This window comes from Dipodomys spectabilis, unplaced genomic scaffold (assembly GCF_019054845.1).
Source record: "Dipodomys spectabilis isolate Male_0828 unplaced genomic scaffold, ASM1905484v1 ptg000002l, whole genome shotgun sequence".
Classification (NCBI taxonomy): Eukaryota; Metazoa; Chordata; class Mammalia; order Rodentia; family Heteromyidae; genus Dipodomys; species Dipodomys spectabilis.
Window position 1 is genome coordinate 3,792,293 of NW_024870679.1, and position 72,089 is coordinate 3,864,381.

Consider the following 72,089-nt stretch of genomic DNA (forward strand, 5'->3'; position numbering starts at 1 on the left):
CAACTCTTAATTACATTGTGGGCATTAAGTCAAACACTGATCAAAGCTGTAATTTTCATTCTTTCAAATCCAGTTTTCCTACCCCTAAAGAAAATTTTGACTGATACATGGCTCAATGATAAGTGTGGCCTAGCAAGCATGAGACCCTAAGTTTAAACCCTAGTAATGGAAAAAAAAAAAAAAAGTTAGATATAATACAGTTACACCATCTACACAGTAATGATTTTCCAAAAAGAATAAGAACTTTAAAAAGTATCAACAAAGGCATTGGATTGCTGTGGCTTACTTTGATGACCATTTATCTTTTTTCTTAACAAGTAGAGGATCATACATATAAAAAAATCCCAATCCAAAAAGATTGGACCCTAAAGGCACTGCTCAAGCTACTGATACAACATGCTCAAAGTGTACTCTCTGCATTTACTTTCTCCCAATGGTTCACTCAATATTTAATGACGTTTGTTTCATACTGCACAAAAGACCTACCGGCTAAGGTGAATATAGATCTTCACATAGGCAAAATGTAAATCTGGAAGATGGATTTTGACTGAATGTCACTTGGACACAGAGAAAAAAATAAAACCATCAGCCCCAGGTCTAGCTTCAATCCTATTACACCAAGGCTTCCCTAGACTTTCAGAACACCTTTCTACTTGAACCCATTCTTAAGCACTCTGAGTGGGGGCAATAAGAAACAGAAGACGGTATTTCCAGAAAGGACTGGTTACAAACAGGAACAATCCTGGACTCTTTACTCACCACTTTAATACTGCTGCCAAGTATAACAGATTAAAATCTGTACATGCCAAAGTGGAAAAAAGTCCCCAAATGCAAGTTTTGGTAAAAGAATGTACTGACTACAGATTACTACTACAGTTAACATCACTACATTAAAAACAATGGCAAACAGGGATTTGGCACCACATTTACAAAGTAAAAGCATGCACTGTTAATATATTTTAGATGTCTCCCCACGAAAAAGGTCTTGAAGATGGAAAATAAGTTGCAGGCACCCTGTACAAAACTCCCTATGATTGAGACAAACAAGCAAGAGTCAATGTGGTCTATTTAAAAGATAAGTAGCAGCAAAGTCACTGGTTCTGTTTGGAATTTAGCAAATTGCATTTCTAATCAACAGCTGCCCTGGATGTGTCTGTAACCAAGAAGCTGACTTTATCATACATTAGCATTCACCTAATAATTTGGTAAATAGCATAAACAAAGTTAATCTTCCACTGGAAGCTTAGAGAGCTAGAATCTTATTGCAGAACTTTCCAGTGTCAATACTGTTTAGAAACCATCATGGTACTCTGAATAGGATAGTAACAAATTTAATCCAAAAAAGCTGTATTTATAGCCCTAATAACTGGGAATTTTAAGAATTGTGGAAATATTCTATCTTGACTATACCAAGAGTTAAAAACAAAGAGTTCCTACTAAGAGGAGTATTTTCAAGATGATCTGGTCACATAATGTGCATAGTTAAGATTCTTTGTATTTTAATAAAGATTCTTTTGCAAACAAAGAAGTAAGGTTTAGTAGAGTTATTCTTCTCTGGATGAGAAAAAAAACTTTAGAAATGAAATACCAGTGATTTGTTAAAGAAAATAAAGTAAGCTACATATTTAAGTTCTGGAATGCAGCACCTCAACTTCATATATGCCCTAAACATTTGTGATTACAAAATCCAAGTGATGTCTTGATGATCCAATCATACTTTAAAGTTGTTCCAATTCCAATGTCTGACTTGAGCATCTCATGTGATTTTAAAAGTTCCCTAATACAGAAGATTGTGCTAAAGAGTGCTAAGATTCTGCATGCTGCTGCCATTCCCTGGTCCCGTCATGCTTTCAGCTGCCCCAAGAGACAGCAAAAGATGTCTGGTCTCAACACTCCACACTGTAGTAACTAAAAAAGAACAACATTTTTAATTAGAAAAAATTACAAAGCTAGGAGACAATATTATAGCACTGTAACTAAGTTATCTGAAGTTTTACCTTTTACTAGCATCCACCCTTTTTAATAAAGTCCACATTCCTTTAGGTTGTTTTTAATGATGACATCTGTAACAGCATCAAAAACAAACTGCACATTTTTGGTGTCTGTGGCACAGGTAAAGTGAGTGTAGATCTCCTTGGTGTCTTTTCTTCTATTCAGATCTTCAAACTGGCACTGTATGTAAGCAGCTGCCTCTTCATATGTATTGGAACCTAAAAGACACAGAATATTATCACTTCAGCTGCCTGAACTCAACTAAGTCAAGCTACTACTATTTGTTTACGAAGAGAGGTAATGTGATGCAACAGAAGATAGGCAGAATTGTTTTCTATAATCACAGATTCTTCATGAGAGCAGACTTCTACTGTTACTAAAATAAAATCATCACACACAAAGACCAAGGAAAATAAGTTTCAGCTGAAAAAGTCGAGAAAGTATAAAAAGAAGACTAGGAAAGTAGGAAGGTACATTTCTAGAGTAAACAATTGTTTAGAGGTCAAAGAGAGCCTGTACTCCTTGGTGTGATCTTGAAATAAGAAATTCGTAAGGATACCATTGTTCTTTTCAAAAATCATTCCACAGTTTTTATCTTAAGAGTCTTAGACAATAACTGAAATATCCAAAGGCAAATAATATATGTAAAAGGAGAAGGACTCGCCAGGTGCAGGTGGCTCACACCTGTAATCCTCGCTACTCAGGAGGCTGAGATCTGAGGATCAAGCTTCAAAAGCCATGAAATTCCTATCACCAATTAACCATCAGAAAACCGCAAGAGGTGCTGTAGCTCAAGTGGTAGAGTGCTAGCCTTGAACTGAAGAGCTCAGGAACAAAGCCCAGACCCAGAGTTCAAGCCCCATGACTGACTCCAAAAAAGGAGGACTTAATTATATACTTTGAAGGGGTGAATTGTTTGGTTTGTTAATTATATCTCAATAGAGCTGCCCCTTACCCCCACCCCATCCTGGGGCTTGAACTTAGGGCTTAGGTATTGTCCCTGAGCTTTGTTCAACGTTAGAGCTCTATCACTTAGATCCACAGTTCTACTTCCAGCTTCTCTGGGTAGTGTATAAGAGTCTCAAGGACTTCCTGTCCAGGCTAGTTTCAAACCTTGATCCTCAGATCTCAGCCTCCTGAGTAGCTAGGATTATAGGCGTGAGCTATTAGTACTGGTCGCAGAGCTTGGATTCCTGGTCTGGGTGCTATCCCAATCACTCATCAACTTGTGGAACTAGGGAATCTTTAGAATAACATTGGAAGCTGGCTGCAAAGCCAGGGAAACTCAACAAAGACAATGAAAAACCAAAAACTATTTTCAGTGATAAGCATAAAAATACCAACTAAGTATATAAAGAAGACTAAATAACAACAATTTAAGAAAGGAAATATTAACAAAGTATTCAGAAAACAAAGGACAGCTTTGTTGTTGCCTAAAATAGGTTTAGAAGTTGGTTAAAGAGGGCAGGTGAGCAAAAATTGAATTTTATCTGGTATGAACAGATAGTGATATCTGCTAAATCAGGATTGTGAGAATACTTAAGCCTAAGAATGAAGACAATGGAGAACAGATGTGGAAATTCACAACAAAATGAATATGATATCAAAAAGTCTTGGCTTCATGTGAAGACTCAAAACTGGTCTTTCAACATTAATGTCACCCTTTTACTTGTCTTACTAATCTTTCTCCTTTTATACAAAAACTTGGTTACTTTCTATAAAACTCATTCAGTTATTACCTCTTCTGAACGGATTATTTTCAACTTTCCTGAGAAAAAACAGAGGCTACCGGGGGCTTAGAATATATCTCTTAGAATATATTCTATATATATTTATATATAATATATATAGTCTACCTGTACCATCTGTACTTTGTTCTTAAAGATATTTTCATTACTATTTAAGTAACAATGGCTCTATGAAGACTTTTTATTTAAATCATCAAAGATAATTCACTTCATATACATTTAAAGTGTACAACTTCACAGCATGATGTCATACAACCATCAATCTATAGTTTCAAAACTTTTCCACATTCCACAAAAACATCCTGTGTTTCTATTAACTAATCATTCTTCATTTTCTCATGCCCCCTCCTCTGGTAATGATCAATGCCTTTTCTCTGATCTAAAATGCTTTCGGGGCTGGGAAGGTGGCTCAGTGGTAGAGCACTTGCCTTGCATGCCTGAGGCCCTGGGTTTGATTCCTCAGCACCACATAAGCAAAAACAAAAAAAGCCAGAAGTGGCGCTATGGCTCAAGTGGTAGAGTGCCAGCCTTAAGCTGAAGAGCTGAGGGACAGCGCCCAGGCCCAAAGTTCGGGCCCCACGACCGGACCCCCCACCCCCAAAAAAAATGCTTTCATTTTGCCCAATGCTTTTATCCATCTTTTAATAGCTCTCTCAATTGCTATTTCCTCTGGAAAAAGACTACACTGACTCCATCAGCATTAACTATTTCTTTAGCTCTACTGTTAACGAATGGTACTGTGGCTCATGCCTATTATCCTAGCTATTTATGAGGCTGAGATCTAAGAATCCTGTTGAAAGCCATTCCAGATAGGAAAGCCCCATAAGACTCTTATCTCCAATTAATTACCAAAAAAGCCAGAACTGGAGCTGTGGCTTACGTTGTAGAGTGCTAGCCTTGAGCAAAAAAGCTCAGGGCAGCATCCATGCCCTGAGTTCAAGCCCTAGGACTGGCACACACACAAATTATCTGAGTGTGCTTCTCTCTGTAATTAGATGTCAATTTGTTGAACACAGTAATTGCATTTATCTTTGTGTTTTCTTGAACATACGTCAAATTTTTAATTTTTAGCCTTATCCTCAAAAATGATAGGAATTTAAAATAAACACGTAAAAATGCCTGAAATAGCACTATAACCTTAATGGATCTTAATTATAGGCTTAACATGGAACTACTTTCATCGAACACTCTACATAAAGATATATATGAATCATCAAAACAAAAAGCACTTGTGGATGAACATCTCCGAAGGGTTAGCTTAATATATGTACCAATAAAATCTTCCATGACCCCTTACCTGTATATTCTGGATAACAGATTGTTAACGGACTCCTTTTAATTTTTTCCTCAAAGAGGTCTTTCTTGTTTAGGAAGAGAATGATTGAAGTATCTGTAAACCATTTGTTGTTACAAATGCTGTCAAACAGTTTCATGCTTTCATGCATTCGGTTCTGAAAAAGAAACAAAGGATGATGACGAGTCACTAGAAAAAATAAAAACAGATTAAAGTAGAAACATAACAGATTTTAAAACAGTGAAGACATTCACAGCAATCAATTAGGCACTAACAGGGCAACTTTTTTAATTCTGGTGGTGTTGAGAGGTAGGAGAAAGGGTTAACTGACAAAAGGACTTAATCCTGATGCAGTATGGCTGCCACAAGTCTTCAAGAATAAGGCAGGGACAATCAATTCTGGAGATCTAATCCCACAGACAGGGAGAAACACTAAGATTACTAAGTTTTGGCTCAACGAGAAAATGCTTGTACCCCATCTTCCTAGGAGTTATTTGCCATTTTCTGGTTGTAACAGGCAACATACCATTTCTTCATCCTCAGCCAGAACAAGGTCATAGTCACTGAGAGCTACACAGAAGATAATAGCTGTTACTCCTTCAAAACAGTGAATCCATTTTTTTCGTTCTGATCTTTGGCCACCTACATCAAACATCCTGTGTAAAGAAATCAAGCACAAATTCAGGGAAGTTACATTTATACCTTTCCCTAACGACTAAGAAACTTCCCATTTCTACATATTCAAAAGCTCATTTAGAAAAGATAAAAAAGGTGCACATCAAATATAGTCACATAACTATCTGATAAAATTATAATGATCTAAATTCTCATTTTAGATAGGTCTCCTCCCTATCAAAACTTTTAATCAATTGTGTCAAATGTCAACAGAATAAGCACTGAAGTAGATTAAAGAAAGGGGGGGAAAAAAGGGAGAAATGAAGAGCTGAGTAAGTACAAGTATACAATCATTACAACAACCAATATTTATTGAGTGTTTACCATGGTGCCAGACACTTCCTTAGACATAATTAACTCATTTTATCTTCACAACCCTTCTATACGTAGTACTATGATTAGTCCCATTACATAAATGAAGATACTAAAGTGCAGGTAAGTTGCCCAGAGGCATACTACTATGAAATGGGGTCAAGGGACCTGGGCCTATGCACTCTTAACTCCAATGCGCACATTCTTAGCCACAGCCCCACTATGCCTCTCAATTCACAACTTCTAAATTAAAAAAAAAAACAACCAGATTATTTTATAGTAGGACTCTTAAGAACTCAGTATCTTAAAAACAAAATTCTTGATGGATGTTGGTGGCTCATGCCTGTAACCCTACTCAGGAGGCTGAAATCTGAGGATCATGGTTTGAAGCTAGCTTGGGTAGGAAGTTTGTGAGACTTATTTCCAATAAACTCCTCAGAAAAAGCTGAAAGCAGCAATGTGGCTCAAGTGGTAAAGTGCTAGCCTTGAGCAGAAGAAGCTCAAGAACTGCGCCCAGGCCCTGAGTTCAAGCTCCAGGACTGGCAAAAAAACAAAAACCAAACAAACAAAAAACTGAAATTCCTTACCCAGTATTTCCCAACTTCATGTTTTACTTGAACTTAATAATAAGAAAGCTTCAGTTGCTCATCTACTTTATACTGCACTCTAGATGAGTTTTCATAAAGGCAAAGGATCAACTGTGTCAACAGTGTCCTCAGCTACCTCCTGACACGATGGAACACCTGAACTGCTGTCTCATAAAACTGGGTCTGATGAGGATGCAGTCAAATGGCTACTCTTAAGATCTCTATTTGATAATAAGGTGGTTATAAAGGTTAAAGTCCACTATTCTGGATTTCAGTTTATAAGATAGTAACCAAGGCACTAAATTCCAGGAACTTTTTCTCCCAAAGATTGAGAGAAGTAAGATATCATAGGTAATTTCTTAATGTATCTTTGAAATGGACACTCATCTCTTTATAACCCAAATCTTTCTTCTGGGTTGATTTTGTACAGTTCAGTAATATATAGCCTGAACAACAATCACAGAGTGGTCCTAATTCAGGGTCATATTTATAAGTTACTGGAAGCTAACCACATTTGTTTTACCAGTTTAGTCTTTCAAGGTACACAATAGTACACCAACAATTCTAGTTCATACTCCCATTTCCTTCTAAAAGCATAAAACTGGTAGAATACTGCAAAGTTCCAAGGCCAATTTTTAGTACATATTAACATTTACAGTATCATATACTATCAGATCAACATTTTATAAACATTACCTCATAACTGAGAGGCAAGTAAGCAATTACACAATGCCTTGCATATGGTAGATGCTCAATAAATGTTTGAATAAATGGATAGTGGTTTTGCCTAGAGAGAAGAGGAAAAGGAAGAAGTGATAGTACTTCATACAAGATATCTCCATGCTGATAATAAAGTGGGTTGGCATTTAAATATTTTGATCTGACCATTGGTTCTGGCATAAAAGATTAGGATTTACCTAACTAATGTTTTGCCTTGATAATATCAACAACAAAAAAACTTCTCACACTAAACAATGTTAATAATATTTTATTATAAATAAGTTACTCATTTTATAAAAAGCTCAAGTCTAAAGAATGAACTATCTCAATTCCACAGGATAATCCATGAAGCTTTTCTAGTCTTACTAAATATAAAGAGGCCAATTTATTATAAAAGTATTCAACTGAGCTGGGCACCTGCAATCCTAGCTTATTCAGGAGGCTAAGATCTGGGATTACAGTTCAAAGCCAGACCATGCAGGAAATTCCATGTGATTTTTTTTTTTTGGGTCCGGTCGTGGGGCCTGAACTCTGGGCTTGGGCCGCTGTCCCTCAGCTCTTCAGCTCAAGGCTAGCATTCTACCACTTGAGCCACAGTGCCAGTTCCGGCTTTTTTCTTTTTGCTTATGTGGTGCTGAGGAATCGAACTCAGGGCCTCAGGCATACAAGGCAAGCGCTCTACCACTGAGCCACCTTCCCAGCCCTCCATGTGATTCTTATCTCAGATTAACCTGCAAAAAGCCAGAACAGAAGTAGAACTATGGCTCTAGTAGAGCTATGGCTCTGGTCTTGAGCTCAGGGTTAGCTTCCAGGCCCTGAGATCAAGCCCTAGGACTGGCACAAAAATAAATAAATAAATAATTAATTAAAAAATGTATGTTCAACTGATCTGCTCTTATTCTGTACCATGTTTCAAAACTGGCTGGGTATATTAAGATTTTAATACTTATACAGGCACTTAGTAATAATATATAAACCCCATGTAGATTTCACAAATACTGGGGTAGGTCAGGTGCTTTTAGTAAAGAAAGAAATTGGGAGGATCTGAGATGTCCTAGCTGCTTTTGGTGGCAATAATGCTCAGTTTCACATTCTGCACATAAACATAATGAAGTAACTAAAAAGTAATCATATCAAAGCAGGAATTTTACTCAAAGGTCATAAAAGCAGAAGATCAGAACCAAAGAGACAGTTTTAGTATTTACAAAAGACTAGTAACACAGAAAAGCAAGAACTTGATTTAGAATTACTGGAGGTATAAGAAAATTCTTTTAGAGTGCTAGATTTTTTTTTTTGTCTAAAACAATCACTGTTGACATGTTACTTGACCACTCTAAAATATCTCTATTCCTGAAGTTCATTTTCCATTTCTGAACTATACTAAGTACTTAGCAGGGCAAATATTTGCACTAGTTAATCCAAAACCCATGCCAATACTAGCTGTGTCCCATTAAACTTAAAGGGAAATGAAAACAAAAATGAAAAGAGTTATTACTGGGGCTAGGAATGTTGTTCAGTGGTAGAGTGCTTATGAGCATGCACAAAGCCCCGGGTTCAATTCCTCAGTACCACATACACAGAAAAAGCCAGAAGTGGCACTGTGGCTCAAGTGGTATTTAAGCAAAAGGGCCCAGGGACAGTGCCCAGGCCCAGAGTTCAAGCCCCACAACTGACGGGTGGGAAGGGAAGAGTATTACCAGTATGAAAAATCTAATTTAATATCAAAATGGTAGAGCAGGCTGGACATGGTAGCTCATACTTGTAATCCCAGGAATTTAGGAGGCAGAGATTGACGTGAGGGCCTGAAGCTAGGCAGGGAAAACAGATTATTGAGACTCCCATCTCAAAAAGTAAGCTGATTGTGGTGGCACACACCTGTATCTCAGCTATGCATGAGACATTGGTAAGAGCATCACTGGCCCTAGGCAAAAATGTGAGACTCTATCAGAAAAATAAGTAAAGCAATAATGAGCTTTGGAGGTAGCTCAAGGTACAGACTGTTCCTAATAAGCTTGAGGTCCTGAGTTCAAACCCTTATTAATAAAAAAAAAAAAAAGGCAGAACAAATTTTGTTCTGTTGCTATCCTTCTAAACATTTAATACCTTTTTTGGCATCTAACAAAAAGCAGGTGAAAAGAACAAAATTAAAATAGTACGAATTGATAATCATATTGTTAATTCTAACGATAAGTAAGCTATCACTTCATTTTGAATTTAATTCCCTCCAAATGAACAAAAATATTCAATGCTATTAAAAGAATAAAAAGCCTGGGCTCTAAGTTAAGATATTCAGATAATTGCTCATGAATATGATAACAAGTTTCTAAACCAAAGAATACTGCCTAGAGAATTTTCACTTTAAGAGATGCTAACTAAAGGAAAAGATACTTGTGTTAGGTACATCCAGCAAAAAGGCTAGTAACTTACTTGAAATACAGTTCTTTGAAGGTGAAATGGGTTTCCACAATACCTGTGGTCTTCACTCTTGTCCGAAGCACATCTTGCTGAGTTGGAATGTAGTTGGTTTGGGATATTCTATCCAAATCATTTAGGTAACTAAATAAAATATACATTTGTTTTTACCTGATGAAGCCAATCACGTGCACAGCAAGTCAAGAGATTAAACTAGTTCCCTGCCAAAAGTAGACTGTGAACCTGTCACTAAAGTGGCAAAACAAAACCAGTATCTTCAGTATCATGGAATATCATGAGAAAAAAAGTGAATCTACTACAGCAATTAAAGTAGGCTTTATATATACTAACAAAAGTGGTTTAATTCTACAGAATTACTCCTTAAAGACAAATCTAAAACTAAAAAACAAAACAAAACATGGTAGAGCCAGATGCTGATGGCTCATACCTGCAATGGCCAGCTCCTCGAAAGGCTGAAATCTAAAGCAGCTCTATACTAGATGGGCCAGCTCAAGCTAAGCTTGGGACCTACTAAGAGAACCAGCAGAGAGAGAGACAGAGAGAGACAGACAGACAGACAGAAAGAGACAGAGAAAGAGGGCTGGAGGACTGGTTCAAGTGGTAAGGAGTCAGCCTAGCAGGAATGCGACCCAGTACTGCCCCCAAACCTATAATCTCACAAACAGCATGACAACATAAAAAAAGAAAAAAACAGGTACCAGTATAATCCTAGTTACTCAGGAAGTTGAGATCTGAGGATTGCAATTAGAAGCCAGCCTGAGCAGGTAAGCTCCTAAGACTCTTATCTCCAATTAACTACCAAAAGCCAGAAGTGCAGCTGTAGCTCAAGTGTAGAGTGCTATAGCCTTGAGTACAAAAGCTCAGGGACAACACTCAGACTCTGAGTTCAAACCCCAGGACAAGGACCAGCACACACACCAAAGAAAAATTCCTATAATTTAATATGAAATCAACTGTATTCTATATAGGAGAAAAAACAAGCCAAATATTCAGGCATTTAAGCTCACTCAACATGTGACTGGCGTATTTAATCCTTTGATAAAGCATTAGAATATGGCGTCTGAATTATTAAAATGGAGAAAAGAACCGTATTCACTATTTCTTAAAAGGACATTGTGGAACATGCCTATCCTGACACTGGGGGGGGGGGAGGAGGGGGAGAGGGAACGGGAGGGGGGGAGGAGGAGGAGGAGGAGGAGGGAGGGAGGGGGAGGAGGGGGAGGGGGAGGAGGAGGAGGGGGAGGAGGAGGGGGGGGAGGGGGAGGGGGAGGGGGAGGGGGAGGGGGAAGCAGCAGTAGGGTGCCGGTGGCTCACACCTGTAATTCTAGCTACTAAGACTGAAGTTCGAAGTCAGCCTGGGCAGGAAAGTCCCTAAGACTCTTGTCTCCAATTAACCAGCAAAAAAGCTGGAAATGGGTCTATGGCTCAAGCGGCAGAGCACAAAAGCTCAGGGATGGCAATAAGCCCTAAATTCAAGCCCCAGGACCAATACAAAGAAAAAAAATGAAAAGAGAAGAAAAGAAAGGGAGGAAGGAAAGGAGGAAAGGAAGGGAAGAAAGAAAAGAAGGAAGGATACTTCTTATCTTCATTCAAGGAAGATTGGAGGGTTGGGAAGGTGGCTCAGTAGTAGAGTCCTTGCCTTGCATGCATAAGGACCTGGGGTTGATTCCTCAGCACCACATAAGCAGAAAAAGCAGGAAGTGGCACTGTGGTTAAGTGGTAGGGTGCTAGCCTTGAGCTGAAGAACTGAGGGACAGTGCCTAAGCCCGGATTGGAAGTTTTTAAAGTTTTCTTCCTTTAGCAGTGCCAGAGTTCAAAGCCAGGGCATTCAGCAAGCTAAGCAAGTGCTCTATCATTGAACTATATCCCCAGTCCTATTTTTTTTTTTTGTCTTTTTACCTAAACCAAAAAATTTATTCAGCAGAGTAATTAAAAGATTGCTTTAGAATTGGGGATTTAGATCAGTGGAAGAGCACTTAACCTGGCAAATACAAGGCCCTGAGTTCAGTCCTCAGTTTGGGGGGCAGGGGGGAGGAGGGGAGGACGGAGAGGAGAACACTATAAAAGATGATTGCTTTAGGGGCTGGGAAGGTGGCTCAGTGGTAGAGCGCTTGCCTTGCATGCATGAGGCCCTGGGTTCGATTCCTCAGCACGACATAAGCAGAAAAAGCTGGAAGTGGCGCTGTAGTTCAAGTGTTAGGGTGCTAGCCTTGAGCTGAAGAGCTGAGGGACAGTGCCCAGGCCCAGAGTTCAGGCCCCACGATGGACAAAAAAAAAAAAAAAAAGATGATTGCTTTAGAGCTACATTCTTAATCCCAGCAGTTAGGAGACAAAGAACAGGGTGCTGAGATCAAGGCCAGTCTAGGTTAAATACAGTTGGACCCGGGCTTAAAAAAAAAATTAACAATATACAAACACAAACAAAAAACCCTAAGTTCTTCACTATTTTTAGGCTGCAGAAAATCCTGAAGTGCAAGTGGCATTCATTTAAGTGAATCAAACCAAATACCATCATTAATGTTAAGAAGTCAAGCTAAGGCTGAGAATGTGGCTTAGTAGTAGTGTTTGCCTAGTATGCATGAAGCCCTAGGTTCAATTCCTCAGTACCACAGAAACAGAAAAGGTTACAGTGGTGCTGTGGCTCAAGTGGCAGAGCGCTAGCCTTGAGCAAAAGAGTTCAAGGACAGTGCCGAGGCCCAGAGTTCAAGCCCCATGACTGGCAAACAAACAAACAAAAAAGAAAGAAAGAAAGAAAAGAAAGAAAAAAACAAAAGAAGTCAAGCTGAGATGAACAATTATGGGGAAGGAGTCAGAAACAACACTATAAGTCACATGGACTTCAGGATTCAGAGCTTACTCAATGTATAAAGAAATAATAGTAATTAAGATGTACCTTTGATGACCACTGGAAGAATTATATAAACTATCAATATATAACAACTAAGGTGAGCAAGAATCATGAAATGTTTGGAAAATACTTGTTTTAAAACATTTTGTAGGCTTGGTGCTGGTGGCTCATGCCTATAAACCCTAGCTGGTTGGAAGCCATCCTGGGCAGGAGAGTCTCAGACTTCTATCTCCCATTAGCCACCAGAAAACCAGATGTGGTAGCGTGCTAGCCTTGAGCAAAAAAGATTAGGGACAGTGCCCATGCCCTGAGTTCAAGCCCACAACTGACAAAAAACATTCTGAAAAATATTCTGAAAAACGTTGTTTTAAAACATTTGCTCATAAAGTTATTTCCATGGAAAGATCAGTAAGCTCTCCAAATTTTTAATTCTTTCTTTTATCAATTTCAGACAGAATGAAGATGGGGAGAGTAGGATAGTGTAACATTATCAGAAGACTGAGCTCTAAGGATGGTAGTTCAAAGCCAACCTGGGCAGAAAAGTCCATGAAACTCTAATTAATCATATACATAAATAATAAAAAGCCAGAAGTGGAGCTATGGTTCAAGTGATAGGAGTGCCAATCTTGAGCAAAAAGTTAAGGGGACCTGTTCTGGCCCTGAGTTCAAGCCCCAGTACCAACATAAAAAGAAAAAAAAATAAACAAAATACTTTCATGATTAAAAGTGCTTTTATCTAGAACAGAGAGAGACACAAATAACAAGTGATTACCTAGTTCTGAAAAACACTTATGAAAAGCTGGGTACCTGTGGCTCATGGCTGTAACCCTAGCTACTCAGGAGGCTGAGATCTGAGGATCACGGTTCAAAGCCAACCCTGGCAGGAAAGTCCATGAGACTCTTACCTCCAATAAACCACTAGAAAACCGGAAGTGGTGCTGTGGCTCAAGTGCTAGAGTGCTCACCTTGAGCTGAAGAGCTGAGGGATAGCGCCCAAGCCCAGAGTTCAAGCCCCACGACTGATCAAAAAATTAAAAAAAATATATATATATGGGTAAAAATGGGATCGCAGGTAACTGCTTAACAGACTTATGAATTACCAATTCTCTACTAACATTCAAGAGAATTTCCTTGACAAAAAGATGCATCATTGTTTTGTGACTTAGTATTCACTTTCTACGCAAATTGGTAATCTATGCAAAAGTTTAAGTGAGAAATCCACAGAGTAGCTCATGCACAGATAGTTGGCTACATAAAAGGGATGTCACAATTCTAATTTTCCCTTTAGCTGGTTTTCAGTGCTCAACCTTTTGCAGAGGAAACTTAGTTAAAAGACATCTAGGAAAACTAGATATCTTTCCTTGCCTATTATATACATATTATCCACCTAATTTTGTGGTGTAAAATCTACATTTACATTCCAAGAGCCAACTTTTTTCCCTCCAAATTATATAAAGTGACCAGATTCTATAATCCTAAATGGAGACAATATAGGATTTCTACAGATGTCTCAGAGTTTCTAATATTTAAACATTTCCTTAAGAATGACCACTGAAAGCCAGGTATGGTGGCACAAAATTCAAACTACTCAGGTGGCAGGTATAGGAAGACTCATTGGAGAACAGTTGAGCAGTAAGTTAGCAAGAACTGCATCTCAACAAACAGGCTGCATTAATCCAATCTACAATGAAGACTAGGGTAAGTGGGAAGAACATGGTTCACGGCTAGCTTGGGGCAGAAAGCATGAGACCTTATCCAAAAAATAACTAAAGCATAAGAACTGGCTATCATAGTTTAAATGGAAAGGCACAGGCCTAATGAACATGAACCTTGAGTTCAAACAGCACTCCTACCCCCTTACACATAAAAGGAGCAAGCTCTGAACTTTCTCTAGCGCTACCAAGTTATTTTCCATCATAGTTTCAGAGAGAAAAATGACTTACTATGAAGCAGAATCATTGAGTTGATATTCCCTGGATCTACTGAAGCATGCTTGCACCCCACCATCTCTCCATAATCGTTTAATCACTCCTGCTAGTTCTGCAGTCATGACTCCTTCTTCAGCACTGCCAGCTAAAACAAATAACTGCCGTGCATCATCCTGAAGAAAGCGGTTGAGAAAGACAGACAGACAGGTGAGTCTCTATTTCTTTAACCACCTGCTAGTCTTGTTATTCATATCCATGGTCCTATTTAGTGCTGATAATAGGGCTTGAATTCAGGGTCCTGCACTCTCACTTGGCTTTTTTCACTCAAGACTGATGCTATATCACTTTTATAGCATCACTTGGTTACAAACTGGAGGTAAGAGTCTCTCAAGACTTTTCTGCGTGGGCTGGCTTCAAACTACCTTCTTCAGATATCAGCCTCCTGAGTTGCTAAGATTACAAGTGTAAACCATTGGCACTGGCTTGTGGCATGTCCAGAGGCCTCTGGTAAGGAGGTCTTTCCCCCTTGTCACTCCACTGAAGTTCTAAATCCAGAACTGAGCTGAGAAATGATTTTACTCCATTTCTCAAAGTCACACCATCCTCAGGAAGATCTCTGGCAAATCTCCATCTAAATTACTTAAGATTATTGACCAAAATTTTTTAATAAATAACAGACTGGGATTACAGAAGACAAATGGACAAAGACTTAGATATCCTTCCAAATATTTATCTTTATCTGTATCTCCCCATCCCCCTTTTTAGTGTTAGAAATTAAATTTAGGGTTTTACACACTCTAGGCCAAGCCTCTATGACTGACCTACATCCCTAGGCCTCAAAGATTAAAATTTTAAACAAAACACATTGGCAGTGTAACTCAGAGTAATTGCCTAACTTATACAACAAGGCTTTAAGTTCAATTTCTAGAATTACAAACTAAAAAGATAAAAAAACCTTACCCCCAAAAAAAAAAACAAAAAAAAAAACAACCCACAGTGGTTCACACCTCTAATCTAGCTATTCTGAAGACTCAGGTTCAAAGCCAGCCTGGGCAGAAAAATCTATGATACTCTTATTTCCAATTAACCAGCAAAAAGTCAGAACTGGACGTGTGGCTTATTAGGTATTAAGTGCCAGCTGTTAACTCAGTGACCGCTAATGGCCTAGAATTCAAGTCCAGCACATGCAGGTATTCAAATAACCTCAGTATCACTTTCCTAAAATATATTTAAATTTTAGAAACCTCAAAATAGAGGGAGCCATTACCACCTATTTTATGCTGTCTTGACACTGTAAATATTCCCTTACCACTTAATACTTACGCTAGGTGGATTCTGGAAAACTAAGTGACTTTAACAAGGATCACAATGCAAAGATGATCCAAGGCAAAGTGTGAAACTCTTTTTTTTTTTTTTTTTTTTGTCGGTCGTGGGGCTTGAACTCTGGGCCTGGGCGCTTTCCCTCAGCTCTTTAGCTCAAGGCGAGTGCTCTACCACTTGAGCTACAGCGCCACTTCAGGTTTTCTGGTGGTTTATTGGAGATAGGAGTCTCACGGTCTTTCCTGCCCGGGTTGGCTTTGAACCGCGATCCTCAGATCTCAGCCTCCTGAGTAGCTAGGATTACAGGCGTGAGCCACCAGCGCCCGGCTAAGTGTGAAACTCTTAACTAAAAAAGCTAAAACCTAAAAGCAAAAAGGACTAGAAATATGACTTAAGTGGTAGAGCACTTATCTAGCAAGCTCAAGGCCCTACCCCAAATTCAAGCCCCAATTAAAAAAAATTTTAAATTGAATAGAGCTATTATCACAGAAACCTAATGTATATCCATCACCACAATCCAATTTCTGTTAGGTCTGCTCTGGAGAATAGTCTCTTTCCCAGGTGGTCTCCCATCTAAGTACTAACCAAACCTGACCCTACTTAGCTTCTCAGATCAGGTGAGATTGGGCGCATTCATGGTGGTATGGCTATATGGGCTTTTCTCCTGGGCAGACCTAACATTTTCCTTGACTCATTTTGTGGTAATCCAGTATCTTCTAAAGCAAACTGTTAATACGTCTCAAAAGAGCATGCAGTACTCTCTTTGCAACATCTTATTTTGTTGTTAAAATTTGTTTCCCTAAAACATGACAAATTTGGCTTAACTGCATCTATTGAATAAAAGCAAGTGAAGCGGAAATAAGAAATACTTACTGCTCTGGCAGCTTCCCCGAAATCAATCTTTAACCGTCCCATGGCTCTTATAATTGCAATGATGGACTGAATCGTATTGCTGTAGACAACTACTTTATATTGTTTACATTCTTCCTCTGAATAGCCATCCTCATGAATGATTCTTTAAAGACAAGAAAACCACAAGTCAATACTGAAGACCTAACATGAAAACAAATGATGGACTCTTTAAACATTTGGAGGAAATCTAGTCTTATAAAAGGCCATGTTTGAACTTACTTCATTTGTTTCACAATGGTACTTTTACCAGACTCTCCAGCACCTGAAAGAACACAAAAGCAAATTTTGAATTTCTCTGTAATCAAATAAAAAGGTAAAAAAACAAGAGTGACAAAAGTATATTAACAGGAACCATAGGTCATAAGGAAATTTTTGGTAAAGATTTTGTGTCTCTGTTTCTATCTGGGAGATGATAAGCTTCTCTATTAGAGCATGTTGCTTCCCTTGCTTAAACTCAATAATGAAGTATAGTCTGCTTGATATCATTTGTGTAAAATAGGTACATTTAAAGAGATAGTAACATAAATACTTTGAACAACTCATCCTAAAACATGATATACATATTGTATATGACAAAAATGCAATAATTATTTTTTGGCTTATTGCCTATTCATTTTTAGTAATTCTACTGTGGCTGCCTGGCATGTCTCAAAAGCAATATTCTCAATGATGAGACTACAGAGGTTCAAAACCAAAGCAGAAGAAGCACTGTCTCTGCCATTTTATATCCTATAAAAACTATGCTTCCCTTTTTAGTCAACTGGAATCTCTTTAATGGTCACAAATGTCATATAGGCCTTCAGGACTCCTTGACAATTTGCCTGCTAGATCTTCCTTAGTCAATTCATTCTTCCACCTTCAAAAATACTTCTAAACACTACCTTCTGTCTCTCCAACATTACAACCTGCCCTCTATATCTCATAGATGATCCCATCAAACTTCCTTTTAAAAAGTATTTAGAGAAAAAGATCTCATTTTCCCACTACCAAATCTCCCCATCTAGCTGAATCGCCAATAATATTCTGTAACTTCATTAACAGATGAATTGTTCCTTCTAGATTCTTTTCTTTCTTTCCATTTTTTTTTAATTTTTGTGCCAGTCCTGAGACCTGAACTCTAGACCTGGACGCTGTCCTTGAGATTTTTTGCTCAAGGCTAGCACTCTACTACTTCATTCATGAACTGGTAATAAGTTAACATCCAGGCTATTCTAAGCACTTTGCTTGTAGTAACTCATTTAATCCTTTCAGCAGCCTTGTGAGGTAGACATTATTTCCCTTCAACAGATGAGGTAAATGAAGAAAGTAATTTGCCCTCAGAAGTGAAATTTGCATTTGCGCAGTTTTAATTTTAGATCTGCTATACTGCCCCTATGCTAGATCCCTATATTTAGATCTTTGAAATCTGTTTCTTACCTTGGGGCTCTAGAGGCATATGTAAACCATTCATTCAACGAATCATGTTAAATATCCAGGAGGCATCGCAAATAAACTGCCCCAAATTGAGCTCCTCATTCTTCATCCTCATCTCAAAACAAACCTTACTCTTCCCTTAGTTTTCTCATCCCAGCCCAGGGAACCAGCATTCTTCCAGTTGCTCAGGTCAAACTGTCAAATGTTATACGACCAATTGCAAGTACAATGGAGGCTACAGTGCCAATCTATATATTAGGTATTAGTAAAGTTTTTTTTTAAGGAAATACATGCCAAGCACTGGTGGTTCACACCTATAATCCTAGCTACTCAGGAGGCTGAGACCTGCAGATCAAAGTTTGAAGCCAGCCCATGCAGAAAAGTCCATGAGATTCTTATCCCAGAAGTGGAGCTGTGGCTCAAATAGTAGAGCTCCAACTTGGAGGGGATAAAGTCAAGTGAGAGAATGATGCTTTGAGTTCAAGCTCTAATACTGGCACACATACAGAAAAAGAGAAAATACAAATAAATATAATTTGAACAGTTTTGTTACTTGAACACTGGAAACCATAGGCCTAAGTCATTGAAAAGCTGCCCAAAATAAGCCTTTTCCAATGGCCAGTCTTCTACTTAATGGCTGGAATAAACTTGTAAAAAGTACATCAGGTCAGGTCACAATTGTGACCAAAGTTGGTCCATAGCCTCCCTTCACAATTCAACATAAAATGCATGGGCATTTCATTTTGGTGCAACATACTCTGGCCCTACCTCCTCTGCATCATCTCCTATTAGTCTCTACTTATTTTCACTGCTCGTCAAACCAGCTTTTTGCTTTCCCTCCAGCATGTCAAACTGGTTCTTACTTAGCTAGATTCTGACGCACAGCCTTCCATTTACTGCTCCTTTGCCTGAAATAATGTTAGCAAGATTTCCTTCTGCACTCACATTTCTACTTCCCTCAGAACAGCATTCCCTGACAATTTACACACAGAACTTTCACCCATCACACAGTTTCCCCTTACCTTGTTACAGTTTTTCATAACATGTATCATCCCTTTATGTGATAGGTTTGCTTATTTCTCATCCTCTTCACCCAAACTGAGTTTGGGTCTGGAACTAGGATTGATATAAATTACTCAAATATTATCAACAGGCCAATGGCTCACACCTGTAATCCTACTCTGGAGGATGAGATCTGAGAATTGCAGTTCAAAGCCAGCCCAGGCAATAAAGTCCATGGGATTCTTACCTCCAATTAACCACTCAGAAAACTGGAAATGGCACTGTGGCTCAAGTGGTAGAATGCTAGCCTTGAGCTGAAGAGGTCAGGGACAGTACCCAGGCCCAGAGTTCAATCCCCACAACCAACCAACCAACCAACCAAAACAAACAAAAACAAACCCCAAACCAACAAATGAGTATTTTATTAAGAATGATCCTTTTACTAAATATTTCTCAATTTTACCAACTAAAAAATATAAGTTAAAATAAAATTCAAAATAATATAAAAACTCTTAACTACTTTCTTATAGAATCAGGAAGTACATTTATATATGACTTTATCTCTATTATTAGGTATTCAGTAATCAGCATTGTATAGTTAATATTAAAGCAGCACACAATAACTATCTGATGACACTGTCAAAAATTCTCATATATATACATATATACACACACAAACATAAAGATGTACGTATGTAGGGCTTGAACTCTGGGGCTGGGTGCTGTCCCTCAGCTCTTCAGCTCAAGGCAAGCACTCTACTACTTGAGCCACAGTGCCACTTCTGGTTTTCTGAGTGGTTTATTGGAGATAAAGAGTCTCATGGAGTTTCCTGCCTGGTCTGGCTTTGAACCATGATCCTCAGATCTCAGCTTCCTGAGTAGCTAGGATTACAGGCATGAGCCAGGTGCCCAGCTTAAACTATTCACTTTTAAAGGAGAGTGTACAAGTACATGCTAGTTACATTAAAAATTGTTTAAAACACATCTCCACTTTATCCCACATTAGCAAAAGCTAATACGTTAATAGCTTAATGAAGTAATGTACATTATTCTTCCATATAGCATTTCTGCCCTTCATGTCATATTTTCTTTTCTTTTCTTTTTTGTTGGTCGTGGGGCTTGAACTCTGGGCCTGAGCACTGTCCCTCAGCTCTTCAGCTCAAGGCTAGCGCTCTACCACTTTAGCTACAGCGCCATTTCCAGTTTTCTGGTAGTTTACTGGAGATAAGAGTTTCACGAACTTTCTTGCCCAAGCTGAGCTGGCAATCCTTAGATCTCAGCATCCTGAGTAGCTAGGATTACAGGCGTGAGCCACCGGCACCCAGCTACTGTTACTTTCAAAAAAACAAAAACCACTTTGTCTTGCCCCTCTCCCTCCCCCCACCCCCTCTGAAGCCTTTCTTACAAATGTCTTTTTGGAGCTAAGGATGTAACTCAGTGGTAGAAAACTTGCCTAGTATATTATTCAAGGCTCTGGTTTGATACCCAGCACCATAAAAAGGAAGAAAGGAAAAAAGAAAATGTCAATTTATACTTCCTTCTGTTATACTATATACTATATTAGGCATCCATTCCATCTCATAAAAAAAGGCCCTCCTTATTGGCAACAGAGTTAAGCACAGGTTTTGCTTAAGAGGGCACTGCTGGGCATTTTATACACATTTAAAAAATAGAACATTTTATATAAAAAAGCCTTTGTTTGACTCAATCAGCTTATGAAAAGTGCTAACACCTTGTATGAAATCTAAGAATCATCTGGAACCTGCTCACTCTTCTCCCCTTACCAAGCTGTAACAAAATCTCTTCTTAAGTATTTCTCAGATTAACCCTTCTACTCTCTACATATCTAACTGAGCCTGACATTGTGCCTATATGTTATTGCTGTAAGTTTCTTAAACTTCTAGTTCAAAGCTTCTACTTTCTAGACATGTCCAATGGCACTATTTAAAAAAAAAAATTAGTTTCCTGATTCTATGAATTACTCAAATAACTTCTTACTAGGTCCCATTTACCTTCTGTTTACCTGCGCTCCATTGCTTCAGTAGGTTTTCTCTTCAATGATATCTCCATCTTAAGTTTTCCCCAAGGTGTTTCCCATGTTGCAACTCCCTCTCTTGACTACTTACGAGATGTTTGGGACTTTCCAACTTAACCTACATCTTTTGGCCCATATTACTTCAAAATTCAATATAAGGGAAGATTCAATCCACTAGGGAATTTAATAGAGAACTGAGAGTAGGATACACGGTCAGAGTTGGAGACATTGAGGACTGTAAGCAGAGGGGATGGCACAGGGGCAGGAGGCCAACTATGTAAAGGAGAAAAGCTTAGAAAGATCACAGAAACTAGAGGAACGAGATCAGTAAAATTTACTTTTTACTATTTAAAAAATTAGAGGTGCTGGGAGTTGGTGGCTTACTCAGAAAACCAGAAGTTGTGCTGTGGCTCAAGTGGTAAAGTGCTTACCTTGAGCTGAAAAGCTGTGGGAGAGCGCCCAGGCCAAGAGTTCAAGCCCCATGACCGATCAAAAAACATAAAAGGTGAATTTATAGAGATTCTTGAGAGACAAAGGAGAGGACAATGTATTAAATTGTCTCATTCTAATTAAAAGAATCAACAAGGCAATCTTTAGAGAAGTGGTAAAATTAATACATAAAATCATCACATAAAGAAATAAAACAAGAAATTTGTGTACAGCTTAGATACATGATCATCAACATTGCTAGTTTAAAAACAATTCACTATACATATTCTATGGTTGTCACTGGGCTTGCCTAAATGTGTCAAGGCAGGGGTGCTACCACTTCATGTAAGCCTCTGTTCATAATTTTATTTCTAAGAAACTCCTTAAAAACAAGTATCATATTACATGCCCCTTCTACACACATAACATGTACTATATTATAGGAATAAAAAATGAGAAACAGAAATGATTTCTTTGCAACATTTTCTTAAATGCAGAACTAATATAAACCACTATCATATATGAACAAATTCATTCAGCTCATATACAGACTCATTTTAAAAATTAATTCTAAGAGATGTTTGATACTCAAAACCACCGTCACTCTTTTTTTTTTTTTGGTTGGTTGTGGGGCTTGAACTCTGGGATTGGGCTATGTCCCTGCGCTCTTCAGCTCAAGGCGAGCACTCTACCACTTGAGCCACAGTGCCACTTCCAGTTTTCTGGTGGTTTATTGGAGATAAGAGTCTCATGGACTTTCATGCCCAGGCTGGCTTTGAACCTCAATCCTCAGATCTCAGCTTCCTGAGTAGCTAGGATTACAGGAGTGAGCCACCAGCGCCCAGCCCACCACTCTTTTTTTCTTTCATGTGATTACAAACAGTACAAAGAATGTGCTTAAGTATACTGTGCTATTTTCTACTTAATCTATTCAATATTCAATCAAAATGAATATCCTCTGTATAAAATAAGGGTTGACAGAAAATGCTTAGAATAGTACTTAGCACACGGTATATGTTTAATAAATGTTAGCAAGCTATTAGCTGTGGATATGTTTTCACTGTTAGAATAATACTAAGTAATGTTAACATCCAAGACTTATTTAATTAAAACTCCTTCAGTATTGACATTAGGCCAGTAGAAATGGCCTAAATATTCAGCAGTTGTTTTACAGTATTAAAACCCTAGATGGAGTATGAATTATCACACATTAAAAGCAATTTGTAACCTAAAAGCTACAGCAAACTACGTCAAAGCATTAGTCATTTTTTCCACGCCACCCTGAGGAACAAAAACACTTTCTTCCTTAAATATATTTTTAGCTGGTTCTTACAACTTTCCCCTCTCACTCTTTTCATCCATCTTGTTCTTTATAGCTCTTCCTTGAAGTTTCTTCACAGGTCTACCACCTGTGAAAGTAGGGATTCCAGTAGCACCTGAAACAGCCTTTTCTTTTCTCTCTTCTTTCTCTCCCTTTTTCTCTTCCCCTCCCAACCTCCCTTCCTCTCTTACCTTTTTCTTTTACTATTTGTTTCTATATAGAAATCTCAGGTTTATAGTTGGAGCACAGCCTTTCTTCCAGAGTCTGGACTGCTAAATCCTAGAATGACACTGCTTTTGGATAACCTGCTAGCTAGTGCTAGACCAAGATTAAGATTCTGTTTTGTACAGGCCCTTACTTTGTGTGTGTGTGTGTGTGTGTGTACAGACGACCAAAATAAATGTACACAGCCCCTCCTGTGTGTGTGTGTGTGTGTGTACAGACGACCAGAATAAATGTACACAGCCCCTTCTACATAGCCAATGGAAAGCTTGACCAGCAAATAAATGACTTTGCTAAACACAGGCAGTTTAACAGAAGAGTAAATTTAGGTGCTAGCTCTGCCATGTCTAGCAATGTGACCTTAGACAAGTCATTTAATTGCATGTCTGTCTAGTTCTACATAAAATACAAAGGGCTTTGGCTAAGATGTACTGTGTGGTTGTATTCTAATATCCCATGACTACTGTAAAACTAAAAGTTGATGAAAATCTCTGATTCTGATATACAGGGTCTTAAACCACAGATCTCTATCTTCCTATCAACTCAACAATCCACAAAAATTACCATAATGCAGTTAAGCACTCCTACTCCAGCAGAGGCAGAGTAGAAAAATATTCATCCTTGAGAATACTTTATAATTATATAAGTTCAAACTAGCAAAGCATTCAAGTTAGATCTCTATTGTTAGAGAGGGAGAAGAGGAAGAAATAAAAAATAAAAAAAAAAGAGGGAAACACCAGGCACTGGTAGCTCACAACTGTAGGTAGGTAGGTAAGTAGGTAAGTAGGTAGGTAGGTAGGTAGGTAGGTAGGTGGGTAGGTGGGTAGGTGGATACAGATAGATAATCACAAAAAAATACATAGTCCAGGATATTTTCAATAGATACCTGATACGTATTGTTTACACTTTTTTTTTTAATGGAGAACAGGACCTGAACTCAGTATCTGACACTTTCCATCATTGGCTGATGCTCTGCTACCTGAGCTATGCCTCCAACTTCCACTTATTCTTTTTTTTTTTTTTTAAATTTCACAGAAAATTAACAGAAAAAAAGGGACTAAGATTAAAAATGATATGTCAAACCTAGTTTCAGCACTTGGCAGGCAGAGGCATAAGGATTAGAAACTCAAGGCCAGACAGACTAAAACACTGTCACAAAACAAAATCAAACTAGGTATTTGATGCAAAATGCTTTTTCAATAGAAAACATCCAATTGCTTCTTGTTTGTTTTGTTTATGGGTTTTTGTTTGTTTTCGAGGCAGGGTATTTCTATATAGCCAAGCTGGCATTGAACGCATGATCCTCCCACCTCAGTATTCTGAGATTATAGGTATGTGATACCACAGTAATACAGTTGCTTTAATTAAGTCACTAAATGGTTAAAAAAAATAATATACAGGGGAAAAGGTGCCTCTGAACATACACTTTTATTAGTTCATTAAAAAAAAAAACCAACAGGGGGCTGGGAAGGTGGCTCAGTGATAGAGTGCTTGCCTTGCATGCATGAGGCCCTGGGTTCGATTCCTCAGCACCACATAAGCAGAAATAAAAAAGCTGGAAGTGGCACTGTGGCTCAAGTGGTAGAGCACTAGCCTTGAGCTGAAGAGCTGAGGGATAGCACCCAGGCTCAGAGTTCAGGCCTACCACTGGACCCCCCCCCCAAAAAAAAAAAAAAAAAACCAACAGGGCTGGGTATGTGGCTGTGCCTGCCTAGCATGCATGAAGCACTAGGTTCAATTCCTCCGTACCACATAAACAGAAAAAACCGGAAGTGGCACTGTGGCTCAAGTGGTAGAGTGCTAACCTGGAGCACAGAAAGGCCTAGAGACAGTGCCCAGGCCATGAGTTCAAGCCCCAGGATTGGAAAAACAAACAAACAAACAAATATGTCTCCATGTCTGGAATTGGTAGACACTGAAACTTCAAATTCAGGTAGGTTTAAGGAATTGTAGTCTCAAAAGAGACATTATCTATTTTTCTTGTGAAAGTAGCTAGTTCCTTAAGTCTAAAAATACTAGAAAGTATCATCCAGTGCACCAGCACTCTAAACATACCAACCTTTGCATATATAAAAAGCCCTGGAAGCCCTATTCAAGTCAAATTTCAAATCTTAGCTTGAGGTGATCTCCATTTCTCCTGAATTTCCATCCTGTTGGCTCAAAAGATGATTCACTTTCAGTATTACTTCCAGGGATTAATTTCTGAACTTAGATCCCAAACTGTCCTTCCCAGCTACCTTGCTTCATTTTCTCTCTAGCCAGCTCTGGCAACTTTCAAAAAAACATTGGGGAGAGGAGGGGAGTGTAGCTGTGGAGGTGGGAGGGGAGGGATGGTAGGCGAAAAACAAAGGAGGAGGTAACAATGCTTGATAGGAAGTGTATTCATTACCTTGCTCATGTAACTGTAACCTCTGTACAGTATTTTTACAATAAAAAGCTTATTTAAAAAAACATTTAACTATCTTTCTAGATTTTAATTTCCTGGTTTCTCACAGCTGTCTATTTTGTTTTAAAGTTGTGATTAAAACAGTAGTGAAACTCTTTCTGGTGTGACCTAAAAACAAAAACCCTGCTACAACTGTCTACTTCTAAGAGTATCTTGACCAGGTTTAACCTGGATCCATAGGGTAGTATCCAATAGTAACACTAGACTTGTACTTAGTCAATTTTCTGTAAATATTTCTATGTGTTTCTATTTAGGATTCCACTAGCTCTAAACTCAACAGCATAAACCTTGAAAGCAAAGAACAATCCTTTCTGTTGCTCCTCGTTCAAATCCAGAGCACTATCTAGGACAGTGTAGGCTCTTAATATCTATCTGTGGGATGAATGGCTTGAGTTTTTATCATATTCAGTGGTTGCTCAATCATATTTGAAAATGTAAGCTGCAATGGATGGAATTTTCAATGTGGGAAGTAAAATAGAAATAGATTTCCACTCCTCTTCTATCACTACTTGGCTGTGCACCTACACTCTCGGCTATGCCAGGCTTTCAACTCTCACTTCATGGCTACAATGGCAATAAATTTGGATTTACTAGCCCCGCTTTCTCTAACCTTGCTCTCAAACCCTATCCTAAGCTCTCTTGTACCCACCATTACTACCACTTTTTTTCAGTGGGATAAACTGCTACAAACCTGTCCAATTCATGTCTCATAGACTCCTAAGTATAAGTAAGGATTACACCTAGAAGTCTATGAGATATGGGAAGCATTTATTAAATAATTATTCAGTGGATGAATGAAGTGACTAAAGGGTAAAATAAGGCCATAAGTTGCAATTAAGACAGACATAATAGTTCTCTTTTCCAAAAAAGTCTTCCCACTACCAGAAAGCAATCACAAACCAATCAAAAAAAAGATACACAGGGTATGTTTATAATACTTATTGATATATTAGACAGAACTTCAGAACACCTGCTTGTCCATAAATCCTTTCTAGAAACACTTCCTTCCTTTTTGGAGGCAATGGCCTACCCTATGTGGGCCATGTCCCTCCTGGTAACTGGACTGGGAGCAAATATCTGACACAGGAGTGTCAGAGTTTACCTGCTGAAATCTAGCTTCAAAAGACAAGCAACAGACAAGCAAATCAGATTTTCTGAGGAAGACACTAGGAGATACAGGAACAGTTGTAAACTAAAAATTCACAACATGTGAAAGAAAACCTAGGCTATAATCACAGAAGGTCATAAGGAAAAGATTCCGAGGAAGGTTAATCTGGTGAGAATGGGACTAATGTGCAGTTAGATGTAATAGAAGGACAGTTCTTTGAAAAAAGTAAAGAAAGAATCAGTAAGCTGATCCATAAAAGCTGGAAAGAGGCAGAGGGGGACAAGTGAAGACAAGCAAACAAAGAAAAGAAAAAGAGGAAGGCAGCAGGAGATTCAGGAAGAAGAAATTGATTTCTCCATCCTCCTTTACTGCTACAAAACCCTTCACTCACATCCCTCAATTCTTTGAGTTTTTGTTTGTTTGTTTTTGTTGTTGTTCCCTTTATCACAATAAAAGAACTGAATGAATTTGGGTTTGAAAAATTGAAATTATGGGCTGGAAATGTGGCTCAGTGGTAGGATGCTTGCCTAGCATGCATGAAGCCCCAGGTTTGTTTCCTCAGTACCACATAAACAGAAAAAGCTAAAGTGGTGCTGTGGCTCAAGTGGTAGAGTGCTAGCCTTGAACAAAAGAAGCTCAGGACAGTGCCCAGGCCTTGAGTTCAAGCCCTAGGACTGGCAAAAATAAATACACACACACACACACACACACACACACACACATATATATATTTGTATATCTGAATATTTGTAATGTGTAACAGAACATCTGTATTGTTATCACTAGTAAAAAATTAAATATTGCCATTTATTTTTGAGGCCTCTTTGTGTGCCCTTCTCAATATTACTGTTTCAGTAAATGTTTCTACAGTGTAAGCATACAATCAGGGAAGGAGATTTCTTTAGCCCTAACCAAATACATATCTATATCATATTAGACTAGATAGTATTTGGTTTCTTCAGAGGCTCACATCTGAAAAATAACACTATAAAAGATCTTGTAAGTCATAAAACAGAAAGCCAATCAAATATTTTACATTCATAAATCATTTAAGGAAGATATTGGTTTGGTTACAAGAAAAAAGGAGGCTCATTCAGCTTCCGAAATATTCATAAAACATTATCACTTGAGAATATGAATATCATTGTAAGGTAGGTGCCGGCAACTGGCCAATGAGATGAAAAAAGGGATTTCTTCCTCACCAATGCAGAACATAAGACATCTTTAGGGAACAGTCATTTTTGAATAAAATGGGGGTGGGTGGGGTATTCTTTGGCAGCCTGAATGTTATAATTTTGGCCTATGGTAAGTTTCATATTACTTCTTTAAAAGGAGAGCAAAAAAAAAGCCATTTCAGTATTAAAACTTAAATTAGGGCAAGGAAGGTGGCTCAATGGTAGAGTGCTTGCCTTAAATGCATGAAGCCCTGGGTTCGATTCCTCAGCACCACAAAAGCAGAAAAAGCTGAAAGTGGTGCTTTGGCTCAAGCAGTAGAGCATTAGCCTTGTGCTGAAGAGCTGAGGGACAACGCCAAGGCCCAGAGTTCAGGCCCCAAGACTGACAAAAACCAACAACAACAACAAAAAATCACTTTATACAGGAGCTACATATACCATGACTAAAAAATATTTTTTGTTTAGAACAAAAGGAAGTAAATGGCATGCACAAATAATCCAATAATCTCACTTTAATCCATACAAACAATTCTTTATAATGGGAGATATTCTCCAAAAATAATGGTAATGCTTTATTCACCAGAATTTATGTGTCAACTGGGTGTCAGTGGTTCATGGCTATAATCCTTGCTACTCAAGAGGCTGAAATCTGAAGCTTATGGTTCAAAGCCAATCCAGCCAGAAAAATTGAAATTTCTATTTTTAATTAACCAGAAGTGGAGCTATGGATCAAGTGGCAGAGTGCTAGCCTTTAGCAACAACTCCCTTCCCCCAAATATCCACATATCCCACTATTTTACATTTAAAAATATTGAGTCAAATCTTAATATAGAATCCTCAAATACTAATGACAGGATATAGTACTTTTCAATGTGCTTATCAATCAAATGGAAATTGAACCACAGTTTAAAAATTCAAAATTCACCAATAGCAAAACATTACAAATTCAGTAAGAGCTTACACAATGGTAAGGGCCTCAATTTGCATTTTTCTTTACCATATAAATGCTGTGAGGCTAAAACTCAAAAAAGTCTGGGAGTTTTATACATATTTACCTGTATTTACCCATTTGTTACAGCATCAACTGGGGAAAAAGCAAGTAGTAAAGGCAGAACACAAAGCAAAGCTTCCAGACAGAGAAATTTACATGCATGTGTGCATATAGTAAGACATAGCTACAAAAGCCAGGTGTGTATGACACCCACCTGTAATCCTAGCTACTCAGGAGGCTAAGAATGTATCTTAGTGGTAGAGTGCTTGCCTAGCATGCATGAAGTTCTGGGTTCGTGTCCTCAGTACCACATAAAAAAAAGCCAGAAGTTGTGCTGTGGCTCAAGTGGTAGAGTGCTAGCCTTGAGCAAAAGAAGCTCAGGAACAGTGCCCAGGCCCTGAGTCCAAGCTTTAGGACTAATAAAAACAAAGCCAACTTGGCAGAAAAGCCCGTGAGACTATTCATTGCCAATAAGCAAGCTACTTAGAAAAAGCTGGAAATGGCACTGTGGCTCAAGTGGAAGAATTCTAGCCTTGAGCAAAAGAAGCAGGCCCAGAGTTCAAACCCAGAACTGTCCCCCCCCCAAAAAAAAAAAACAGTACTAAAAATTCAAATAAAGCCAAGTATGATGGTGTATGCCTGTAATCCCAACACTTGGGAGGCTAGAGAGGAGGCTCTTGGGTTCAAGATGAGAATATTTTATAAATTCAGACCTGCTTTCAAAAAAAAAATAACCAACAAAACCTAAACAAATTCCAAAATAAACACTCTCCAATTACAAAAGATGGGGGTGGGGGGAGATTATAAGAAAGGTAACACTGATCCAGTTGCATTCTACAATATAAATTAACATGTTGAATTGACAGCCTCTTTTACAACTATTTAAACATAATAAATAATACATTTATTAAAAAGAAAACCTCTCCAAACCCCACACATACCTTTCCAGCCTCATCCACTAAACACACACCTATTCCAGTCAAGGTAGGATGATCACAAGTTCTAAGCCAGTTTGGGCTACACATAGTTGAGTTCTAGGCCAGCCTGGACAACATAGTTAAGACTAAGAAAATAAAACATAAAAAGTTTTGTCTATTTCTCACATCTCTAAGTTACAAAAGTGTCTCTGCACATATTAGACAGAAGTACATAATCATAAATATCAAATGAACTCCCCACAAAAAAGCTTGAGAAAAAATTATTAGTGGAAAAACTGTTAAAATCTAGATAAAGTGTGAAGCTTAGTTAACATTAATGCACTGACATTAATTTCTTGGTGCATTAAATGTATCACTTCATCATCAGATATTATGTAGGACCAGGTGAAGAAGACAGAGGAATTCTGTAATGTATTTGCATGCAACTTTTTAATATTCCAAAATAAGGAGCTTATTTAAATAATTTTAAGTAGCTAAGAAATAACTGAAAGATCTACAAATGGCTGAAAGATCTACAAGTATTGACTGAATCACATCAAAATCAAAAATAAAGGAATAAGAAGTGTATTTCTCTTTTTAGAAGTACAGGAAGAGATGTGGCTCAAGTAGTAGAGTGCCTACCTAGCAAACACCAAGGCCTCTAGGTCAACCCTGGCAAACAAACAAATATTCAAACCAGGTTGGTACCTGGTACCCTGTAATCCTAGCTACTAGAGGTCCAAAGGATCACTATTTGAAACAAGCCTGGGCAGAAAAATTCATAAGGGTAACATTGATCAAGATGCACTGTACTCATAACCTGACTTAAGGAATTAAAACCCCTTTGTACAAAACTACTTAATAAAAATAAATATTTTTTAAAAATCTGTAAATCTCAGGAGGATGGGAAGGGATGGAAAGGGGAAACAAAGAGGAGGCAACAATGCTTGATAAGAAATGTACTGGTGGGCTGGGAAGGTGGCTCAGTGGTAGAGCACTTGCCTTGCATGCCCCCAGCACCATAAAAGCAAAAAGAAAAAAAAGCTGAAAGTGGCACTGTGGCTCAAGTGGTAGAGCGCTAGCCTTGAGCTGAAGAGCTGAGGGACAGCGCCCAGGCCCAGAGTCAGGCCCCACGACCCGACCCAAAAACAAACAAACAAAAAACAAAGTACTTGTTATCTTGCCCATGTAATTGTAACTTCTCTGTATGGTATTCTCACAATAAAAAATAAAAATAAAAAATCTGTAAATGTTGTTTATAAAAATTAACCAGCAAGACCCTGGTGCTGGAGGCTAAGTCTGTAAGCCAAGCTACTCAGGAGACTGAGATTTGAAGATCACAGTTCAAAACCAGTCCAGGCAGGAAATTAACTACCAAAAAAAAAAAAAAAAAAGCCAGAAGTAGCCAGGCACTGGTGGCTCACACCTGTAATCACAGCAACTCAGGAGGCTGAGATCTGAGGATCATGGTTCAAACCCAGCCTGGGCAGGAAACTCCATGAGACTCTTTTATCTCCAATTAACCACTCAGAAAACTGGAAGCGGCACTGTGGCTCAAGCGGTACAGCACTGGCCTTGAGCTGGAGACCACAGGGACAGCGCTCAGGACCAGAGTTCTGATCCTGACCAGAGCTCAGGACCCTGTAGACTGGCAAAAAAAAAAAAAAAAAGCTAAGTGGAGCTTGGCTCAAGTGGTAGAGCACTAGCTTTGAGCTAAAAAGCTCAGAGATCGCACCCAAACCCTGAGGTCAGGCCCCAAGATGGGCATAAAAAAATAATTTCTATTGGGCAAAATTTCATATTATAAATTTTCAAGAGCATTGAATACAGAGGTGTTTTGTTCATCTTCAGTTTCTCAAATGAATTTAAGATATTTTTAATCTAATGATTCTAAAATCACATAGGGGGCTGGGAAGGTGGCTCAGTGGTAGAGTGCTTGCCTTGCATGCCTGTGGCCCTGGGTTCAATTCCTCAGCACCACACAAGCAGAAAGAAGAAAGCTGGAAGTGGCGCTGTGGCTCAAGTGGTAGAGTGCTAGCCTTGAGCTGAAGAGCTGAGGGACAGCGCCCAGGCCTAGAGTTCAGGCCCCACGGACCGACAAAACACACACACACACACACACACACACACTCTCTCTCTCTCTCTCTCTCTCTCTCTCTCAAATCACATAGGGGAGTTCCAAGGTCATACCACAACATACTCTACCACCACCCTTTTTTTTTTGGTCCGGTCATGGGGCCTGAACTCTAGGCCTGGGCGCTGTCCCTCAGCTCTTCAGCTCAAGGCTAGCGCTCTACCACTTGAGCCACAGCGCTACTTCTGGCTTTTTTCTTTTTGCTTATGTGGTGCTGAGGAATCGAACCCAGGGCCTCAGGCATGCACGGCAAGCGCTCTACCACTGAGCCACCTTCCCAGCCCCCCAGTGTTTAAAACTATACAAAAACTGGAGTATTAGTAACATGACTAAGAAATCTAAATGCAGTGTAATATTTGAAAGTAAGTTCTTAGACTTTTGTAAAATATTGTATTCCTTTCAGGTTATTTTTCAGACAGATTTTGCTTTTGGCCTGGGTCCAGCCTCAGAGATCCATTCTGCTACCTATGGACAATTAAAATGGCAGGCTTTAGCTACTTCATTAGGCTTACTTGGGTGAGACTGAGTTTTAACCAAACTTTTTGACTATCGTTGGCCTTGAATGCAATCTTCTCAATCTTTACCTATACATATGTGAGCCATTACACCCCACCTAATTTTACGTATCTCTAACTTAAATGGACCCTATAAACCAGTTTGGTGTTAATACCAGAAAAATAAAGGCAGGAAATGTAAGCACAATTTAAACATACAAATACGCTGTGTTTTGATTATGGGAAGACATGCCTGATTTAACAGCTATAATTTACCTAGCAGCTAGAAAAAATTGAGAGTACTACTTTTAAATAACATTTTTCCTGAGATACTAGCTTATGAGTGATATTGCACCTTTTTAAAAAAGGTAAACCTTTCATGAGTATTAACAACGTTTATCCATGTGAAAATATAACTTGGGGCTGGGAATGTGGCTTAGTGGTAGAGTGTTTGCCTAGCATGCATGAAGCCCTGGGTTCGATTTCTCAGTATCACATAAATAGAAAAAGCCAGAAGTGGAGCTGTGGCTCAAGTGCTAGTCTTGAGCAAAAACAGCTCAGGGACAGTGCTCGAACCCTGAGTTCAAGCCCCAGGAACGGCAAAAAAAGAAAAGAAAATAAAACTTGGTGATCCAAAAACGACTCATCTCAACAAATTAGTAAGGTGTCAATAAGCAAAATACCATCTCAGTTACCTTCTAAGTTATTATTATTATTTTTTTGGCTATAATGGGGCTTGAACTGAGAACTTCGAGTTTGCTAGGCTGAGCAAAGCTCACAGCTCAGCTAATTATTAACAATCTTTGAGTACAGTCCAAGTCTAACTTGGAAGTAAAGGAAGTTCAGATCTAAAGACTAGCTCCTCCTAAAACATTTTTCAGGTACAAACAAACTTAGTATTTCAAATATCTTCTTCCCTTGCTTAGTTGACACTATTAATCACACCAACAAATAAATTAATTTCATTTACAATTTAAGAACAAAAATATATTTAGCATACACAGAGCAATGTATCAAAACTAGAATAATTAAATAGTGATCCCAGTGCAATGTTAAGTTCAAGCAGCTTGAATTACAGAAATGATAGTTGATTAGTAATCAGGTAACAGAATAGCCTGTACAGATACAGGCTTAACATTAACTCCAATTTGCTAAATACTGCAAAAGAGTTATACTGAATGAAAACCAAATACTATTTGTCTTCTCTGTTCTCTCTCCTTTATAACATTTATATCTTGGGCACTTAATGAATTTGTCTTCCAGATTTCCAATTTCAGTTTTTAACTATCTTCCTAAGAAGCTATATAATGTTAAAATAATTTCAAACTCAAGAGCAAGAGAAATAACACCAGATTCTTTATAACTTGCTAAAATACTGTCTGGTTAATTAAATAGGCTAAGTCTGGTGGCACACACTTATAATCCCAGCTGCTCCAAGGCAAGAATCAAGAGGGATAATAATTTGTGGTTAGACCTGAACAAAAACTCTAGCACCTATCAATAATGAAAGAAAAGCAAGGTTTCAGGCATGGTTAATTTTGTAAAGTATCTACCTAGCAAGAATGCAGCCTTGAGTTCAAATCCTAGTGCTTCTCCTCCCACAAGAAAGAAAAAGAATATGAAAAAAAGATTCTTGGAGCTTGGTGCTCTGGTTTATGCCTATAATCCTAGCTACTCGGGAGGCTGAGATCTGAGGAGCACAGTTCAAAGCCAGCCCAGGCAGTAAAGTCCATGTGCCACTTATCTCCAATTAACCACCAGAAAACTGGAAGTGGAGCTGTGTCTCAAAGTGGTAGAGCATTAGCTTAAGAGTAGAAGAGCTCAGGAACAGCAGCCATACCCTGACTTCAAGCCTTGGGACCAACCAAAAACACAAACAATTGCTGTAAATAAATAAATAGAGTAGAATAAAACCTCCTAGTGAACTCATGATTTATTTTGGTTCCCAACTTCAGAAACTTCAGCCCTTAGTCCTTGGCTCTACTAATTCTGGGCCCATGGTGAAGTCATGGCAGTATGTGGAGGAGATTCTTCACTTCAGGGTAGATGGAAAATATTATTTTAGATTTTGCTGATTTTGATATTAAAAAAATTGGAATATGACCATGACTGAGTCATTGAACTCGGAAACTGGTTATAAGAGATGAGAACAAGAAGAGTTAAAAACAAGTGCAGTTTTCAGCTTAGATGAAGTTGAGACTGCTAGTACAGGAACAGAAATGTTCAAACAGGTAGATTTGGAGGACAGAGGTGAAGAGAAAGCAAGGTCTGTACTAGATGCACTGATCTGGAATGAGTGGCAAACAGAAGTTCATTAAATACTGGAAAAGGTGGGGAGAGATAAGAAAAATTCCTCTCAAACACAGCAAATAAACTTCTCAAAAATCCCAGCTTTTCAGCTATTCTCCAAAAGAAGAAATAAATAATTCCTCATCTAGACTCTTCACAATGTCTTTGGTTTTGTTTTTTATTCATTTTGACATTTCATTTCTTGCTCAACTACCTAATTTTCCTGCTTCTGTCCTTTTATATGCTTTTCTCCTGGTCACAGATGAGGACTTTAAAGAATGGTGGTTAGGTAGCAATGTAGAAGAACATGATGAAAAACAGAAAATAAGGGCTGGGAATGTGGCTTAGTGGTAGGGTGTTTTGCCTAGAATGCTTGAAGCCCTGGGTTCAATTCCTCAGTACCACATAAACAGAAAAAGCCAGAAGTGGCCCTGTGGCTTGAGTGGTAGAGCGCTAGCCTTGAGCACAAAGAGGTTCGAGGACAGTGCCAGGCCCTGAGTTCCAGCTCCAGGACCAGCAAAAAAAAAAAAAAGAAGTTCTTCTCTATAGAAAAACTTTGATAATAACTTTAAGAAAGTTCATGGAGGGGTTGGGAAGGTGGCTCAGTGGTAGAGTGCTTGCCTTGCATGCATGAGACCCTGGGTTCCAATTCCTGAGCACCACATAAGCAGAAAAAGCTAGAAGTGGTGCTATGGCTCAAGTGATAGGGTGCTAGCCTTAAGCTGAAGAGCTGAGGGACAGCGCCCAAGCCCAGAGTTCAGGCCCCAAGACTGGCAAAAAAAAAGAAAAAAGAAAAAAAGAAAGGTCATGGATTCTTTTGAGCAAGACATAATGGGTTTAGACATCCCAGATTTTAAAAAAAGAAAAAAAAGAAAAGGGAGAAAGAGAAAGGGAAGGAGAATGGGGCAAGGAATACAGATCCACCAACTCTCTTTCCCAAGAAACAAGAGGATGAAGTGGCACATTAGCTTGGAGGAGCAAGAAGAATACACAGCAGAGTGCTTCAGTTGTTACCAACTATCAATTTTATCAGACAAAAAAAAAAAAAAAAAAAAAAAGACTACTTTTCTTGTAATAGTACCAATAAATGTAATAAGCTAAAAGTTAATTTTTAAGGAAACAATTTCAGTCCTGGACAGTTTCAGTAACATGTCCAGTCCAATCTAGTAAGCATACAACATACTATTCTATGGTTATAACAGTATTACAAAAATAGCATCATCAGCGAAGACTGAATGTAACACAAGGTCCCAAAAAGGAACACATTTTGACTGCAAGTGATTAATGTACTAAGCCGGGCACCAGTGGCTCACACCTGTACTCCTAGCTACTCAAGAGGCTGAGATCTGAGAATAGCAGTTCAAAGCCAGCCTGGGCAGAAAAGTCTGTGAGACTCTTATCTCCAATAAACCACTAGAAAACCAGATGTGGCACTGTGGCTCAAGTGGTAGAGCACAGGGACAGCGCCCAAGCCCCATGACCGACCAAAAAAAAAGTGATGAATGTATTTATACAGAAGATCTAAACAACACCGACTACAAGAAAACCTTTTTTTCTTTTTGCAACACTTTATATTTTTAATGAGATTTTCCCCAGACATAAGACAAATCTTCACAATGAATTTACCATCTATGGCTGGGAATGTGGTGTAGTGATAAGTGCTTGCCTAGCATGCATGAAGCCCTGGGTTCCACCTAGCATGCATGAAGCCCTGGGTTCGATTTCTCAGTACCACATAAACAGAAAAAGCCAGAAGTGGCACTGTGGCTCAAGTGGTAGTGTTAGTCTTCAGAAAAAGAAGCTTAGGGACAGTGCCCAGGCCCTTAGTTCAAGCCCCAGGGATGGCCAAAAAAAAATAATAATAAACAAAATTTACCATCTATAAACTTGATCCAAAAAAATGACATAATGAATTATCATCCTATAGTAGGATATAATGGGACAGTTATTAAAGGGCAGTTTTATTTCAATAGTAAGCAATTCGAACAGCAGCACACAAATTTAAATATAAATAGCCAATAATATATGACTTAGATCCTCCTCTTCAGCTTTTGTTTGCCATCGTGGTTACCGTGCCTTCCAGAGCTTCTCATCAAGTCTTCTTACAAGACTTTCAGAATCAAGCGGTTTCTGGCCAAGAAACAAAAGCAAAATGGCCCCATTCCCCAGTGGATTCGGATGAAAACTGGTAACAAAATCAGGTACAACTCCAAGAGAAGACACTGGAGGAGAACCAAGCTGGGTTTGTAAGGAATTGCTTCAGATGCCCACATATTTATGCTCTACCATGAACCAGTCAAGCCGAAACATCAATACTGCCTGGACTGATAGTTGGGCATTTTTTAATTGATTTTTTTTGGTTATTTTAATAATGGGCACAGTAATAAACATGTAATACACATTACATTAAAAAAAGACTTAGATCTTGAGTTTTGCCACTGATTTAATTCCTTTTACCACAAAACAGTTTTTTAATTATTTGAAGTTTGGAGAGGGGGAGAAGGGATGATCAAGAAGGACAAAAGGAATGAGTACACATATATACACATATACAAACATGTCATGAAACCTCCCTGAACAACCAAATAATGCTAATAAGAACTGTGGAAAATAAAGCATTCTCTGAAGATCTTTGAAAAGAATATTTACTTCAAAAAATAATCAATATCCCTAAAAAGAGGATCTAAAATGATAAAGCCTCACTAACATCCTAATACAATGACGTTGCCACTTGCTGAATATTATTTGCTAGGCACTAATATTATGCCTTTTACACAGGCATCTCATTTCATATTAGGAAACAAGTTATTATCTCTAATTTACATACGTGAACATAATGATTTGTATGGTTACTTGTTCTAGGTCTCACAGCTAGCAAACAATGGTGGGAATTTAACTGCTTTATGTGAATCTAAAAGCAGTGCCTTTATCCACTAAACTAATCCTTTTCAACTTTCATCACACAGCATATATGGAAAGTGATCATTTTCAAGGCACATAGGATTAAGCTGGAAGAGTTTGGTTAAAAGGGATTTTCCTTACATTGTGATGTCATGAAAAGTAAAATGCCAACTATTACATTAAATATTAAATACTGAATTGGTATAAACTTTCCAAATAAAAATGTTTCAAATTGGGCTGGGAAGTTGGTTCAGTGGTAGAGCGCTTACTTTGCATGCCTGAGGCTCTGGGTTCGATTCCTCAGCACCACATAAGCAAAAAAGAAAAAACCCCGAAGTGGCCCTGTGACTCAAGTAGCAGAGTGCTAGCCTTGAGCTAAAGAGCTGAGGGACAGCGCCCAGGCCCAGAGTTCAGGCCCCACAACCGGACTCCCCAAAAAAATGTTTCAAATTACCACATTCAGAAAGTTTACAGAAAAAAACAAACCAAAACAAAATATTCAAGTATTATTTCAAAGGATGTAATATTCTGATGTAAAAAAATGACTTATGAGCTAAGCATGGTTCACATGCCTGTAATCCTGATTTTGGAAGGCTGAGGAAGGAGGATGAAGAGTTCCAGGCCAGCTTGGGCTATGTGCAGCAAGACCCATCTCAAAAGAAGAAGAGAGAAGGAAAGGAAGAAAGGAGGAAAAAGTGGGGAGGGAGGAAGGATGGAAGAGAAGGGAATTGAAGGGAAGGGAGAAGAGGAAAAACAAAGGAAAAGAAACTATATGCCATTCTCTATGATGCTGCACACTGGTTAGGAAGCCTTTTACAATATTTCTTTCAAAAGAAAACTATGATTAAACACTAATTTGGCATATCAAGATCTTCCCAATAGTATCAAAAGGAAATTCAAATCAAACCAAAGGACTGAAACACTGAAGTCTTCCTTAATCAAACCCAACAGCTAATTAAGTTTGTACATTACGTATAATCAGAAACATTTACCTTGGTTTAATAATGATAATCACAATTAATATTAATTAGGTAGTATTTGTGCATGGCTATGTTCTGTTTTACAATATTATCATATTTAATCCTCATAACAACTCTGAAGTATATCTATTTTCTCCATTTAAAAGATAAAGATGTGTCCCGAGACAGTGGCTCACGCCTGTAATCCTAACTACTCAGAAGGCTGAGATCTGAGGATCGAGGTTAGAAGCCAGCCTTTGCAGGAAAGTCCATGAGACTCTTTTCTCCAACCACTAAAAACCAGAAGTGGTGCTGTGGTTCAAGAGATAGAGTGCTAGCCTTGAGCAAAAAGAAGCTCAGGGACAGTGCTCAGGTCTAGAGTTCAAGCCCCAGAATTGGCCAAAAAAAATCTAGTTAATAACTTCCCATAAGATTATAGCTAGTAAATGAAAATCAGGATCTGAATTAGTCTGACTTTTGCTGTTAATCATGTGAAACTTTATCTCTGTAAGAGAGACACCTTAATGTTAGTTTCACAGTGCTGTACCCCTGAAATATTCCATGGTCAAAACAAAATTATCTGAGGCTGGGAAGGTGGCTCAGTGGTAGAGTGCTTGCCTTGCATGCATGAGGCCTTGGGTTCAATTTCTCAGCATCACATAAGCAGAAAAAGACAGAAGTAGTGCTGTGGCTCAAGTGGTAGAGCGCTAGCTTTGAGTAAAAGAGCCCAGGGACAGCGCCCTGGCCTAGAGTTCAGGACCCACGACAGACCAAAAAAAAAAAAAAAAAAGTTGAAAACCAAATCATCTGCCTGTACATAAAAAGCCACTTAAGTATCTGGCAAGGCACCATGTTATGGTCCTAAAGCCAAAATTTTTACTCTGAAGAGACAAAAGACATAAAAATAGATCCTAGATGTTTATTTGTTTTACATAGCAAACATGTCCAACCTATAATCTATCTTAAAATAATTTCATTCCCACTGCCCATCTTCCCTGCCAACTATTCAGCAATTTCCAATGTGTAAATCTACTGTCCATGAGATCTCGCCTCAATCTCAAACAAGACATTCTTTGAATTTTACTCAGCTCACATCAACTCTATGTACCTTATCATTTTACAAAAACAGAAGAAAGAAAATCTTAACAGGCTAAAAATCAAAAAAGGTGGATGGGCACCGGTGGCTCATACCTGCAATCCCAGTTACTCAGGAGGTTGAGAAACAAGGATCACAGTTCCAAGCCAGCCTGGGCAGGTAAATCTATGAGACTCTTTTCTCCAATTAACCACCAGAAAAAAAAAAAAAAATTAAGGCGGAAGTGGAGCTCTGGATTAAGCAGTAGAGCCCTGAATTTAAGTTCCAAAACTGGTACAAAACAAACAAGTATATTTAGTAAACAAATAAGGTGAAAAAGTACAGACAGCTTCTGCACGCAAGCTCTCTTCCTTTGCACCTTAGAACTTGGCTGAACACAGCAAGTATTTCCTCCATCTGCTTTAGGGTTCTTGGAGAATCCAGGACTCCCTTCCCCTCAGTTCAGAACGCTAACAAACAAACGCCTGCGTCTTTATGTGGCCACTCTGTCCCAGCTTCTCTATTTAATCATTTAAAGCCCTTCCAGCTTTATCCTGTCATCAAGTATCACCACGCTCAAACACTCAAACCACGATACAAGCCCAACACATCACCCCCAACAACCCCCCGTGTTATATGTAACCTCGAACGCGTCCCTCCCGGTTTAGGAACACGCTCTGAGCCCAAGGAAACCCTTCCTTCGTATCAGTTCTTCGTCGTAGGAGCTATCCCTAGATTCCCTAACGCAACCTTCAAAGTCCCCGTACTCCCCAACTCTGGGCTGCGACCGTCCGCGCCCGCAGTTACACCCTCTCCAACCTAATTCCTACACCCTCAAAACCCCACCCCTCACCCCGCCTCCGGGCCTCCACCGCCCACCCCGGACACCCCGCCCCTCGCCCGCCACGCCCTCCAGGTCCCTTAGGGGGTCTTTCCCGCCAGCCGGGACAGACCCCACTCGGGGGGCTGCGGAGCACCGGGCGCCTTCCGGCCCCAGCTGCTTCCCGGTCCCCTCGCGACCCCCCGCCCCGCCCCGCGCCAGCTCCGCTCCCGGCCCCTCACCGAGCAGCAGCAGCTTCACTTCTTTGGCCGCTTTCTCCCCGTCCTCCCGCAAGTTGCGGTCGATCATCTTGCTCCGCTCCACCGCCGCCTTGTCTTCGGCGCTCAACGTGCAGCCCATGGCGGCGGCCGGAGAGGGAACTGGACCCGGCCTCACTCACTCACTCGCTCACTCACTACCAAACCGCGGAAAGGGCGGCCCGGATGGTCGGGACGGCGTCTGCTTGCGGGGCGGTGGCCTTCTCCGTCAGCTCTCCGAGCGTCCCGAGGAACCGGATATCCGGCGCCTACGACACTTCCGGCGACGCCCTGCGGCCGTTACTACTGGAACCACCCTCATCTGGGAAAGAAGGTGAGCCGAAACCGGAAGTTCCCAGGAGGGGCGTGGGTTCCGTGGAACTGCTGGTGGCTTCTGTCTAGGACGCTTCGTACCTGCTCACCCTCATCCTGTGTTACCTTTTCAGCTACCTGTGGGAAAACGGGTGCCTCCAGCTCGAGGGCTTTCCTAAGGTCCCAATAGCGGGTGGGGGCGTGGGCACGGGGGTGGACTTTCTGAATAAGACCCACAGCCTTCCGAGAATCTCTACCAGGCCAGACACCCTCTTTTGTCTCTGGCGGTGGAACTCAGGGTCCTTGCCCAGGTGTAAAGCCTCTGTCTGTCTGGGGGGATGGGAACTAACTGACCTAGGCTTCAGCTGGCATCACCGATATCCATAACGTAAATTATGCCTAGGCCCACCATTTCTTGCTCTTAAAATATATCCTGGTCCTCGCCCTATTATGTGGGAGTTTTCTGTGGGCTGTAGATTTTCCCGGTTTCTATATTGACAATGGGCCACTCGAAAGCATGAGCAGATGCTTTAACCTGAAAGGTGAGTGTTCATCTCTAAAATTTCCATGCTACCTATACTGGAGGCAGTATAAATCAAGTTGCATTAGGGGCTTAAGAATACCTCAATCACACACCCAGAAACAAACTTACTGTATACTCTGACTCTCCTACTAAAATGTTCTGTTGTGATAACCACACAGAAAGAAAAGTTAGTAAAACTTGCCTCTCAGCACTAATGTCACCTGAAAAATGGACAAATCTCCTGTTGAAAGCTCCATTCTGATATCTTCTTAGACTAAGCACCTTGGATATTACTGTGAAAGTGGTCCTAAATTAGCCCTGCAGCCAAACAGCCCCACATTTACTCTCACCATACATTCTGAGAGTGTGTATTTTTTGAAGCCCTGAAATGCCTCCCTGTAGTTAAAAAATATTTCCCTAGTAGAATCTAAACTTAGAATAAGGTCCCATCAGAAAGGTCTATATAATGGTGATCATTAATTAGAAGCATTTAATGAGAACTTTAGTTTAACTGCCTTAAATAGCCTCACCCACCCGTTTTATTAATGTGATTTATTTCCAGTTGGAAACGTCTCCCACTCATTTCCAAATGACTGTTAAAGTGAAAGGGGCTGCTTTTTTCCATTATCAATATTTCTGAGGAAACAGGCAAGAGGAAAGAGAAGAACACTCAGTTACTATTTAGGAACTTTTTGCCAGATATGGCTAGGTGCTTCCATCTTCACAAAAAATCCTGTGAGGTAGGTAATATTGTTCAGAACAATTGCTCAGAACAATTAAGCAGCTTTTCAAGTTCATACAATAAAGTCTAAGGTTTTCATGTAGTATGGGAATCACCTCAATATTATCAGGAGTCAGGAAAAGGCAACTGATAGGATGCTTGCCTTACCCTGTTGATTCTTCAGCTTTCAGAACTAAAGCTTACATATTGAACTTTACCAAGCCATCTTGGTGACTAGAAAACTGTAAGGAGGCCAAAGCAGAACATTACTGGGAAACTTCTCAGTGTAATAAAAGAGAAAGTTTATTTCCTTCATGATCCATTTCTACAGGGAAAAATGAATGATAAATGAATCCATGTATATCTAACTCTAGTAAATGCCAGTGAGATTGCAGTGTCAAGTAATTTCAGCCTGAATTACAGATACTCTTACACTGAACTTCCTTCTTTGATGTATGTGAAGGAAGGAGGGGGAGTATGTCAAAGGGAAAAAGTAAAATGACCTGGAAGCAATGTTTAATGCTCAACGTCCTTCTCTCCTCATCACCCCCATATATATATATATATATATATATATATATATATATATATAGATAGACTCTCCTTATTTCTACTGGAATCACACTGCCATCTGCTGGCAGTTCCTCAGGTCTACTAGTTGATAAGTGGTATTTATTTGAAAGGTTCTTCCCCTCCAACCCCCCCTCAAAAAACAAATGAGGTTCCTTGCTAGGAGCTTATCTTAAAAGGGAAGACAGAAAGGAGAACATGTTTTTGAATCACAGAGGACTCTTCTTGTAGTATATACTGTCTAAGGGATTTCAGCAGAATCATAGACATTCAACTAGAATAATAACCTAGTGGCAGGAAAACAAAAATCTGGAAAATTTCCTAGTTCTAAAAGGGAAAAGCTATATTTGCCCAGTTAGAACCCTAGATACATCCTCTAATATATTTCTCAAGTACATTCTATAGTACTTGGTCAGATCTAAATGCTCTATAAAAATACAAAGTGTCTGATAAAATTAGACTATGAACTCCTTAAAGGCAGTAACCACACAACCTCCCTGTGGGACCCAGGGAATAGTGAGAGTTATATTTAAGCACTGAATGGAACTGAAGGAGTCAATGTTGGTATCAATATAACTTTTTATAAAAAATTATTTATTGGCTGTTTAAAGGGTGAACTGCACCACTCCCCCATTTCATTTCCCCCTCTTTGATGCTCATTGAGCCAGAAATTGGTTCCAATATAGACAGTACAATCCTGTCTCTATCTTAACCCCTTAATGTTACCAGATTCAATTGAGGGAAGGGAGATGGTCAGATGGGCATCCTGTCCAGTTTGCAGTTACTCCCTCTCCATTGGAAATACTACCACCAGTACTAGTCAATACATTCCCTACAGTCTCAATTAGTAAGCAGCTGAGCCCAACTCCTCGCCCTGTCTCCAACCCAGGGCTGGAGGTAGGAGAAAGATTTTAAGTATCACGGAAGCTAATTTTGAGAGCGGTGAATGAGAACGGGGAGGCATTTAATGGACTATGGACCCCCCTCCCCTTCCCATGCCCAACCTTAGTCTTGTACCCGATTGTCCAGGGGGCTGAAGGTGGGTCATTGCCGTGAGGAAAGAGATCAGGGAGGCCAGTCCTAGAAAGAAAAAATTGGCGATATTAATTTTCAGGGTTATTCACCCAGTCTCCCATCCAGTCACCTTCCCAGTTTAAATCTGAACTTCTAGCCTCATCTATCTGACTCCCAATCATTCTAGTTATTCATACTATAAGACAGGGAGAAAAAGCCACATTGTCTTATACTTGTCTGCTGAGATCAAGTCCTATACTTGATCACCTCCATACTGAAAAATCGAAGAGCTTTTCCTGAAGAGTGGGAGACAGCAACAGCTTTCCAGTCTTCTAGTCCATGCACCCTAAGTGCTCTTTCTTCCTGCTTCTGGGAAAACCCAGGAAAAGAGCACACCCAGAAAGTCTTTTCACTATAAGGAAATTTCAACTAGAAAACTAGAAAAAGGCCTGTTTACTCAGCTGCAGTTGTTTGGCTTCAGTTTTGTTCTTTTTAAACCTGATAACAAAACAAGAAGACATGGGTCGTTTTCTTACCTTGCTTGGGTGCAAATACCTCCCTGAACAATTACATGAAAAGTCAAAATATTCTCAGTGATCCCCAGAATAACTTCAAATCTGGCTTGCTGCCCCAATCTTTCAACTTCTACCCTAAGAGACTTCCCTGTTTCCTTGCTATGAAAAGTTCAGCAATTGAGAGGTTCCACCTCACCTTTATGACCCTTTTCTCTCATCACCGTCTCACCATACCCAGGTTCCCTCCCCCAGTAGTCAAAGATCACAGCCAAGTCCAAGGCTTTTGCCACTTGTCCATCCTGTTGGCTCTGGTTCTGACTCAGGAAACACTAAGCAAAATCTGTGTATGGAGACCCCAGCCAGCTAGAAAAAGGTGGTCCCATAGGGGCAGTCCTTGTGATCACGACCAGTCCCCATCCCTATCTCCCTCCAAGTATCCAGTGCCCCATCATGACTCCAGTCGAGGTGAGGGGTCGGGACGGAGGAAGCTGTCCGACATAATGATGTCACTGGTGAGTTGCTGCTCCAGGAACTCAGAGGTCTCTTCAGCTATTTGTCCTGGGATCCGAAAGTCTACAGCAGGAGGTTCCTGCTTGGGACTAGGTAGGGGTCGGGAAACCCAGTTCTCTGCTGGACAGCCAGTCCCTTGGAGGAACTGTAGGAAGTTCTCCTCAATGGAGCCCTCCCGGCTTGGTAGCCTCAGCTCCTCCTCTGGAGCTGGCTTGAAGAAACAGACAAACTGCTTACTAAGCTCTCCCCTAATCTGCCTGTTGAGACATCCATAGAAGAAAGGGTTGGAAGTGAAGCAAAAGTAGCCAATCCAAGTTACTACACTCTCCACCTGTCCAGTCGAGATGGGCTGAGGGCTCAGAGCAACGTAGAGATGGAAAGAGAAGTAGGGCAACCAACAAAGCAGAAACTGTCCTCCCACAGCCAGGAGAACCACCGCTGCCTTCCCTCCCCCAAACGTCCGGTGTGGGGTGGTCTGGGGGGCTCCAGAGCTGGTGACCATGGTAGAGCGGCTACTGAGAGACTCCGAGCGTTGTCGGGGTGTCTCCATCCACGTGGGCAGCGGCCCATGTTGCATCGCGGCCACACGAGCCACTCGGAACATACTGCAGTAGACCACAAGGATGAGGAGCAAGGGCAACAAGAAGTAAAGGACAGCAAAGACCACCACAAAAAGCTGGCAGTAGGCACTGTGGCTCCATTGGAGTGAACAGCCTGGGGGGACACTGGGAGCTCCTCCCTCCCAGGAGACCCTTCCCAACACTGGCACAGAAGCCATGGCCAGGGCCTTTACCCACACACCCACCAACACAGAGGCCACCAGCCCCAGCGTCATGCGCACCTCGTAGCGCATGGGGTGCACCACATAATAGTAGCGCTCTACATTGATGGCCGACACAGAGAGAATGGCCAGGCTGACAAAGCATACACTCAGGAACAAGTAGAGGCGGCAGGCCACCTCCCCAAAGAGGGCGTGGTCAAAGAGGGCAGAGCTGGAGAGCATGGCCAGGGGCATGAGGGTCAGAGCAGCCAACAGATCTACCAGGCAGAGGTGGAAGACGAAGACAAATTTCCGGAGGGCAGGTGTCTTGGCAATTACGGCCATCACAGCAGCATTGCCAGCCACAGCAGTTAAGTCCAGCAGAAGCATGAAGAAGAGGGCTACAGATTCTGAAGCTATGTCCCGCAGCCCCACCTCTGGGACCCCGCTGGCAGTAGAGGGACCTGGGGTTTGAGGGACCCTCCCCAAAATAGAAGAATTCCCTGATGACTGGGGGATGGGTGAGGACTCCATGGGGCCGAAAGAGGACACCCAGGGTACCTCCTGTCACAGCCCCATCCCCCATCCTAGTCCACAGCCCTGGGATGGTGAGCCCAGGCCCAGGCTTCCCAATTTGGTGGGTGGGTGGGTGGGGGGCCTCCTTCTGGAGCCTCTTGGGCAGGCTCTTTTCACCAGCTTTGAGGCTGGGCTCCTCTGTAGGCACAGACCAAGGCAGGCAATGGTGGGCTCAGGAGCTATATTACGTTTCTGGCAGGAGATGGTTCCTGGGTCTGCCCTGGTGACTGGAAAGAAGCAGGCAACATGTGAGACTTGTCCACTCAACAACACTCCATTTTCTAAGTGGCCTCCAGCATCTCTTTTTCCACTTTTTTCCCTCTGTTCTCCACACCCTTCTTTTGGAGAGTTGCTATCCAGGGATTCTAAAGTGTCTGTCTCCTTTCCCCAGGATCCCGCTGAACTCAAGGGCAGTGCGTCAGTTTAGGCTGACTTGTATGGATTTCCTGACTTCTGGGTTCCTCTGAATGAGGAGGAGAAGGAACATAAGATGCAGCTTCCAGTTCCAGGTCTGGCCGTTACTGCCTCGGTGACTCTTCTGGACTTTAGTTTCTTCATAAAGGCATCTGTAAAATGAAGGAAATAGTATCCACTTCACAATTGTTTGCAAGATCCAACGTGACTGGTTACTAACAGTACTCATCATAAGAAGTAATGCTTAGGATCTGTGGCTCAAGTGGTAGAGTGCCAGCAGTGAGCAAAAAAGTTAAGAGACAGCATCAAGGCCTTGAGTTCAAGTTGCAGTGCTGGCACCAAAAAAAGAAGGAAGGAAGGGAAAAGGGCTGGGTGCTGGTGGCTCACACCTATAATTGTAGCTATTCAGGAGGCTGAAATCTACAGACCACAGTTTGAAGCCAGCCCGGGCAGGAAAGTCAATGAGCCTTTTCAGTTGACCATCACAAAAGCCAGAGATGGAGCTGTGGCACAAGGGGTAGAGCACTAGCCTTGAGCAAAAAAGCTCAGGGATGGCACCTAGGCCTTGAGTTCAAGCCCAAGGACTGGCACAAAAACAAAAAGTCATATTTACATAGGGCTTTATTTTCTAGGCCATGTTCCAAGCACTAAGAAGTATATTAGCTACCTTAATCCTAGGGTTCTTATTTCCATTTTCCAGAGATAAGCCTGAGGCCTGGAGAGGTTAAGGAACTTACCCCAAATCACTCAGCAAATAGCAACTTTTGAGTAACTACCCCTAGTCTGGCCCCAGAGCTAGTTCTCTTGCCCATTGTACCAAGCTATGCATTAAGGTGCCCTTCCCATTGGCTGGAATATAATAGACTTCCAGTAAACCCTTGTTGAATTTAAACTATTTATCTCTCAGTACTGTTACCTGAGAGGTACTCAGAGCTGCCACTGTTTGTGTGTGTGTGTGTGTGTGTGTGTGTGTGTGTACTGGGGCCTGGCAGGCCCTCATGTCTTGCTTAGCATTTTTGCTCAAGGATTGTACTCTATCACTTGAGGTACAACTCCATTCTGGCTTTTTGTTATTAATTGGAGAAGAAAAATCTCTTGGATTTATCTTCACAGGCTGACTTCAAACCTGGATCCTCAGATCCAGCCTACTTAAGTAGCTAAGATTACATGTGTGAGTTACAGTGCTGGGCCAGAGTTGCCACTTTGAGAGCTGAGAAGAAGCAGTGAAAACAGAATGACCCTACTAGTAGGAAATTGGAAGGCCAGCTAATGGTTTCCTGTGTCCCCTAAACCCAAAGAGTATGTTACTTAGAAAGTGTCTTTCTCCACCTATTCTAGCTTCTTAAGACTGATGTGGTTGAGCAATGGTAGCCCATGCCTGAAATCCTAGCTGCTTAGGAGCCTGAGATCTGAGGATCATGGTTCAAAGTCAACCTGAGCAAGAAAGTCCATGAGTCTATTATCTCCAATTAACAAGCAAAAAGCCTGAAGCAAGGATGTTGGCTCAAGTGGTAGAGCACTGGCCTTGAGCAAAAAAAGCTAAGGAACAGTGCGCAGGCCCTGAATTCAAGCCCTAGTACTGAAAGACTTGTGTCCCTACTGGTAGGAGGGGAGCTGCTCCTAACCTACCACTCCCAGCTTCCCAAATCTCTGGTTGTTGGAGTTGAGCCTTTGAGGGTCCTGGATCCAAAGTCCTTTTGGTTATAGACTTCTTCCCCATCACAGAATAATGAGTGCCTAGGTGCCTATGGAAGAGGGGCAAAGGTATGGGGGAGGGAGGAAGGAGAACAGAGGACTGCCATTAAGGAAATGGGTATGCAAGAAAACTGGAAGAAATCAGCTTCTTTCACGTCTCCTGATCAAATGGTACATCACATCTGTTTTATGTGCATCATTACCCCAGTTGAATTTGCATATAACTGAAACAGGTTGCCCAATGTAATTAAAAAATTTTGTTCATTTACACATACTATTCTTATAGTGCAGATCCCCTCAATGTAGGGTGCTGTGTTGTGCAACTTAGAGGCAACCTTCAGACAGATCAAATCTGATGCCTTTCTGGGCCACATTTTCCTCATCTCTGAAAGGAATGGCCTCCAACGTTCCAAGGTTTCTATACATGACAACATTTGATTATGAGTTCCAGGGTGTGGAGGTTCGGTGCTTGCTCAATTTATTTTATTTATTTATTTATTTATTTTGTCGGTCATGGGGCTTGAACTTGGCTTGAACGCTGTCCCTCAGCTCTTCAGCTCAAAGTTAGTGCTCTACCACTTGAGCCACTGCTCCACTTACAGTTTTCTGGGTGGTTTATTGGAAACAGTCTCACCAACTTTCCTGCCCAGGCTGGCTTTGAACTGCAATCCTCAGATCTCAGCCTCCTGAGTGGCTAGAATTACAGGTGTGAGCCACCAGTGCCTGGCTTTGCTCAATTTTAAACTTGCCATTTATATGACTTCAATGAAAAGGCCTAGATGGCCTGCCAAAGGTTCATTTTATAGTCAGAGGATTTTGGTGTTATCATAAACCATGTGCTAATCCAACTCCTAATGTGCTATGCATCCAATTCTGTGAATTGAATCAGACTCAAATTGATTAATTGAATTCCTGTCCCCTGTACAAACTCTAGAAAAATTCAGTCAGTCATCTCAGTGCCAATAGAGGACTCTTCTAGAAAGGATAACCCAAGCTCTGATTCAAAGCTTCCATAACTATAAGCAACTACTTAAGGATGCACCTCTCTCTAAGAACAATAGCTCATTTCTCAGTAGAGATGGCAACATCAACTCAGGATCTGCAAAGAAGATGAAGAAAGGGTACATAAGCGGAGATGTTAACTTTTTATAAGACAATCTACCAGGGAAAAATGCCCAAAGAAAAGCTAAAAGACACATCTTCTCTTACTCTCCATGTCATGATTTATCCAGTCTTCCTACTTGTGAGGAGGGCCTAGAGGATGTCCACGAGAGCTAAAGGAGGAGTGGTCCACCCAATGTGTGCGAACAGGAAGAGTCCAATCTAGCAAGGCCCAGCCAGGGTCCCAGATTAAAGAGAAGCAGACATGGTTCCCATGTGGATATGAAGACTGCTATATAGCCATGGTGGAGCCTTAGGCAAGAAGGTGTTGGCTTTTCTCTTTCTCATAGCCACCTCAATCTTGTCAGTATTTCCAGAATGATTCCCAAATTCCAGGAGACAGACCTCCTAAGAGACAGACTAATATGACTGGTTACTTGGGACCTTCCCACTGATGGGCCAGGTTATAAAGAAGATAATGATATCACAAGGGAAACCCAGAGAACCTGACTCCACTCCTAGCTCGTGTCATCATGGCTTCTCCCCCCACAGATGCTCTCGTCATCCCACTGTTTCTTTCTAACACTACCCCCTCACCTCAGGACTCTTAGTACCTGGAAAGCTTTGGCCAACATAGTGACTGGAGATCTGTCATATAGTAGGGCTGTAATCAGGTTCCAAATACCCTTGTTTCAGAATGGGAGATGCACATAAGTGTCCATCCCAAGGCCACAGAGGCGTTGTTGCGATTCACATGTACCTGTGTCTCTCACAGAGCTTCCATCCCAAGGCTGAGAGCTCAGCCTTCCTTTAGAAAAGAGCATGCCCCTCTCCCCAGTCAGGGGAGATTTTCAGGGAGATTTGTTATCTCTCCCCAACACAGTTGCCCGTGCTCAGGACATAGTTGCCCAACAGCCCGATGCCAAAGGACTCATTCCTAGGATGTAAGGGACCCATCTGTAAGACCAGGAGTAAGGGAGATGGAGAATGCTGCTGTCTGTTGCAGGATGTGGCTACTCCTGCCGGCAGGAGGTGCCCATCCCTCCCCCCACCCTCTGGGCTTCACAGATGCCCACATCCCAATACTGCCTTTGGGATAACTGGGAACCTATCCCCTAACAAAACTGCCCACTATAGGCCAGGGTGGCCTAATCCTTGGAATGCTATCCTTCTGTAGGAAGGCAGCACTCAACACCAGGCCCTGGGGCTGGGTACCCCCCCCCCCCATTTCTGGCCTAGTCGGCAACTCCTACCTTTGCTGAGCAGCTCCCGGTTCCCATGTGATAGCTCCTCTCAGCTGATGCTTCTTCAAGGCTGCTGAAGCCTGAACCACTGCAGTGAGCGGTGAGAGGCAGCCGGCTGAGCAGGATGCTCCAAAAGCTTCTGGGTCCTAATGGCCTCCTGCTTCCCACCCAGCCCATTGAAGCCACTTCTAGAGCAAACACCTGGGCCTCATGACCCCAAGCAAAGTGCTCAGGTATGAGCCCAACTTCTTACACTTCTCAAAAGCTTTATGGGGCTAGGTAATGGCAGGAAGGGGAAGCCTTCCCAGTCAGCTTAATGAAGAAAAAGAGCACTTGGGAGTCAGAAAATTCAGGCTCAAGGCATGGCTATGACACTTAATGGCTGTGTGTCTTTGTTTTGGATCCGGTTGTGGGCCTGAACTCGGCCTGGGCGCTGTCCCTCAGCTCTTCAGCTCAAGGCTAGTGCTCTACCACTTGAGCCACAGTGCCACTTCCGGCTTTTTTTTTCTGCTTATGTGATGCTGAGGAATCGAACCCAGGGCCTCATGCATGCAAGGCAAGCGATCTACCACTGAGCCACCTTCCCAGCGCTGGCTGTGTGTCTTTGGACAAGTCACTTCCATTTTTGGCCTTTGTTTTTGATCTGTGGGATTAAACAGTGATACCTGAGGGTCCTGACAATCTAGTCATTGTGTGGTTTTGTGTGACATGTGTACTGAGATTTTTTGTAGAGGCAGGTCAGGATAGACATATTCCCCTAAGGCTAGGCCAGGGTAGGACTGCAAGGGCCAATGTAGATGAGGGATCTAACATCTCCTGAGCTACCTTTTACATCTCACCACACTGCTTCCCAGAGCTACAGTGGGAGATCTTTTCTTAGGAAGACCCATGTTGGTCTGGATTTGTAGGGCTGGACAGATCTGAGGAGCATCACCCATCCAAGTGATAGGTCTTTGGAGGCGAGAGAAGAGATGAACAACTGAGTACCAATGGCTCATGTTTGTAATTCTAACTACTCAGGAGGCTGACATCTGAGGACCACAATTCAAAACCAGCCCAGACCAGAAAGTCCATAAAACTCTTCAATTAGTCACCGAAAATCAGGAAACAGAGGAGTTGCTGAAGTGGTAGAGTGCCAGCCTTGAGAGAAAAAGCCAAGAAACAGTGCCCAGGTCCTGAGTTCAAGCCTCAGTACCAGCACAAAAAGGGAGGAACATGAAGAACATGGTCAGTTCCCCAGGCATATTACAGATGCCAAGGCTAGGGCCTGCAGTCCTTGGTGAAGAGATCACTCAACAGCTTCACAGGCAGAGCCAGGAACCTAAAAAGAATTTAGTCATGATGCTGGTTCCAGGGTCTGGGTGCTCTGAGACTTGTCTATCTGGGAATTCCTCCTACATCCAAAAAGGAAGAAGGGAAGTCTAAAATTGTTTACCAGACTCAACTAAAAAGCCATTGAATTGGTGAATTAACCCAGAGAACTCAGAAGGGCAGGTTAGCTGCCCCAAACCCTAGGTCAACAACAAAGAAACTAGCCAAAAGCTGATACAGTGATTTCTGCTATCACCAGCCACTATTTCTTGAGTTTTTGTATCAGGTCCTCAGTGTATATCCATCTTCTGTTCTCACGCTCATCTCTGAGACACCCTATTCTACAGATAAGGAAATCAGTGCTGTAATTTTCCCCAGATCAAATATAGCAAGAGTTGCCTGGTGCTGGTGGCTCACGCCTATAATCTCAACTACTCTAGAGGCTGAGAAAGGAGGGTTGTGGTTTTGAAGCCTGCTCATGTAGGAAAGACGAGAGACTCATCTCCAACTAATCACCAAAAAGCTGCAAATGGAGCTGTGGCTCAAATGATAGAGAACTAGTCCTGAGCAATAAATAAATAAGAGCTTAGAGACAGTGCCCAGGCCCTGAGTTCAAGCCCCAGGACCAGCAAACACATACAAACCAAATATAGTCAGAGTCAATATTTGAATTGAAATCTGTTAGAAGGGGAAGTGTTTGCTTCATCCCCGTTCACCCCATATTTTGTCTGCATCCTGACATGACACTCTGAACAGGAGCTCAGGCTGACATGCCCTGCCTGCCTCTGGGCTTCAAAGAGAATCAGGATTCCAACAGGATTATAGAATAAGCACTAGACGGGTCAAGTCAAATTCACTCTACTAGTTAGGGCTTAAGACCTTAGTCTGCATTGACTGTGTATTAGTTTTCCTTAGTCTGGATTAACTGTGTATTAGTTTTTCTATCTACAAAATGGGCAAAATTCTTTACTCTCCACCTTGTCTAACAGGGAAAGGAAGCTGTAATACAAATGGTGCATGCTGCTCCGGCATGGGGGTGATAGCATCTTTGCCATGGCTGGCCACAAAGCTGGTATGATGGCCAGTGTCAAGGTCATGAGGCCTTTCCCAGAGAGTATTTTGGGAGGTGGTACCAAGGAGTTGGTATATCTTGGAGCTGATAATAGTAATATCAGTAATAGTGATGCTGATACTATATTTTTGTGCCAGTACTAGGACTTGAACTCAGCCTGAGTGCTGTCCCTTAGCTCCTTTACTCAAGGCTGGATAATGGTCTGCTATTTGAGCCACTTCTGGATTCTACTTCTGGATTATTAGTAGTTAGAGATATGATTCTCTCAGGTTTGTCTGCCCAGGCTGGCTTTGAACTAAGACCTTCAGCTCTCCTGATCTAGCCTCCTGATTAGCTAGGCTCAGAAGTGTGATCCACTGGTGCCTAGATAGCTGCTGATACCTTAAAGTCCATTCTGGGAATCAACTTCTGTTGTATCTCATTGAATTATCTCAGTGAGTGAAGTAGCCATTGATGTCACATCCCCCATCCCACTCTACCTATCCCTCCTTGTTAGAGCTTAGCATATGAAAGGGATGGGAAGACCAAAGTGAGAAATGGTGTCTTCCAAACCATACCAGTGATTCATGGCCTACCACACGTATCCCAGCACGTTGTTTCAGGATGGGGACTAGGTGCTCTCCCAATGGCGGCACCCCTCTTCTCAGTACCATGGTGGGACCTTGATGCTGAGGACTTACCTTTCTATCCTAGACATATTCCTTGCTACAGTCCTACCCCCTGACCCTTGCCCTCCCATGCCTTGACAATGTTCTGTCTGCCTTACCCCCCTCCCTCTTTCCTGCCTGGGATGTGATGGGAGCCTGGTGTTTACCTTTGAGAGCCTGGCATTTACCTTTCAAGCATCATTCAGTAATTTGTATGTGTATGTGCACGCCCGTGCACACGCGTACATGCATGCTAGTCCTAGTGCTTGAACTCAGTACCTCAGTGCTGTCTCTGAGCTTTGGGGCTCAAGGCTAACATGCTACCAATTGAGCCACATCTCTACATCCAGCTTTATCACTGGTTAATTGGAGATAAGAGTCTCACAGACTTTCCTGCCTGGGCTGGCATTGAACCATAATCCTCAAATCTCAGCCCCCTGAGTAGTTTAAGATTACAGGTGTGAGTGCCTGACTGTTAAGTAACTGTGTGTGTGTGTGTGTGTGTGTGTGTGTGTGTGTGTGTGTGTGTGTGCGTGTGTGCGCGCACATGCATGTACACGTGCACATGTATATTCACACTGGGGCTTCCACTGAGGGCCTAGGCTCTTTAGCCTTTTCCATTCAAGGCTGTCAGTCTACCAACTTTTTGGGGGTTAATAGGAGATTAAGAGTCTCATGGCCTTTTCTGCCCTGGGGCTAACTTCTAACCTTGGTCCTCAGATCTCAGCATCCCGAGTAGCTAGAATTATGGGCATGTGTCCCTGGCACCAGTCTTGAGTGTTCTCTGTATATCCATAGCCCCCTCCCTAGAGCCCTCAGTCTGCTTAGTGGCCACCACTGCCCATCTTCCCTGCTCTCTGCCTTCTGTCAAAACCTGCTCTCGGAAAGAGGTTGATAAATCCATTTGCATGTGTTTTGTTTTTCTCTCAGGAATACTAACAATTTAGCAGGAAACAAAGGAAGAAGTAAAATGTTGGGATTTCAGTACCAACTGGGGTGTTCCTGAAATCCCACAGTCTAGCCTGCCTGTTCAGGCACCTACTTCTCCAGGCCATCTCCACCTGAGCCTGTACCCATCCACATGGACACCCATCCCTCCCCATCCAAATATCAGCAGGCCTCTCCACTGTGACTCAGTGCCCAGCTGGCAGAAGCCTAGCTTGTGTCCTCTTCCCAGGCACTCATCACCCCCCCCTCCCCTCCACTCCCCCCCCCCCCCCCCCCCCCCCGCCTGTGCATGAGGGTGAGGCTGAGGGGCTGGGAGGGAGAGAGAGATGCCGGAAAGCAGAGGTGAGAGCCTTTCCATTCCTTTTCTTCCCCCACAGTCTGGCCCACACCCCCTGCCAGGAGCAGAGATCCAACGGTATATTCAGCCTGCAGCTGCCACTGGTCATGTGAGCCCATTGCTAGGTTACAGGGACCCAAAAATAAATCCTTCCCAACCAGATTAGAAACTGGGGGCCTCAGATGAACCAGGCTCAAAAGACAGGCAGGAGCATCCACAGTGTATGTGCAGGGCAGGCCACGCTGCCCTCTTCCTATCCCTATCCAGCCGCTTGGCTCAATCCTGGACCCCCCCTCACCCCCCCCCACCCCCCACCCCCGCCCCAGAGGAAAACTTCCAGACAGCTACTGTTTCCTTAACAACACAATAAACAGGTCTTTGTGGGGAGTGGCCATCAGAAACAGCTTGGGCAATGCTTCTGGGTAGCTCCCATCCAACCTGCTCATCATCAGCCTCCTCCCTTCGAATGCCTCACCTCACAGCCCCCACAACGCAGCATTCATTAACTCTTGGTGTAGGCCTGGGAAAATGAATATGGGATTCAGGATGGGAGATGTAGTAATGAACATGGTACTGAGCAGCCTCCCCCAATCTTCTGGAGTTCCAATAACTCCACGTACAGATAGAAACTGGGGCTCAGAGAGGTTAGGTGATTTTCTCAGAGACACTGGGATTCAAACCCTGGATGGATGCTTGCTCTGACTGGGGATGGAAGAGGACTGGAAGTACAGTAGAGGAAAGAGTGTCTTCAGGGCCTGATGTCATGCCACTTGACTTGCTCTGAATTGTGGGTGTTGTCACCACCTGCCACCACCTCCACATCCTTCAAGCCAACGTACAACTTATTCAGGCCTCATATCTTCCTTTCCCATGGTTTCAAGCTCTTTATCTTTCTCTGAGAAACAAAATCCAGGACCTGGGTCAGGTGATTTCTGCTGCTGAGTTGGGAGAAAAAAGCTGACATGGAGCTGAACTGAAATGCTCCATGGAGTTCAAGTGTCCAACCCCTTATCATAGAGAATAGACTTGGAAGGAAACACAGCTTGCCCCAAGCTATATGGCTAAACAGTGAAGAGGTTACAATCAAGCTTCCAGGTTCCTTCCTATTTTTTTTTTGTAGGTCATGGGGCTTGAACTCTGGGCCTGGGCGCTGTCCCTGAGCTCTTCAGCTCAAGGGTAGCACTCTACCACTTGAGCCACAGCACCACTTCCAGTTTTCTGGTGGTTAATTGGAGATAGGAATCTCACAGACTTTCCTGCCTGAGCTGACTTTGAACTGTGATTCTCAGATCTCAGTCTCCTGAGTAGCTAGGAGTACAGGCGTGAGCCACTGGTGATTGGCTCCCTACTTTTTTTTTTTTTTAATTTGATGCCAATCCTGTGTCTTTAAATCAGGGCACTGTCTCTGAGCTTTTGTACTCAAAGATAGCTCTCTTCCACTGAGCCACAGCTCCACTTCAGTTGGCTTAATATAGATACAAGTCTCATGGACTTTCCTGCTTGGGCTGGCTTCAAACTGTGATCCTCAGATCTCAGCCTCCTTAGGAGCTAGGATTATAGACAGGTGGGGAGCTCCCAGCTTCTGGTCCTACAAGTTTTTTGAATGCTTGTTTTTTGTTTTTGCTAATGATATATAGACCTGACTCAAGGCAACCTGAAGTCCTCCCTCCTAACAAATGGTGCCCTCAACTCATTATATTTCCATGGCCTACCAGCTACCTGCCTGCTCGCTTCGGCAAAATGTTCTTCCTCTTTCTGTTTTCACTAGCCCAAACTACAGGTTCTATTCAATCAGGTCAAAAAGTATTTATTAGTGAGGCACCAGTGGCTCACACCTGTAATCCTAGCTACTCAGAAGGCTGAGATCTGAGGATCACAGTTCAAATCAAGCCCAGACAGGAAAGTCCATGAGACTCTTTTTTTTTTCTATGAGTTTTTTTAAATTTTTTTTTCATTGTGAGAATACTGTACCCATGAGACTCTTATCTCCAATATACCACTAGAAAAAAACGGAAGTGGTGCTGTGGCTCAAGCAATAGAGCACTTGCCTTGAGCTGAAGAGCTGAGGGACAGTGCTCAGGCCCAGAGTTCAAACCCCACGACAAAAAAAAAAAAAAAAAAGTATTAGGTGGGCGTAGTAGTAGTATGCCTATAATCCCAGCTATTCAAGAGACAGAGGCAAGGAAGATGAGTTCCAGGCCAGCCCATGCATAAGTTAGCAAGAAAAAAAAAAAACCTACAAAATAAAAAGGACTGAGAACATGACTCAACATGTGAGAGCCTGGGTTCAATCCCAGTACTATTTTTTAAATTATTGATCTCTACTACATGCAAAGTTCTGAATAGGGGTGAGGGGGAAGATGTAAAGATAAAAGAAATATGAACCTTGCTCTTGATACTTAACACTTCTGGATGGGACAAAGTAAGTTATAAGCCTCAAGAGAGAGTCAGAATGCTGGGGAGATTCAGAGAGAAAGGGGAGCCTATTGCCCATGGAAATCTGGGAGGTTTCATGAAATAGCGTGGGTCTTAAAGGAGAATGAGATTTTATCTCATCCCCCCCCAAACATTTATTTATTTATGTTGATTAATTTGTGTGGCCTGGGCACTGGGAACTGGACAATGTTCTTTAGCTTTTTCTGCTCAAGATTGGTGCTCTACCACTTGAGCCACAGCTCAACCCCATCTTTGTTGGTGATTCATTAGAGATAAGAGTCTCGCAACAGGGCACCAGGGGCTCTTGCCTGTAATCCTAGCTACTTAGGAGGCTGAGATCTGAGGATCGTGGTTCAGAGCCAGCCCAGGAAGGAAAGTCTGTAGCACTCTTATCTCCAATTAAGCACCAGAAAATTGGAAGTGGCGTTGTAGTTAAGTGGTAGAGTGCTCACCTTAAGCTGAAGAGCTGAGAGACAGCGCCTAGGCCCAGAGTACAAGCCCCACGACCGACAAAACAAAAAAAAGAGTCTCACAGACTTTCTTGCCTGGGCTCATTTTGAACCTCCATCCTCAGAGCTCAACCCCATGAATAGTTATGATTACAGGTGTGAACCACTGGCTCCCTGTGTTTTTCTAAAACTTCTGAAAGGTTATTACTATAAATATTTAATTGACACATAATAATTTTGCATATTTATGAGGTACAGGGTGGCATTTCCATACCTGTACACAATGTGGAATGATCCAATCAGGGTAATTGGGATCCTTTTCATCTGAGACATTTACCAGTTTTATGTGGAGAACATTTAAATTTCTCTCTTAGCTATTTTGACTCAGTTGTTGGTAGTAGTTAGAAGTTACTCCTGGTGAAGACACTTGCACATCCATGTTCATTACTGCACTATTCACAATAGCCAAATTATGAAAATAGCTCAGATGCCCTAGACTAGACAAGTGGAGCAAAACAATGTGGTACCTAAACACAATGGACTTATATTCATCAACAGGTAAAGCACTATTCTTGAGCAGAAAAGCTCAAAGACAGCACCTAGGTTCAAACCCAAGGACTAGAAATAATAAAATTATGTCATTTTCAGGGAAATGGATAGACCTAGAACAAATCATGTCAAATGAGGTAAGTCAAACTCAGAGAGTGCAGAAGCTAGGTCTAAAATAAAATAACTGGACACAATAACTTATACAGGATCAGGCCAAAGGAGGATATTCCTAGGGGAGGAATCCAAAGGCAGAACTTTCTTCAACATATAAAATACTATTCATGGAAATGAATTATAGGAAATGGAAGCATGTTGTTTTTTGTTGGTGGTGGTGATATTTGTGGGCTTTTTTCTGTTTCTTAGGGGAGGACAAAAGGGGGTGCAGAAAGGGAGGGAGGAAGGGTAAACAAATGCAATCATGGTATTCAGTATACACTAAGTGGAAAATGAACTATACAACCTGTGGGCAGGGATGGGGGAGGGAAACAGGGAAAGCAAAGGAAGGGGTGACACTGTTCAAAAGAGAAATGTGTGAAATGGAGCTGCGGCTGAACTGGTAGAGCACTATCCTTGTACAGAAAAGCTCAGAGACAGCATCTAGGCCCTAAGTTCAGACCCAAGGACTAGAATAAAAAATGCTTTTGTTGGACTTTTAAAAAAAGAAAGTGTATGTAACATGTAACTCTGTATAACATCTTAATAATTACAATAAAATTGTATTTTTAAAGTAGTTACTCCTGGGGTGGATTGTAATTGGGAGTAATAGGAGAAGGCTAAGGATAAGTGTAGTCCAGGGGGAGGAGAAGGCTTAACAAATCATAAAGTTTAAGCAATATTAGGAGCTGGGTGTGATGTTACCTACTTGGGATCCTAGTACTCAGGAGGCTGAAGCAGGAGATCGCTAGTTCAAGGCCAGTTTGGGCTATATAGCAAGATTCTCTCTCAAAAGACAAAAGAAAATGAGAGGAGGAAGCAAGGTAAGGAGGGAGGGAACGATGAAAAGAAAGTAGATCAAGGCATTGTGCTGTGTCTAGATTGACTTAAAAATAATCTTCAGGTAGGTGAGTAAGAATAGGTAAGTGAGGTAGATTCGCAAGATTGTAGGAAATCTTGTAAGTCAGATACAACTATTGCCAGTGTTTTCATGAGTCAAGTCAGTCAAAGTATTTACTGAGTCCACACGTTCAGAGCAAGGGGCTGAACTAGAGAATGAGAATTTTCCTTGTTGCTCAGGCTCAGAGGGAGGGACATGAAGACACACAGGTCATGAAGGAGTGGGAGCCTGTGAATGTGTGATGGAGAGGACCCAGGGAGGAGGAGGTCAGAGAGGAGGAGATAGGAAAATTAAATGATACTCAGGTTTCCACATATGACCTGCATGTCCATTCCTTGGGGAGGAGGAGAAAAGGTGTGGAGTGGTCATTTGAGTGCCTGGAAATTCTCCCTATAGATCAAAGTCTGATCTGCAGGGTTATGGCACCCTAGACCACTCAGCAGATCGTTCCATCCTGAAATGCCCAGTTCAAGATCAGCTTCCTTAGGTGGGTGCTGGTGGCTCACATCTGTAATCCTAGGTACTCAGGCTGAGATTTGATGATCAGGGTTAGAAGCCAGCCCTAGCAGGAAAGTCCATAAGACCCTTATCTCTAATTAACCTACAAAATGCTGGAAGTAGGCGTGTTACTCAAGTGGTAGAGGGCTAGCCAGCCTTGAGTAAGGAAGCTAATGGAAAGGGCCCAGGTTCTAAGTTCAAGCCCCAGTATGGGCCCCCAAAATAAAAATACATAAAGAGGGGCTGGGAAGTGGCTCAGTGGTAGAGCGCTTGCCTTGCATGCCTGAGGCCCTGGGTTTGATTCCTCAGCACCATATAAGCAAAAAGAAAAAAGCCGGAAGTGGTGCTGTGGCTCAAGTGGTAGAGTGCTAGCCTTGAGCTGAAGAGCTGAGGGACAGTGCCCAGGCCCAGAGTTCAAGCCCCACGACTGGACAAAAAAAAAAAAAAAAAATATATATATATATATATATATATATATATATATAAAGATTGCCAGGCACCAGTGGCAATCTAGAGTGCTAGCCTTGAGCTGAAGAGCTGAGAGATGGCGCCCAGGCCCAGAGTTCAAGCCCCACAATCAACAACAACAAAAAAAGTAAAAATATATAAAGATCAACTTTTTTTAAGCCATGGCTTGAGAATGAAATACTAGGTTTTCTTTTTTTTCTTTCTTGTCGGTTGTGGGGCTTGAACTCGGCCTGAGCGCTGTCCCTTAGCTCTTCAGCTCAAGGCTAGTGCTCTACCACTTGAACTACAACACCACTTCCGGTTTTCTGGTGCTTTATTGGAGATAAAAGTCTCATAGACTTTCCTGCCTGGGCTGGCTTTGAACGGGGATCCTCAGATCTCAGACTCCTGAGTAGCTAGGATTACAGCCGTGAGCCACCGGCACCCAGCTGAAATACTAGGTTTTCAACTGGGAGCTCTTCAATGTACTCCTTTTTTTGGGGGTGGGGGGGTCTGGTCGTGGGGCCTGAAGTCTGGGCCTGGGCGCTGTCCCTCAGCTTTTCAGCTCAAGGCTAGCACTCTACCACTTGAGTCACAGTGCCACTTCTGGCTTTTTTCTTATGAGGAATCGAACCCAGGGCCTCGAGCATGCAAGGCAAGTGCTCTACCACTGAGCCACCTTCCCAGCCCGCAATGTACTCCTAATAGCCTGGTCTCTCACCCTGCAAATGTCTCTGCTCCGCTGGTTGTCCCTAAGCATGAATCTTATTCTCAGTCAAACCAGGCTCCACTGAGCCCTAAGAACCCTTTTACTCTTCCCTCTCCAGGCAGCACACTGCTGGGCCCAGTAATACTGACTTTGTGTTCTGTTTCCCAGACATTCTCCTCTCTACTCTTTTCTCCTTGCATTCCTAGCTTACCTTAAAAAAAAAATCCAACCTCATTCATTTCCCATGCTCGTGGATCCCGGGGAGACCCACTTTCCCAGACCTAGAAGTCTGGGAAGTCTTCTATGAAGAGAGAGCCTCTGAGTGATCCCTCAGAGGAGAGTGAAGGTGAGCTCCACCAACCTTCCTGGGTAGAACAGTGTATAGAATTTGTCTGTTTGGCAGCCTAGCCTGCAGGAATAAACCTGGAGGGTCTAAATTAGCCTAACTGGGGCAAGGGTCCCTTAATAGGGAGAATCAAAGTGGAAAAGAGGACTGCTTTCCGTTTTAGGGCCTCTAGACTGTACTGACAGACAATAGCCACCAGAGGACAGTGTTGGCCGCCAAGCTCTGAGGAAAGTGCTCTGCAGTTGTTAATGATCAGCTTCTCTGCTCTAACCACCACCCCCACCCCTGCTTTTTTTTTTTTTTCCCTTCCCAGAGAACTCCAGGTCCTGTGGACTCCTATCTTCTTACACTGTCAGTTTCAGGTGGAAGGGCTATGATTCTTAAGGGAACATACTTTTCTACTTCGAGCAGGTTGTGTTGCTCTGGGGTAGACAAGTGCAGAAAGCGATGTGTGTGGAGCATCTCCACTGGTTTCTCTAAACCCCAGCATCAACTGAAGAATTGAACCAGGAGTCTAGAGCCTCTCTAGTTCATTGCCCTCTGGATTTTTGAGTGTGAGTCAGCAGCCACTATCTTTGTATGGTTTCCTTTCTCAGGGCTCCAACAACTTCAGAAGCTCAAAGCCAGGAAGTCCTGGGACTAGGAAGGAACCCCCTAAAAGGATGACATGGGGTATTTGGATCCTAGATAAACACAGCTTAATCTGATTTGTTTGTGTTCAACTGTGTGAATAGTTAGCCTGGCTCTGAAGAATGTCTCCTCCTCAGCTTAGGCTGTCCCTATACCTGTGGTACCCTATCAGTTGGGCTACCCTTGAATTGTAGGCTGAACTCCTCACTCTCAGCCTCCTGAAATAGTTCCTTCTCTACTCCCTCATCACTCTAAACCAGCCTCTGCCATAGCCCTGTGGTTCTGTTCCCTGTGCCTCTCTGACCCCAGTCCATTCTTTCCTAACTCCTGTAATTTCACACCAGGGTGCTGGATATTCTTTGCCCAGCACCTCAGCTTCCCGGATGGGGTATCTGATCCAGTGCCTGAGGCCTGAGCCTTAAAGCACAAGGTGTGTCCTGGTTCTTTTATCTCATCTCTTTCTTTCTTGGTGCCCCATTTTCTCACTTTTTCTTGACTCTCTTCTTTGATTTCCCTTCTTTGATCTCTCTCTGCCTTGCTGTCTGTATCCTGTTCTGAACACTCTCCAAGTCTCCAGAACCTCTTGGCCATGGGCCTCTGCTCTCTCACTGCTTTGAGTCTTTCCTTCAGTGTGTACCTTTAGCTTGCCATCTCTCTCCTCACCCTCACTTCCTCCTCTGCAGCGAGTACACAGAGAAGCTGATCTGTTCCTCCATGGACTGGGGGTATAAATAGCAGAGGGAGGCTGGGCTAGCAGCCAAACTTGCCTCCAGTCTCTTCCTTATAGCCCCAGACTTGCTCATCCAGGACCTATGGTGGGGAGGGTTCTGGGAAGGGTCTCCTGGTTAGGGAGCTGTGTGTGTGTGTGTGTGTGTGTGTGTGTGTGTGTGTGTGTGTGTGAAGGCCACTGTATAAAGTGATAGATGGCTGGCAGAGAGCAGGATGTCACTGCAAGCTTCAGCAGAAAGTGGCCTCCTATTCAGTGCTAGGTGCTCCCCTAACATGATTCTGAAGCCCCAACTTCTACTGTGACAGAAGGTGCTCTAGGCCAGAAACCCTTCAAAGGGCCACTTAAGGGCCCTGTCCACTCCTCTAGGGCGCAGATGTGTGGGCCCAGGTGGCTGCCAGCAGACAGCAGCTGGAGACTGGAGTGGAAGTGGTGCTCTCAGGAAACAGGCCACACTCTCACCCCAGCCAGCTCCTCGGCCTAATTAGAGACCGGAACAGCATTGATCGTCCCTGAGCTCATTATGTCACAGCTGGGGAACAGCTGGCCAGTCTTTTCCAGGCCATTAGCTGCGCCATGAAGTGGAGAGAGGGAGGTGGGAGGGGTGAGCGAGCAAGATCAATACCCCGTCTGTGTGTGTATGGGGGGAAACGGCTTGGTGGCTGCCTCCCCTGGCACCCCGGGCTGTGTTTCTCTCTGGGGCTGCCTGCCACACACATCAGCCAGACTGACCTTCTTAGAATTCACATACAGAAATGCTGGAGCCTGGAAAGATAGACCCAATCTTCAGAGCAATGCTGACCTAGCCTATGGAGAACTTCAAGCCTTTTCTCTCAGGGTATCAAGAAGGGAAAGGCTCAGATTACCTACCCTGGTCTCCAAGGGGACCTTAAAAGTCCAGCTCTTCTCTACCCCCATAGCAAGATGACACCTAAGGCAGCTGTTGATCTTGGCCCAGGGCCACCTTTCTGTGTCCCTGGGCTTAGCCAGGTTTGGTTTCTTATGGGATGGAGAAATGTTAAAGGATCCTATGCCCCCTGGGGGTGGGGTGGGGGGGGTGTTAGGAGGAAGGAGGGAAGAGATAATGCTCTCTTCTCTCTCCTCCCTCTAGCCTGTTCAAGCAGATGCTCAACTGGGCAATCCTGAGGCAGGCATCCATATTGCCTGAGCCCTTGGGGAAGCCAGCACTACCTAATGAACCAGTTCTTTACATATGAGGTGATCAAGTGTCAAAGCTGCAAGAGACCTCCAAAATATCCCAAGCCACACTCTTCATTTTACAGAGGGAAAAAAGCAAGCTGTAAGCTGCCTTAAGCTCTGCCTCGCCTGGCCGAGTCTGCTATGCAATACTCACTTCAGTTCTCTCTGCTTCTCACTCGTGTCAGCTCCGAGCCCTGAGCTCTCTGGGGTATATGTTCCCCTGGGTTGTGGGAGATAGGTGAACCCGCTGGCTTCTCTCCATCCCACCCCAGCATCACCGTCTGAACCACCACTAGACACAGGAGGCCCACTCACTCCAATTTCTGGGGTCCCTCTGAACAGAAGCCCAGCTATGCACACGACTCTCTGCTCCCCACAATTCCCATGGTGGCCTCCATTTTCAGAATCAGCCATGAACAGAGCATGGAAGTCAGTGGTCTAAATTCCAGGTGTGAGTTCCTCCCAGACCCACCTCCAATCCAAAAGAGCCAAAGTATGGGGAAGTAGAAGGAAGCCAAAGTGTGTTCCTTATGTTTCAGGCCCAGTGTGTGCCTATGTCCCAGGGAAGAGAAGGCTTTCCTCAAGGACACCCATGGGCCAATTGGATACCAGGTTTCCTAGCAACCAGGTGGGCTGGTTCTTTTTACCTCTAAGACCCAATAAAGTGATCTCAGTTCTCTGGACTCTCAGGACGTTGACGGGACTGGAAGCTGTCAGAGCACAGTGGTCACGTGACTGACACTAGAGTTGCCCCTTCTCAGGGGAGCCTCTGATGGGTCAGGAGCAGTTGCTACCAAGTGAATGAAGTGATGGGCCTTCTCAATGTCCCATGCCATCTGTCTGTGTGGGTCCCAGCAGTGCCCCTCCAGCCTGATGTTCAGGGATGGAAGGAATCAGAAAGGTGCTGTTGCTCCTTCTGCTGGCACTGGGAGGAAAGGAACTGTCTGCCTGGACTAGAAGATGACACAGTAGCAGGGCTGGGAATGAGGAAGAGCATATACATGCATTCCTGAGCCAGCTCCCTGAGGCCTTGGCAGAGCACTCTCAGCCTCCTTTGCTTTTCTTGGCTCCAGAACAAGGAGCGACAGCCCTAAGCAGCAAGAACTAAGGTGTTGAAGCCCTGTGGCTCTAGCAGCAATGTGGGGACTGGAGTGAAGGTGGTCAGACAAAGCGAAGGGAAACTCCAGCATAGGAGACTTCAGGACCACACAGTTGCAGGTGGGGTATTGTGGCAGAAGAGCTATGAGAATCTGAGGTACAGGAAACAGAACCCCTGAAGCGGGAATGGGAAGTGAGGGAGACCCAGTGTCTGTGGTGCATAGGGTCATTGCTCAGATTCTGACCTTTTTTTATTTGTGCCATAACTAGGGCTTGAACTCAGGGCTTGTGTGTTATCCCTTAGCTATTCACTCAAGGCTGGTGCTTTACCACTGGAGTTACAGTTCTACTTCTGGCTTGTTTTGTTGGTGGTGGTGGTGGTATTGGTGGTAGTGGTTAATTGGATAATAGTCTTATGGACTTTAGTACCCAATCTGGTTTGGAACCAGGATCCTCAGATCTCAGCCTCCTGAGTAGGTAGGATTACAGGTGTGAGCCACCAGTAGCTGGCTTCAGGTCTTGACCTTATGTGTGCCATTTATTAATTTATTAGCTCTGTGGGCTATGGAAAATTCCAGATCTGACTAGGGCAAGTCTTGATCTGTAAAAAAGGCAAAATGATATATTACACACACACACACACACACACACACACACACAGAGGATTACAGGCAGGAGCCACTGGCACCCTATCTACAGCAATATTTTCCTCAGGTTGCTGTGATTCTAAGCCTCACACAAAGGAAGGTGTGGGAAAGGCTTTGGAGACTGTTCAGGCCATGATGATGGTTTCCAGTACTCCATGCTGCAAGTCTTTCAGCTCATCTGTAGTGTGCGGCATTAGAGCCTTGCTTCCTAAATTTCCAGAGACTGCATTGCATCTTAATGTTGTGTACATAAGTGTTTTTGACGGAGTGACAGAAGCAGAGGGGCTTTCCTTCTAGAAGGGACTACCCAGGCTGCATGAGCAGATGTTTGTGAGTCTCTAACAGCAGGCACCAGTCCCCACGGGGATTTCTGTTCACAGAGAAACCACCAGAAACCTAGCTTCTAAGGCAAGTGTGCAGCACACACCTGCACACATGACACAAATGTATGAGCATCATTAAGCCTTGCTGACTTTGCCATCCACGGTGTCCCTTTCTTGGTGTGAGGCATGCTTGTCTCAGTCCAGAAGAGAGCTTGCCTCTCTCAAAAGCTGTGTTGAGATCCATTGGAATGGAAAAAGATCCATGGGAACCAAGAGGCCAGCTCTGCACTCACTGGTTGTAGTTTTCGAAGATACGATGATGATTTATATTTGTAGCCATGCTTTATGACTCACAAAGCTCTGTCACATATATTGTTATTATTCAAGCAGCATGGCATCTTGTGAGATCACTATTATCATCAGAGAGGCAAAATGCCTTCTTCTACATCATCTAATTGGTAGGAGACAGTGTCAGGACCCCATCTAGACATTTATTCCTAATCCTGTTTTCTTTCTCACTGTGATACTTGACTGCTTCTCACTGCTGTTATCTTTCAGCTACTACAAAGTGTCTCTTCCAGCAGAGTCCAGATGTCCTGTTGATTGCACATTTTGTAATGTTTTGGGGGGTGGGCAGGGCTAGGGCATGGTACTGAGGCTTGAACTCATGGCCTGGGCTCTCAGCTTTTTTTGCTCAAGGCTGACACTCCACCACTTGAGTCACAGCTCTACTTCTGGATTTTTTATGGTAAATTGAGATAACAGTCTCATGGACTTTCCTGCCCAGGCTTGCTTTGAACCTCTGTATTCATATCTCAGCTTCCTAAGTAGCTAGGACTAGTGAACCACTAACACTGGCTACATGTTTTTAACTTTTGAAATGATTTCAAATTGACAGGAAAGTTACAAAGAACTGCATACCTTTCATTTATTTTTATTTTTCAATTTCAATTACTCGCTCTTTTTATTTACTTACGCTTTTATTGCTTTGTTTTGTTTTTTGTCAGTCATGGGGCTTGAACTCTGGGCCTGGGCGCTGTCCCTCAGCTCTTCAGCTCAAAGCTAGTGCCCCACCACTTGAGCCAGAGTGCCACTTCTGGTTTTCTGGTGGTTTATTGGCGATAAGAGTCACATGGACTTTCCTTCCCAGGCTGGTTTTGAATCACGATCCTCAGATCTCAGCCCCTTGAGTAGCTAGAATTACAGGTGTGAGCCACCAGTGCCCAGCTTATTTTTTTGTTTGTTTGTTTGGCTAATACTTGGGCTTGAACTTAGGGCCCTGTACTTTGGAAGCAGGTGTGTTCTACCACTTGAGCAATCTCTCTAACTCTTTATGTTTCAGTTTTGCTGCACTTGCCCCATTCTTCCTCTCCTTTCTATTCTTCTCTTCCCCTTCCTGTGTGTGTGTGTGTGTGTGTGTGTGTGTGTGTGTGTGTGTGTGTGTGTGTGTGTGTGTGTGTGTGTGTGTGTGTGTGTATGTGTCTGTACTGAGGCTTGAACTTGAGACTTTGCCCTCTTGTTTGGCTTTTTCAATCAAGGCTAGCATTCTACTACTTCAACCACAGCTCTACTTCTAGCTTTTTTGGTTTTAATTGGAGTTAAGAGGTTCATAGACTTTCTTGCCCTCAATCCTCAGATCTCAGCCTCCTGTGTAACTAGGAATATAGGTATGAATGGCTGGTGCTCAGCTCTCTGGTTATTTTTGAAGACTATATTTTAGGTACTTCGTAGAATGTCAGTTTGGGTTTGGCTGATATGGCCTTAGTGAATGAATCCAGGCGATGTGATGTTTCAAGAAATGCTATAGAAGTGATGGGATGCTGGGTTCTTAGACTTAGCCAGAGGCAAACTGTTGATTTGTCTATTTACTTTGGAGGTGAGCGTTTATAACTTGATTAAGATGATATCAGCCAAATTTCAAGTTTATTTATTTACTGCAGAGTCAATTAATAAGTATTGGATACTTATTAATTAATAAGTATGTAGGGAGATGTGGAAATATCATATATCCTGATAACTGTTGCCTAAATATTTATTGCTATGATGGTTGCCAAATGTATTTTTTAATTTCATCCTGTTTTCTCTATCAATTGTTTCCCTTCTCCCCCTTTATTTATTATGCATGTATCAATTCATTCCTATTTTACTCAGATGGTTTTAATCCAATATAAAAATGATTTGTTTTCAACTGTGAACACTGCTTTGTGATAGGTTATTTATCCTTTTGACAAATATGTTATTCTCTGAACACTTCTTTACTTTCTTTTTTTGTTGTTTTTGTTGGTCATGGGGCTTGAATTCAGGGCCTGGGTGCTGTACTTGAGTTCAAAGCTAGTGCTCTACCATTTTGAGCCACAGCTCAAAGCCACTTCTGGCTTTTGAGTGGTTGACTGGAGATAAGAGTTTCACAGGGACTTTTCTTCCTGTGCTGGCTTTGATCTATGATCCTCAGATCTCAGCCTCCGGAGTAGCTAGAATTATAGGCAGGAGCCACCAGCAGCTGGCCACTTCTTTACTTTCAAGTATAAGAGGTTCTAAGCTTCTCTGGACATTTCCAGGCTGATTGGTTCTTATTTTTTTTTTTTTTTTGGTCGGTTGTGGGGCCTGAACTCTGGGCCTGGGTGCTGCCCCTCATATCTTCAGCTCAAGGTTAGTGCTTTACCACTTGAGCCACAGCACCACTTCTGGATTTTTCTGCTTATGTGGTGCTGAGGAATTGAACCCAGGGCCTCATGCATGCAAGGCAAGCACTCTACCATTGAGCTACCTTCCCAGCCTGGTTCTGATGTTTTTTTTTTCAAGTGGAAAATGATATCTAGCAGTGGTGCCTAGTAGGCTGCTATTATTGGTTCTTATCACTCAGAGAGGACATATAAATGAGTTCCTATATTTGTGATAGAATAAGATTCATCTATCTACATCTATTTATATTGAAAATGTGAGCTCATAATTTTGGCTACTTAGGAGGCAGAGATCAAGATGTTTGTGATTTGAAGCCAGACTGGGCAAAAAATAAGTTGTATATGGTAAAGCATGCCTGTGATCCCAGCTACGCAGGAAGTATAAGTAGGAGGATCACAGTCTTGAAGCCAGCCTTGACAAAAAGTACAAGAGTCAATCTGAAAAATAACTAAAAAGCAAAAAGGCTGGGGCATGGCTCAAGTGGTAAAAGATATACATTACCTCTTTGTTCAATCTCTCTTTTGTAATCAATTTCCTAACCACACAGGATACCATCTCTTGCTCAGGCTCATCAAAATATGAAGGTTGGGGCAGCCAAATTATGGTTCCAGCAATAATGGTCTCACCAGCTCTGCTGGGTTGAATCTTCCAACCAGCTAAAAGATAAAGAAAAGAAGGGCTTGTGGTATAATTTGTTTCAGCTACAGTGGGGTTTTGAACTCAGGGCCTCATGCTTTGCTAAGTAGACACTCTTACCACTGATTCAGGCACCTCCCATCTCCAATTTTTGCTGGTTATTTTTGAGTCTCATGTCCCTGACCACAACCTACCAGTAGTTCACCCAACAAGTACATGCCATCATGGTTAGCTCTTCATTGAGAAGTGACCTTATAAAAAAGGACATTTTTCTGCCTAGAGTGGACTTGAACCTTTATCCCAACAGTCTGAGCCTCCAAAGTAGCAAGGATTATAGGTGTGAACCCAGTGCTCAGCTTCTACAATGATTTTTAAAGGCCTGGATTTATTGAGGAATTCATTTTCATCACATTTTTATATCAATTCCACAGCCATTCAGGCCCTTGACATATAACTCAAATTATATTTGTTCTAATAACAGAATACTTTACTGTTTATAATAGAGTAACAAAGCCAATACTTATGATGCTAACTCTAGGAAAATCTGAGAATCACATTATAATAGGTGTGTGTATTTGCTCTGTATTTGTAGTCGTCTCTTAATGTGTTCTTCAGTTATGCCTACTTAAATGACAAAATAGAGGCCCTTTACCCTATTGATAAAATTTCAAATCAGTACCAGAGATGGATTGGTTGTTTACTAAACCATTTCCCTTCAACTCCTATATACACAGCTGGACTACATTTCCCAGCCTACGCTGGGGTCAGATGTAGTCATATAACTAAGTTCTGGCCAGTGGAATGTGGCAGAATTAATAATCCCCACTTCCTGGTTTGGCCCATGAAAACTTGTTCATATGCTGCATGTTCCCTGTCTCTTCATCCATCTGTGACTGAATATAGAGACTCCGGTAGCAGTGAGCAGAGCCACAAGATGGATTGTACTGATTCCCTGAATCACCTTGTAGAAGGCCATCAACTGGGCCCCTGCATTAAACTATTATACAACTTTTATGAAGATAGCCAGAAAGATTTGAGGTTATTGTTTGTATTGTTCACTCTAACCAATGCAGAAGGTAAACAGATCACCCAGTAGCATGAGTTTGCTACTGCGGAAGGCTCTAATGTTGTCTTTCAGGATCTTTCACTATTCCCAAAGCAACATTTTCCCCCTTAGTCCAGATATAAATATTCATTCAATTTTTTTCTCCTTCCCTTTTCTTAAGGAAGGGGTCTTTGATCAAGGCTGGCTTTCTCATTCCTTTTCTTAAGGAAGGGGGGGTCTATGAACAAGGCTGGCTTTCTCATAGACTATCAGACCAAAACATCTTGACGAAGGGTGCATATCTGTAATCTCAGCTACTCAGAAGAAAGAAGGATGAGGTTTGAGGCCAGCCTGGGCAAAAAGGCAGTGAGGACCCCTCTCCTGCCAGCCCCTGCCCCCCCCCCCCCGCCCTGCAATATCACATTCTCAACCAACAAGCCAGATGTGGTAGTGCACAGCTACAATCCATAGGCAGAAGGAGCACAGTTCAAACCAGGCAAAAATGGGAAATTCTCCCTAGAAAATAATTAGGGCAAAAAGGTGCTGGGGGTGTGGATTAAGTGATAGTGTGCTTGCCTAGCAAGCATGAGGCCTTTGGTTCAAATTCCTGTAGACCAAAAAAAATAAAATAAAATAAGGAAGAAAGAAAAAGACAAAAGAAAGAAAAAGAAAAAAAGAAACCAAAAACAAAGCAAAGCAAAGCAAGAAAAGGAAAGGAAAAGAAAAAGAAACATTTGGTTTGTTTAACACCTGACCTCCAGCAGAGGGAGGCTCAGCCCATGCTGTGGAGTTGAGTCTCAGAGAAGAGGCCATCCCTTCAGTTTCCTATGGGCGGATTCTATGACTCGTTTGAAGATGGCAGCAGGACACACAGTCAGAAGACTTGTTAGGCAAATCCTGTGCACACAGAAGGCAGGCAGCAATACTGTTCCTGCGAAAAGTACTGTTCCATCTCCTGTCTTTTCCCAGGTTGGAAAGAACCAGTTCAGGAAAGTTAACCTAGCCTAAGCTGCTAAAATGAAAACTCTTCCTAGAAAAGTTGTTCAACTATGCCCTTCTCCACTCAAGCAAGACAAGTTATCAAGACTTAGAAAAGCAGCTAAGGAAAGTTGGGGGTGAGAGGAGGATGCAATCATACAGGGCTATGGAAGATTCGTCCTGGAATTGAGCCACAACAGGCAGCTGTCCTACTGCAAGGGAACATCATGGTCATATTTCAGACTATGGGTCACAAAAGTCATGTTTCTAGATCCACGTGAAGTTCCAAAGTCATCACACCCCACTTCATAAAGAGGGGACAGGGGACCGGAGTAATTAAGGACCATGTCCAAGGTCAGAGTAGTCATGCTAGGGTTAGAGTCCAGACCAAAGAATGCTCTTAGTGCATTTCTACTCTTGCTTGCTAGTCTGATGGGAATTACTGTTCAAGGAGCCAGAGTAGCAGATGTAATTAAGATACTAAGTGCTGGAGTGGGTGGTCCCCAAGGACCCATTTCTCCATACCCTTGGCCAACCTCTAGTCTCTCAGAAAGCCTTTGCCTGCTTCCGTTGAGAAGCCAGCTCCCATCAACCACTGGGGACCCACA

The 72,089-nt window shown here is 42.1% G+C and overlaps 2 protein-coding genes across 2 annotated transcripts; both read right to left on the reverse strand.

The window, feature by feature from the left end:
- Positions 1-745: 745 nt before the first annotated feature.
- Gnai3 (G protein subunit alpha i3) lies at positions 746-40,972 on the reverse strand. The gene is made up of 9 exons (XM_042676617.1): positions 40,743-40,972; positions 16,989-17,031; positions 16,731-16,872; positions 14,553-14,710; positions 9,756-9,884; positions 5,561-5,690; positions 5,038-5,191; positions 1,998-2,210; positions 746-1,908 (listed from the first exon to the last, which is right to left on the reverse strand). Exons 1-8 carry the CDS (start codon positions 40,858-40,860, stop codon positions 2,020-2,022), a joined length of 1,065 nt encoding a protein of 354 aa, XP_042532551.1. The 5' UTR covers positions 40,861-40,972; the 3' UTR covers positions 746-1,908; positions 1,998-2,019.
- A 3,888-nt stretch (positions 40,973-44,860) lies between these two features.
- Gpr61 (G protein-coupled receptor 61) lies at positions 44,861-46,231 on the reverse strand. Its single transcript, XM_042676604.1, has one exon. The coding sequence runs from the start codon at positions 46,214-46,216 to the stop codon at positions 44,861-44,863; it is 1,356 nt and encodes a 451-aa protein (XP_042532538.1). The 5' UTR covers positions 46,217-46,231.
- Between the last annotated feature and the right edge of the window lie 25,858 nt (positions 46,232-72,089).

Excerpts from the sequence above, each read along its gene's own strand:
- Gnai3 (XM_042676617.1), bottom strand. The coding sequence starts at position 40,860 with ATGGGCTGCACGTTGAGCGCCGAAGACAAGGCGGCGGTGGAGCGGAGC. Across the intron at positions 5,192-5,560 it reads TGGCTGAGGATGAAGAAATG|AACCGAATGCATGAAAGCAT; the intron begins GTATGTTGCCTG and ends TTTCTTTTTCAG. Across the intron at positions 2,211-5,037 it reads CTGTTATCCAGAATATACAG|GTTCCAATACATATGAAGAG; the intron begins GTAAGGGGTCAT and ends TGTGTCTTTTAG.
- Gpr61 (XM_042676604.1), bottom strand. The coding sequence starts at position 46,216 with ATGGAGTCCTCACCCATCCCCCAGTCATCAGGGAATTCTTCTATTTTG.